Raw genomic sequence first — 71,537 nt, forward strand, 5'->3', positions numbered from 1 at the left:
CACAAACACACTGATGCTTGCATACACTCTTGCACACACACAAATTAAGAAAAAAAAGACATTTTTAAAAGAAATAAGAAAGTAAGAAAAAGAAAATTAAGAAAGAAAGACAGGCTCACCACCACCTCACCTCACGCACAGGAAGACCTTGAAGAAGAGAGCCAAGGTCTAAGTAGAAAACCTAAAGCCAGACAATTTCTAGACATAAAACAAGAGAAAATCTGCCGTGACTTTTGGTCGAGCCAAGAAGTTTTAGACAAGACGCAAAAACTATGAGATAAAAACTTGAAACTGTTGACTTAAAATATAAAGATTTGGAACCTTCCCTGGTGGTTTGGCTTTCAGGAGGTTGGAGGCAGGAGGATTAGGAGTTCAAGGTCATCCTTGGCTATACAGCAACTTCAAGGCCAGCCTGGGAAACAAGACCCTGTGTCAAGCAAACAAATAAACTACCCCCAAGCCAAGACAACAACAAAAATCCCCAGCAACAATAAAATATAAAAGTCCTGTTCTAATGGCATTGACTGTTGAAAACATGAGAAGATAAACCAGAGATTAGAATATGCAGGCGAAACCAGCATCGGTAAAAGGATTGCATTTAGAAGATACCCTTTATCTACCTGTTCATTTATTTGTCTCTATTTCTATACTTGATCTCTGTCTATGTAGAAAAAGAAAGGAGAGAAAGCTTTCACAACTCAGTAAGAAGAAAATAATCCAATAAAAACAGACAAAATATTTTAAAAGATACTATATTTATTATCTTTATTTATTTTTAGTTATACATACATACATGCATACTTACACACACACACTCACATTTCCTGTATGTTGGTGAGCCATGAGCCTGGCTAGTGCCTGTGGAGGCCAGCAAAGGGTGTGCGAATCCCCTGGAACTAGAGTATCACCACGTGGGTGCTAGGAACCGAACCTCATTCTCTGTAAGAGCAGCAAGTGCTCCTAACCACTGAGCCATCCCTCTAGCCCTGAGATACTGTATTCACAGGCATTTTAAATCACTGTGAGGAAACCCCTGAGAACAGGACTTAAGCAAGGCGTCTTTCTATTTGGCTCATGACTCCAGAGGTTTCAGTCCATCCATGGTTGCTCAGCATCGTGTGTCTGGGCAGAACATGCTGGCAGCAGGAGTATGTGTGCGGCATCCTCACTTCAGAGGGGGGAGGGAGAAGAAGGAGGAGAAAAGGGAGGTCTCAAGAACGTGCCCCAGGGACCTTAACTCTTCCAGAAGGACCTCACATCCTAACCTTTGCAGATCTTCCCCGAATAGCGTCATGAGCTGGGGACCACCCCTCTATCACCTCTTATTTAAATCATGCTCCAAGCCCTCAGATTCTCCTCTCCATCTCACAATGTGAAATGCATTTGGTCCACCCGGGAAGTCTTCCCAGCTGCTATGGGCAGCTGTCACACTGTTCAAGTGTCCTGAGTCTCCCCTGAGACTAAAGGCAAATGCCTGTAAAATCAAAAACAAGTCACAAAAGCACGGGATAAGCACCCCCATACCAAACGGGAGGCATTGGGAGAAAACAAGAAAGGAAGGGATCTAAGCAAGATGGGCAGCCCACAGGGAAAATATGAAATCCTGTAGCATCATGTTCCACATCAGGGATGCATGCACACGGGTGGGACGTGAGTTCCAAAGGGCTTGGGCACACCTGCCCTGTGGCCTTGCACATTGCAGCCTACACAGCTTCTATCCCGGGCTGGTACACAACGCTCACCATTTGCTCTGCATACTTCTCACAGTCTTGGCATTTTCAACATCCTGTGGTCTCCATGACAACTTAGGCTTCAGCCTCATGGGTTTATAAGTCATCCCCTCAGGGACCACCAGTAGGGACTCTGACACTGGGCTACCTTGACAATCCTCTGCCAGATATCACATTTAATCACATCTTCCTACAGTCTCAGGATGGGCGGGGGGAAGCAGGGAAATGCTGGCAAGTTCCTTGCCAGAATGTAGCATCAGTGGGTTGTAATTCAATTACCAGCTGAGCCTCTGCTTCCATTCCTATGGGCATTCTGACCTTCAGAGGACCCAGGGAGTCAGTCAGTGAGTTCTACAAAGAGTGTTCTAGACTTTCTCTAACCTGCTTACCTGAAGATTTCCTAATTCCCTCACAAACCAAGTCCAAAGATTTAGAAACCACATGGTCAGACTTAGTCACGTCAAGGACCCTGATAGCAACGTTTGTGCTGGTTCCTTTTCCTGCATCCATGACAAAACGCCTGACAGAATTGTGACAGGTTGTAACAGGCCCAGGCCTTCCCACAGGTGACACCATGTCAGAAGGACCGTGCGGGCCATAAGCTCAGCACACAGACAGCACCACTTGCAAAACTGGAAACAAAGACCTAATGCACCCAAGTCCATAGTTCTGGGAAAGTCTCTAAATGAACTAATCTTGTTTTTCAGTTTCTGTAGTTCTGAGTCTGCCTGACTGTTCTTGTTAACGGAAGTGCATCAACCCAGGATTTGTTTTTTGAGCCTAAAAGCTCACCTGAGAAAGGCTCAGTGCTACATTGAAATCCTAATCCGGTGTAGTTCCTGGCCCCTAATAAGGACTTTCTTTTGGCTCACACCCAAGTCCGAGCAGTCATCTCTGACGCCCACAACAGAAACAGCTGAGGGGAGGAAGCCCACTCTGTTCATGGCTTTGGAGGTTTCGGTGCATTGCAATGGGGAAGCAGAGAAATTCACATCATTGTAACCAGGATGGAAGGAGCAGAGAAGAGCAGGAGGGAGTCGGGGAGGGAAGGAGAGGAAGGGGAGGGGGGAGGGAAGGGAGGGAGAGACAGAGAAAGAGGTGAGAGGGAGAACTCATGAGGAATGGTTACAACTGTGATTTCAAAGAGATGTGTGGCCCGGCAGCGGCTCATTTTACTCTTCTGTAAAAATGGCTCTTCCTGTGTTGGACTGTCTGAGAAGGAGACTGCAAAGCACAGAGGAGGTGCTCAGAGAACCAGTGAGGCTCCACAGTCTCCCTCCCTCTGTCCCTCCTCCCTCCCTCCCTCCCAGTTTCCTTTTCCTTCATGTTCACTGTGATTTATTATTATTATTATTATTATTATTATTATTATTATTATTATTATTAATTTAAAGCTAGCACACAAAGGAAGAGGTTTAAGTCAGGTGTGGTAGCGCACATCTTCAATCCCAGAACTCAGGAGGCAGAGGCAGGTGATCTCTGAGAGTTCCAGGGCATCTTAAGACCAGTTTTTACAATATTTTCTTGACCTGATGTTGGTCAATGGCTTAAATTCAAAAGGCACAAATGTGAAAAGGCAGGGCCCCTTTTTGGCCTCCTTCCAGCTCCATCCTTTGCCCAGCTCCCTAGAGCCATCAGGGCACTGGTTCTAACGTCATCTTTCACACAGGTTTGGTGCACAGTCACTCTGAACACTAGGTGCTTTTCTCTCCTCTCCACAGGTGTCTCTCCCTGTGCTCTAACATGCCTGCTTTTTCCTCTCAGCAGAACATCACTTAGCTGTGTTATCCATCACAACACCATCATGCCATGTGGTGTCCACTGAGAGTGCATCTTACACCACCCTCCTTCAGTTCCGGATATTTCTGGTTTTCTTGTGTGCGCAAACATACAGGGTTAGAGGGAGCAGCTGTGGACCCAGGAACCTTTGAAGTTTCACTTGTGGGGCAGTCTAAATGAAACTGAGGAATGCCAGGGGCCAGAGGGCATGCACATGACCATTTTGATGGACACTGTCAGATGCCTTCTGCACCAGCAGGGCAGAGTCTCATTCCTCTTCGGAAAGAATGGAGACCTGCCTGGTCACCATTCTGACTCTATGAAAATGGTACCTGCGTGATGTGTCATCATGACTTGATTTCCAGGAGCTGTACTGCTCTCCCATGCTACACAAAGCAGGGCTCAGCCTTTAGGAAGCCTACAAGCAGCAGGGAGAGCCATGGGGTATCCCATGAGGTCCTGGGCTGGTCCTGGTTGGTGAATGATGTGGCTGTGGTAGAGGGTTTTATTTTTTAATATTCCAACTCTACTACTTATTTTTTAAGCCTTGGATACCCTGTTTATGAAAAAAAATATTAAAAGATCTCACTAAAGAGAGTTCAGGATAAATTTTGAGTTCCACATTAAATGGCTGCCCTAGCTTCTGGCTCCAACATAGTAAATGTTTGTTGAATCAATGCAGTTCTGAGCAGAGTCGCATTGGCATGTGTGTATCCAAACCCTCTCACATATTACCTTGTTGAAACCTCACATTGACAGCATGGAAATGACTCTTACTCCCTTTCAAAGATGAGGAGACTGAGGGCCAGGAGCGCAGGCTCTTGTCTGTGGCCCATAGCTGGGCAGGGTGGAGATGGCAGCTGTGGCCTTGTCCCATTCTTACATGTTCTGCCCTAGGAAATAGATGTCAAGATCAAGCCACTGCAGCTGTGTAGTCCTGTGAACCAGCTCTTCCTCCACCACAGGAGCAGGAAACATGGCATCTGCATGATGTGCCATGATCTGGATTTTGAGAGGACTTGTTCTACTCTCCTATGCTGCAAACCAAGGCTCGTCCTTTAGGAATGAAACAAGTGTCAGGAAGGGCCATAGATGTCAGTCCAGAGATGCCCGATGAGGTCCTGGGCTTGAGATGGTCCTGGCCACTGTATGATGTGGCTGTGGTATGTAGGGGGAGGGGCTGATAGTAATGTCTGTTTCCCTAATTGGTTCTTGATTTGGTCAGTAAAGGAGGCCAAGCGTCAACTGTTGGACAGAAGGGACAGGTGGCACTTCCGGGTCCCAGGAGGAAAAGGAGACTCGGGAAAAGAGAAGGGGCTTTTTTGGCTAGCTTTTGGGAGGAGAAACATAAAACGACCATGTAAGATCTCAGGGAAGCTGGAACCAGCAGCCTCCGCCAACAGCGGACAGTCAAGGAGGTCAGTGGAGACTAGCTAATAAATTTAGGGCAGGAGGTTTTGTGTTCAGCAATTGTGTTAGCCAACGAGTTTTAAAGCAATAAAACTAAATACATGTTTTTTATCTGTGCATTTAAAGGTCTTGGTGGTGATAGCAATGCAAACCCTCCATAGTAGAGTTGGGTGGTTTGTCGTTGTTGTTGTTCTTCTAATGTTCCAACTCTACCACTTTCTGAGCCCTGGATTTCCTATTTGTCATGCTCATTTTATTCATGTTGAATTACAATGCTCATGGGTTCTGAGGGTCAGAAGCCCGGGCAGGGCAGGAGGGCAGCCTTCACTGGAAGACTCCAAGGTTGGGGCTGGAGAAACCGCTGCCCAACTGGATTTTCCCACTGCAGGTCAGGGTATGTGTGTTCCACATCAATGAGGAAGACAGGTGGAAATGCTGGGTGGTGGGGTGGGCTGAGTGATGGAGACCCAGGACAGGAGTGGCACCCTCAGCATTGAGCCTGTGGTACAAGATCTGGCAGTTTCCGAGACTGCAAGTTGGGCTGGGAACTGATCCCTAGGCTCTTTGTATAAACAGTGGCTCCACACAAGGGGAAACCCTTGTGCCTTCTGCTCTTGGCTGGCTCTCGGGGCCTGAAGAGCTCTCTGACAGTCTATGGACAGATGTTTTGACCTTCCTCCCAGAATGTCTGTCTCCTTTGTAAAAGGCCTTCTACCATTGGTATTGACTGAACACACAAGAGGAAAGGGTCTGGGTCCTTATAACCAGTATTCTTCAGTATGAGGAACATAGTAGGCATCTTATGCATTTTTTTTCTGAGTGGATGAGGCAGATGGATCTAGATGAGTTTGTTTCTTCTATAAGGTGGCTGACGGGGTGTGTGAATATGCAGAATATGTGAATAAACTTAGGTATGTAACAGGGGGTCAGGGAAATGTGACTTATTACAGTCTCTACTGAAGGGATGGATTAGAAACTGAAACACAGCTGTAAGGCTCTTAACACCTCTACCATACGCTGGGTGCTAAGCTAGTATGTTTCACCATCTCCACCATCACTATCATTTTTATTGTTAGAATGTACATTTCCAAGTCAGAAGGATCCCACAGGATGAATGAAATTGTCTTACAACTAGCTGGGGTGTTCACTGTCACATGGGGCTGGTGGCTGCAGGTCATTCATGGCTCTCCTGGAATGTTGGACAGGTCTTCTGAATCAGGTTTCTGTTCTGGGCTTGGAATGGCTTGGGACCTGGGTCTGGAACATTGTGTGCTGCAGTGAAGGCCATTCCACTGACGTCACTGTTCAGTTGAGTGGGAGGCAGCCTCTCACTACCTCCCAGGACAGCAATATGCCCCCAAGTTCAAGAGAGTGGGCAACGACCAGGCTGGCAGTTCGTGATTGAGTGACTCCCTCTAGTGGCTGTATATGGGAACATCAGGCTGCACACGGTGAAGGATTGGGTAGAGATGGGAGGGGTGAATCAGAAGACCTGGTACAACCAGGCAGGAATGGAATGGGAGGGGCAAAGCATCACTGTCTGTCACTAGAACATTACCGAGGGGCCAATCTCTCTGGCCTTCTCCACTAGTCCAACCAGCTGTAGAACATTTCAGAATGATCTTAGCATTGCCTGGTGAAGCACCTGAGAGCATGGTGCATCATTACCAGGAAGGCGGGAGAGATGTACATGAAGGCATACCTTGAAGCCCTAGGTTACGGTGGGGGCTCTGGGAGAAATTTTTAAACTTTAAAACATTCAAAAATTATTGTAAAAATATCCAGAGCCCTCAGTTAGGAACAGCGTGACAGGTATCCGGTCCCCCACCTCATAAGGGCATGGCTAGATAATTGCAGGCCCAAGACCTTCCACTCTTGTCCTGGAATTTAGAGCCTCCAGTGTCCTAGAGTTCAAATCTTAGCAGGAAACTCCAGGCAGGACATATCTGTATTTCCCCTAACTATCCAGACTCAGATCTTTGAGCTGTGTGGTCAGACCTGGGGCTGTGGCTCTCAATCCAGATCCTGGAACCCCAGGTGCCCTTCCCCCAACTTATCCTAGAATAAGTTCTTCTATCTTATTCATCTCTCAGCTTGTTCATAATGTACAGGCCTGGGGGGAACCCTGGAATCTGAAGCTGGGAAAACTCCCTTAGAGCACAGCACGGGACAGAACCTTCCAGATGCAGGCAACGGAGCCAGACCAGCCTTGTCTCTTCTTCATCCATCACAAGGAGTAACGGAAGTCCAGAACTGATATAGGGCTTGGCCCAGACTCCCAGCTAACTGCTCGCAGGCTTATACCAGGTCACTAGCAGCCCAGGTCATTCCCATGAGTCAGTGAGACTGTGCTTTCTGGAGGTTCCTGGCTTCCAAAAAGCCATGTAGATCACAAGTTGGGGCTTGGGCTGTATCTAGTTCAGGAGTCTGAGGGTTACTGGTTTTTGCATCTGGCTGAAGCTCAAGCAAATCCTCTCTCTCTCTCTCTCTCTCTCTCTCTCTCTCTCTCTCTCTCTCTCTCTCTCCTTCCTCTGTATATGTGTGTGCACATACATGCATGTGTATGTGCCTGTTGTGTACAAGTGTGAAGAGGCCAGAGGATAACCTCATGTTGCCCAGCACTGGCCAACCTTTTTTGAAACAAGGCTCTTTACTGGCCTGGCTCTTACCTCTTGGGACAGGCTGACTGGCCAACAAGGCCCAGGCATCTGTGTGTCTCTGCTTCCACAGTGCCGTGACACAAGGTTGTGCCTCTATGTCTGGCTTTTTCATGTGGGTGCTGAGAGTTAAACTCAGGTCCTATACTTGCAAAGCAAGCACTTTAATGATGGAGTCCCTGAAAGCCTCCTTCTTAGGAGGAACTGGCCAGCACTCCAGCAGGAACCCTGTCTGTCCCCAGTCAGTCCCCATGAACCTTGGCCCCTCTGAGCTAGAGCACTCTGGTGGAAGCTGCCCCAGGAAATTTAGAGCCCACTACTGCCACCCTCTGGACATGGTGGTCTCTAACACTATCTGATGGCCAAGAAGTCCTCAAAGTTTCTTTTTATCTTTCTTTGAAAAGTAGCTGGGAGTCTTGAAATAAGAAAGCATTTCAGAGGTGTGAACTTCTGCAGAGAAGCTGGGCCCCTGGCCTGGCAAGCAGGAGTTCCAGCTGTTCTCAGTGGGGCATCATGGAGGAACACAGCTACAGGGTCAGGAGTGGTGCTGGGGACCCCCATCTGTCAACCGTAGGGTGACTGTGAAAGTCCCTGTCTGAGTGACATTACTTCACATGGCGTTTCTCTCCTGCCTATACCACATCCTTTCCCAGCTATCTTTGGGCCCTAATGCCCTGACTTGGAGCTCCCAGAAACAATGGCTGCTCCTAGGCCAAATGGCAAAGGTTAAGACAGACTTGCCATTCAGTTTGTTTTACCTGAAGGCTCCACCCAATATCCCTCCCACCTGCAGCTGGGGGTATCACAGTGAAAGAAAACACTCAGGGTATCCATGTGAGAGGCCACCCCAACTGCTAACCTGGCAATTTTCTATACTTCTCTAAACACACTGGAGCTTCTTCATAGATGTGATGTGCGGTCCAAAGACAGAGTAGAGTGCCCATCGCTTCCTTAGACATCAGTCTCTATGGGTACGATGGGCCGCAGGTAGCAGAGCGGTGAATGGAGCAGGTGGGACCATGTCTAAGCTCCATTTAGCTTCAGTAGCCTTTGGGATTATTTCATAAGAGGGATCGCAGCCCCACCTGATCCTGTGCATGGGTCTCCAAAGGCCTTGGGAGGGTGGTCAGCTGGGGAAGGGTCATGGGCACTATGAAAGAGAGACCAGAGAGGGGTGGGGATAGGGGTGGGGTAGGAGGTGAGGGTAGAGAGGTGGGAGGATGACCAGAGGATGTGTTACAGGCACTTCCAAGGGGATGTGCTCATGGGCCTGGACCACTGTCTAGCTAAAGGGCCCCTAGTGGCTCCTATACCACCATCCTGGATAAGGGGTTCAGGCTGGGCCTTCGGAGGTCCCAGAGTTCGTCCCTGGTGGCCTCATCGCAGAGGCAATGGCTGAGTGCTGTAGAATCGGCCTTGAGGGACTGGCCAGGTGAATGGTTCATATAACTCTGGCTGCAGGGTCTCTCTAGCTAGAAGCAGAGCTCTCAGGACTTGTCAAGTTGCACCCAAACCTATTCCTATTAAATTGTAACTTTGCAAAGATGGCGTCAGGATAGAGTCATAGAAAGATCTAGAAAAAAAATGTTTGCTTTGGGGTGCAGAGAGCCACATGGAGGATGCAAGCTTAGTCTCTCTCTGATGTCTGTCTCCGTGTGGGGGGGGGTGGACAGTGAAGATCAGAAAGGAAAACAGAAGGGAACGAAGAGAAGGGTACACGGGGAGAAGGAAAGTTTCAAAGAAGGACAGGAAGAAGGAGGTGAGGGCAAGAGGAGAAGGGAGACGGATAAAATCTAAAGGAAAGAACAGACAGACGGGAAAGGTAGAAAGAGTAAAGAATGTGGAGAAAGAGCCGGGCAGGGGAGAAGCAAGGAGCCCACTGTGGAAGTGTGGCGAGCGGAAGGCAGAGGCCAGAGCTGGAGATGGTCACTGTGAGCCACGCTGGTGTGGCCTACGCTCCAGCTTCCTGTCCTTACGCTGGCGCCGATCCTTCCTGTTCTTCTGCCTGGGATTTCTTTCTGCAAGAGAACACATCTCCAGTTCAGGGAGGTCCTGAGAGATGAGGAAACCCCAAGTAGTCCCAGCAGGCTCCAGAGCTGCAGTACTGGGCTCAGAGACACCATTTTAAATTTGAGCCTGTAGGTGACATTGTTCCAGAAGACTCCCTCCTTGGTGATTCCCAGGGAGGTGGGAGGACGCCTGCCTGAGGGAGCACCTGAGGTTGAATGGAGTTGGGAAACTGCCTGCAAGGACTGAGGGACCACTTGGGTAAGCACCCCTGGGGACTTAGGATGGCCTTATGGGGGTCTGTATGCCCGTCCGCACACCGATGTGCTCCCTCACTGTTAATAAGGCTTCCTGCTAGAGATTTTCCTCTGTTCAACTCCCTGTCCCAGTCCCCAGCCCCATAGGCAGAGACCCTGAGGTTTAGCTGCTGCTTGGTGTACGCAGGATGTCCCAGAGAGTAAATCCATGCAGTGGGGACAAAAGCTACAATTTGTATCCCATCTGATAGGCGAGGAAAGAGGCTGGCCACAACTGGAGTCGGGACATAGTGCAAAGGGGCTGTCTGCAAGTCCCAGACCCTGGTCTCATCTAGACCCCAGTGTGTCCCACAAGCCCTGGAGGAGTCCCATGGAAACACCTGATTAGTCTCTTTTCTCAGAGAAGGCTGGCCAGATGATTAGCTTGCTCAGGAGGCTGGAGCTCCTGGCTGGGTGACCAGTGGTCGGATGGCAGAGTGTGTGGACAGAATCCCAGCATGCTGTACTTAGGAGAGCTGAATGTTCCCTGGCAGGGTCCTCTGCTGGCCTCCCTTGGCAGCTCTCCTTTGCTCGTGGTCACTAGCCCAGCTGTGCTTCCCTACAGTGATCCACACTGCTTGCAAGCCTCTGCCAGGATCTACCTGTTCCCTGGAGCACTCCTCTTCCCAGCTGCTAGCTGCTGTTACTGACTGACAGGAGGAAAGACAGGTGCATCTTGGAGCCACCACAACCCTAAACTTCTAGTTTATAAGGTGTCTCCTCACCCAAGCCATTTTCACATGCTCTTTGTCTCGAGGAAGTCTCCTGGGGAGCTGTGTGTCCTTGGAATGGATAGCACCACTTAGGGTGCTGCCTTCCCAGGACCTCCTCAGACAGGGCACACTATCTCTCTAGGGGTGACGGCTTTTGCAAGGAGCCAAGGTCTAAGCACCTCCCTTTGCTGGGCAGACTCAGTGGTACCCCACAGACTAGGCTGCACACTTTTGGGGCTCCCCACCAAGTCTAAATCTTTGGAGGCATCGCGCAGCCACAGGTGAGGCCTGGATCTGGGGACATCTGAGAGCAATGCCTGAGGGGTCCTTGTCAGCTGTGAGGGCTGGAATTGAGAGAGATGAAGGTTTGTGTCTTCAACCTTCTCCTACGCAGTTTGCTAGCTGCCTGTGCACACCTCTGTTCACACCACCTCACTCTCACCCACCTAGGCATCCTCCCACCTACCCAGGCAATCTCCCACCTACCTATATACCCTCCCACTCATCTAGCCATGAACTCCCAAAACCAACCACCTTTCCATCAGCCTACCCACTCACCCCTGCACCCTCCAACCATGCATCTACCCACTCACCTAATTCTCAACGTACTCACCCACTCAGCCTCTCACCTCCCACCTACATGCCCACCCACTCATACGACGACCTACCTGGCCACTTGCACCCCCCCCATCCACCTATCTTCCCTCTACCCAGGCATCTACCCATCCCCCAAAGTTAACATCTGGGTCCCGATCCAGCACCAGAGACAGCCTTGCTCTCCTCGGAAACCACAGACTCGCCACACACATCTGCAGAAGGAGCAGGGCTTATTCCTAGAGGTGTCAATGTTATGACATGATGTGACAGGAGCTGGCTCTGAGAGGGGGAGCTCAGGAAAGCTCCAGGTGGACAGGGTGCCCGGGCTGAGGCATACACATGAGGAGGTTTCGCAAGCTTGTGGGAACTCATACTAAGCACACGCCACCCCCAGCAGTCACCTCAGAGTCTGCAGCCACAGCTCCTGGTATCATCATTTGAGAACGCGCGTTCCTTGAGTTCCGGATGTCTAGTCTCATCTAGGCCCCACTCTCTCTCTCCCAACTGCTCATTGTGTATGTGTGGATAGTGTCAATGGTGGGAGAGTCCCCGGGTTCAAGTTCTGCCTCCACCATGTCACAGCTGTGTGTCCCACATGCCCTGGTTCTGGGTCTTTCTCTATTGACCACAACTTACATTCTCCTTTGCCTTCTGAGTAACACTCGGCTTCTAGGCTCCCCCTGTCCTGGCTGTGTGACCCTGGGGCATGGACCTCAAGCCCTTTGGGCTTCCATCTCCTGAAACAGGCTAATAACCACACCGACATCATAGTCACTGGGCAGGTCCAAGGAACCAGTGACTGTAGAAAACTTAGCACACCACGCTCACGTGGCTAACACTGCTTTTCTGTGCTGACGCCAACTCCCTCACACTTCATGGCCCACACAGTTGGCCTCTCTTTTGTGGTTTTTAGCGGTCTCTATTGGAAATCTGTGGTCCTCCTCAGTGAAGACGTCCTTGCGGCATTTAGTGGGTGGTATAGCCATAGGCCCCTGTTCTCCTGTTGCAGGGTTGACAGCATTGACTCCTCAGCTGAGATCACTTTGCACATGCGTGCCTACGGTTTTAGAGTGTTTTGCTCAGATCTCTATGGCAACCTTGGCGTTCTGCATCCTGGGGTCTGTCTTAACCGACCGCTGTATGTTGGGCCAAGGATGCCTTTCTTGACATCTCTTCCCTTTTGTATTCCAGTAGATGCTGCATTGTATGGCAGCCACAGCCCCATCCCCAGGTTTTCCTTGGGACTCAACTAGAAACAGCAGACTATCCTTACAGTATAGAGGTCTGGGCAATGCACACCAGTCTTCCTACCATGTCTGGGACACTTCTCTGGCCTTTCAAATGGTCTTGCAGATATTTGTGTGTGTGTATGTGTGTGTGTGTGTGTGTGTGTGTGTGTTGGGGGTCTCTCTTCCTGGACCCAGTTACCTCCGGTTCTTTCCCTGTGGAACTCTACAGGCTTGGTGCTCACCTCCTGGGCAGAGCCTCTTTATAGGACACTTCCTGGACTCAGATAACACTCGGCAACTCGCCGTCTCTTCCTGCTTGGCCGGGCCAGCCTCCCGGACCCGGGTTTCTAGGCCCCAGCCTGAGCCACAGGTCTTCCCATTGTGTATGCAGGGACTCCAACTGCCCCAAGGGCTCGGCTCACACTCTTCTGTGGGTGAAGGAAGAGACAGACAGGTGAGTCAGTCGGCAGTGTATCCCTCTTGGATTCAGTGACCAGGGGTCTGAGGATACCATCTCTGCATGCAATGAACTTAGTCTGTTGCTGGTAGCAGGGAACTGCTTTTGCAGGAGCCTGTGGAGAACTCAATGAAGGCTGTGTTAAAACCAGAGCTGGCCCCTGCCTGTGAAGCAGAAGGCTTCATGGAGGAGATAAGAGCCAAGTTAAACCTCCCTGGCCAGCAGGATTTGAGAAGAAAGGTGCAGGAATTGGGGACAGACCAGTAGCTGGCCGCTAAAAGGTCCCCACAAGTAGGGTTCTAGCTTTGAACTTGACCACATGCCTTTGATCGACTGCAGAAGGCCAGAGCTGCCTGAGTGGCATCGTGAGGGGGAAAACACGCTCACGGACAGAACATTCTCAGAAGAAGGAACTACAGATACGTTCCACTGATTGCTGAGTGGCAGGTAACACCCAGCCCAGGGGATAGTAATGTCCCATCTCGCAGTCCTAAGTGCCGAGACCTGGAGCAGGAACAGGGCTGGGAACAGGTCTCCAGACCACAGGTAGCTATGCTGTCAGCAACCAATGGTTTCACCTGACCAGTGGACAGAGTTTCAGCCACCTCCAGGGATCCACCTGTCTCTCACACTGTGGGAGTCGCACAGGGTACCCACTGTGCCTGGCTTTTACATGGGCGCTGGCAATCTGAACCTGCACTGCAAGCCCTTTCCTCCCAGAACCACTCTGCTGGCCCCATGCAGTTACTTTTAAAGAAACTTCAGATGAAGTGACTTTCTTGAGGTGTCTATGGATAACTCTGTTCCTTGGTGCCTTGTTGGTGAGGACACCCTTGGTGACAAAAGCACTGTCAGAGTTGGTGGCACGAGATCCGCCATCCTGATGGTTATAATGGCACCCAGAGTCCTGAAGATTCTCTGAGTTCCAACGCGTTGCTGGGCTGCCCCCACCCCCCGCCCCACAACATTCCACTGCTTGTTTTCAGGTCTCCTGCTCTTCCCCCAACGCTAGGACAGGTGGCCAGGGCCTCACTCACCCTGGCACTCCCGGGTACTCTGGTGGGTCAAGGTGCCCGGTGGACAGGTGGGCAGGCACTTCCCTTTGTATAGGTGGAACCGCCTTTTGCAGCGGATACAGAAGTCCTGGCTGAAACAGCTCTCGCATGTGGCCCCACATTCTGTAACAGAGCCAGGGACAACATAAGTGAGCTGCCTGGGATGGGGCCCCATAGCTCTGCCTGAGGTGGGACGGTCTCTGTGCAGCCCCAAGCCCTGGGACACTGGGGTCAGGATACTTGCCAGCAGCCCAGACTTTGCCGTTCTTGAGCTGGGCTACATATGAAGATGCTTTCCTTTCTCGTCTCGGCTGAGGCTGAGCATGGGATGTGATACACTGAGCATCACATAGCAAATCTGGGCTGGGAGTGGGGCTCCCTCACCCTTTACTCACAAGACTCAGATCAATTTGCCCTAGGCCACAGTGAAAATGGAGGAAAGGTTAGGGCTGCTTTTCTCTACTTGAGCTAGACCCAGAGGAGGCGAGGAACCTGCTAGAGGCCATACCAGAACCCAGGTCGAAGTAAAGGTTCCCTGCTCCGTTTGTGCTGAGACCTGGTGGTATCCTCTTAGAGCTGATGGAATCAGAGAGGAGCCTACCTGGCCAAGGGCTGCAGGGATATCTAGAACGAGCAAGCTTGGGGTTGGGCATGGATCTGCTTCCTCCAGGGTATGCTCAGGGAGAGGGTGGGATACGGGACTGCTCTATCCAAGCCTGGCTACGACACTGGAGGAGTTACGTACTCTTGCACCTGTTGGCCTCCTGGCCACGGATTCCGAAGAAGCCGAGAGGACAGTCGTGCACACACTTGCCATACTGACGGATGCCTTCACGGCGGATGAAGAGGAAGAGCCTCTGCTGGCAGGTGGAACAGCCATTCTCCTCTGAGCATATGACGCAGCCTGTGCAGTTGCCCCCCAGACTAGTGCCTGCTGCAGCCAGACCAGGAGAGGGGAGAGGGGGAGAGGGAAGAGAGGGGGAGACAGAGGGGGAGACAGAGGGGGAGAAGGGGAGGGGAGGGGGAGAGAGGGAGAGGGGGAGAGGGGGAGAGGGGGAGAGGGGAGAGGGAGGGAGAGAGGGAGGAGAGGGGGAGGGAGAGGGAGGGAGAGGGAAATGGAGAGGGAGAGGGAGAGAGGAAGAGGGAGGGAGAGGGAGAGAGGAAGAGGGAGAGAGGGAAAAAGAGAGATGGAGAGGGAGAGAGGGAGAGGGAAATGGAGAGGGAGAGAGGGAGAGGGGGAGAGGGAGGAGAGGGAGGAGAGGGAGAGTGGGAGAGGGAGAGGGAGGAGAGGGAGAGGGAGAGTGGGAGAGGGAGGAGAGGGAGAGAGGGAGAGGGAGGGGGAGAGGGAGAGGGGGAGGGAGAGGGGGAGGGAGAGGGAGGAGAGGGAGAGGGAGGGAGAGGGAAAGGGAGAGGGGGAGAGGGAAAGGGGGAGAGGGAGAGGAAGAGGGGGAGAGGGGGAGAGGGAGAGAGGGAGGGGGAGAGGGAGAGAGGGAGAGGAGAGAGAGGGAGAGGGAGAGGGAGGAGAGGGATGGAGGAAGAGGGAGAGGGAGGGGGGGGGAGAGAGAGAGAGTCAAATCACACATGTGAGCTACTTAGATGGACTCCTCATTGGTTTATTAGCTGGATACAACAGAAGACTACATTTCCAAGCATCCCTGGCTACTAGATATCACTTGATCAAAATCTGGCCAGTGGGACCTAAAAGTAGGCATGTATAGACCACTGATATGAGAGAAACCAATGTGTTCTTTGCTCATCCACCATTACCTGGACTTTTCTGTTATAAGCACATTTCCTCTTCACTAAAGCCATAGAATGGTGTGTGTGTGTGTGTGTGTGTGTGTGTGTGTGTGTGTGTTGTGCATAGGGATGGGTAGGACCACCACCTTCTTTCTCAGTTTCTGAACAATACTCAAGTCCCCACTGTTACCATCAGCCTCAGGAAGTCAAGGGGAGGCAGGAGGCAGGAGGCAGGAGGCAGGAGGCAGGAGGCAGGAGGCAGGAGGCAGGAGGCAGGAGGCAGGAGGCAGGAGGGAGGCAGGAGGCAGGAGGCAGGAGGCAGGAGGCAGGAGGCAGGAGGCAGGAGGCTGCAAAGCTGGGGAGAAGGCGAGCCATGCTCAGTCGTGAGGCTAGACGCTCCGTGCCAAGGCTCTCACGGAGATCTTTGCCAAATCATGAAGAGTAGGGCACTACTCTTCATGCCCCAGCTCTGCTGCCAGCCTCTTCTTGTGCCTCTCTGAGCAGAAAAGGGCCCTGAAGAGTGGGGCCTGAGAGCGGCAGCAGGAGCCCACCAGATTCCATGGCAAGCATGAGGAGCTTACAGCCAGGGAACCCATCCAGGTCACAGGGAATGGGTATGTCTGTGGGAGGCATGTGCCCAGAAGACAGGCAACACTGGAGACCACAGGGGTCAGGATGCAGGAGGGGTTGGAATCACTAAGCAGGATTCACTCTTGCAGGAGCTGCTAAGATAAGACAACGGAGGTTGCTCAGAATTGTTCTGTTTACATCTCATCAAGCTGGGATACTGAACGAGCTGGTTGCCCACCCTGGCTCACCTGAGCCCATGGTTCCCCACAGGAGGACACTCTTGGATCTCCAGCTCCTCAGCTTTCCTGTTCCTGTTTCCTGTGTGTATTTTCCCCACTGAGGTGCCTCTGGTAAGTTAGGTACAAGGACTTCCTTAGAGTAGAAACCAGGGGCCACCCTTCCTCCTGCCAGCAGAGGGCAGTCCTCTCAAGGCCTGGATGATATCAGACAACCACTACACAGTGAGGGACACATGGGACTACTGTCTGTGGTCTCTACTTAGACTTGGCTGGTTTCGGTCCCTTTCTCCTATCTCCCAACTTAGAAACCCGAGAGCCTTCCACCTCGTCGCCTGTTTCTGTTGCTTGCACCCAAGGGAGCCGACTGACGTGGGTGGCCCTCACAGGGTCACACTGTAGTACACGCACACCCTGTGACACACCCTGGGTACCAGGCAAGGATGCCAGCGCCTTCGATGCTCTTCTTCCAGGAAAATGATAGGCAGTGGGACAGAAGAGAAAAAACTTGGCGCCTTCAAAAGTGTGAAGCCATGAGAGCAGCCCCCCGACTACAGAGAGCGAGCCACATTACCACAGCCAGACAGAGCCCCGTCCTCCCACTCACCCAGCAAAACCTGCTCCGTTCAGATAACACCAAGGACAGACGGGAATGAGAGAAATGCCTTCCTTCTGCTAGGTGTGTAAGCCCTGGAGAAAAACCTCACAGCATCCAGCCAATTTGAAGGCATGCCTTCTCACGCCCAGTAGTTCAGCATCTGAGCCTCACTACAGAACGGCTGTGTGGTTGGTTAGTTCCATGTTGATTTGAAGCAGGAGAGAAAAAAATATGGGAACACGAGAAGGGGAAGACACCTCTCTGCTGGGGTCTAGCTGAAGACTCGCCGGCTGAGAGGCATTAATCACAGGGTAGTCAATAATGTCGGCCTTCCCTCCTCCCTGGCATTTTCTAGAACCTCCATGTGCAGCCCCAGTGGCTTGTGGTTTTACTTTATCAGATTATAACTCCACCCGGAGAGACACCCAGAATCTCAATAATAAAAAAAAGGACTAGACATATGGGAGAGTCGGGTACCTTCTTAGCCCATTCAGCAGAGACTAGGGAGATGGTTTAATGGACAAGAGGAACTGCTGTGAAAGCCCGAGAACCTGATTCACATCTGCGGCACCCACAGAAAAAGCTATGACTGGCCAGGTAACTTCAGCATTGAGGGGCAGAGACAGGCACATCCCAGGCCCTTGATGGCCGGCTGGCAGAGCCAATGGTGAGCTCCAGGTTCCATGAGAGACCCTGTCTTGAAAGGACAAAATGGAAGGTAATAGGAGAAGATATTCGATCTCCTCTTCTGCCCTCTGAATGGATGTGCATCAGACGGACACACACAGACACACACACACAGACACATACACAGACACACACAGACACACACAGACACACCCAGATGCTCCCAAAGTCCTTTATATCATCAGCAGTCTGACACTTCAGTGTGACTCTCCTTTGAGAAGTTTCCCTCCCCCAATTCTCTTGGGAGTCATACTCTTTCCCTGAGTGCCTTTCTATTTTTTTTTTTAAATAAACTGCAGCTCCACTTCATACTACATTGTCCTGAAATGCTTTTCTGTGTTGAAGCCAAGGGTCTGGTTTTATCTAAATTGAGATTAAGGGAACTTCTTAGATGCCAACGGTGATTGTGGGGGGTTGTTCCTCTATTCCACAATAGCTGACAACTCTACAGGAGGTGAGGTTTACCTCAACCCAAAGTTTCAAACCAGTTCCGTCCATGATGGCGGAGAACCTACGATGGAGCAGAGCATTCGTGTCTGTGACAGCATCACACTGGGCCAGGAAGCACAGAGGGAGACAGCAAGTTGGACTAAGGAAAATCTTCAAAGGCCACTTTTAGTGACAGACGTCTACCAGGCTGGCCCCATGTCCTAACAGTCCGACAGCCTCTATCGTTTCTCTAGCTATGAGATAGCTTTCAAAACAGCGAGCTGTGAGAGGCACTTCAGATTCCAGTTGTCATAGGAGGTCCAGGATGAAGTCTGAGCATCTGCTTTTCTGTCAGGTGATCTGCCACCACTTGTCAGCAGACCTCACTTGGGAAGCCACAGGGCCAAGAAACTCTTGCCTATCCATGCCAAGACCCTGACAGAGATGTTTACTGCAGGGTGGCTTAATAGCACAGAGTCACAAAAGAGAACCCGCTGTGGGAAGAACTGATAAACACGCGGGGAGGTAGTCATATCCCACAGCCGTACACCACACACATAGCACGGCCCGTGATAAATGGCTGAGGCAGAGTTAGTTATCATTGTGGACGCAGCTCAAAGCCAGCACGGAGGAAAAAGAGCAAGCTGAGTGGTGAGTCATGTAGAAGACACCATCTGTATCAAGTTCAACAGCAGAATCATGATTTGTAGCACTGGCTACACATGAGGCATTCGAGGAATGAGACATATAAGGGGTGCATGCACGCCTAATTTGGGATGGGGGCACCTCTGGGGCAGAGGTGAGGAGGAGCTGGGAAAGAAGTGAGACGTCACTCGTATTTATCATATTTGATTTGAAGCAATCGTGGACATGGAGAGATGGGGACAAAATAGATGATGAGGGTGGTGGGTGGGAAGATGGCTCAGTCAGTGAAGAGCCTGCCACGAAGGCAGGAGCCACCAAGTTCTGATTTTCAGCAGCCATACAAAAGGCCAGCAGTGTATGGTGTGGTTGTCATTCCAACGCCAGGGAAGCAGAGACACGGACTTGCCAGCCAGGCAGTCTAGCCAAATTAGAGAGCTCTGGAATCACCAAGAGACTCTGAAAACAAACAAAGCAGAGAGTGACTGAGGAAGACACTCAGTGTTGACCTCTGGCTCCCACACGCTCATACGCACAGGTGCACAGAACACAAGAATACATATATACACCTGAATGTTTATTATATTCATTTTTAATTTTTATTATAGACTTGAAACAGTTTGGGACAAAATGCATTTAAAGAAAAAAAAAAAGAATTTAACTTCTCTGGTGCACCGCCGGAGTAGGGGAGTACTACAGTTTTTAAAAGATCATTGTTTTGTGTGTATGACTGTTTTGCCTGTATGTACGTTCCTGCACCATGTCTAGTGTTCACTGAGGTCAGGAGAGGGAACTGAGTCCCCTGGGACTACAGTCAACAGATATTTGTGAGCCTGCCACGTGGGTGCTGGGTACTGAACGAGAGTCCCCTAAAGCAGTGGCCAATGATCTTCACCACTGAGCCATCTCTCTAGTTCCCCATCTCCTCCAGACCCCCTCTCCAGCCCCTCAACTTTAGGCAATAGGCAGGGAAGGAAACGTATTCAGGAGGAGGGGTTGGGATCAGTGGAGAGCCAGCCTCGGGCCCTGGGCCAGTTGTTCCCCTTGTTCTCAGGAAGGGACTGCCGAGTTTTAACAGGTTTGTCTAGGAAAGGTCATTCCTTAGGTCCCCTTGCACTGTTAAGTGGTCACGTGTCTAACCCTGGTCAGTGAGATGGGCATGCATGTCATGGGCCAAGAAGGGCCCACACTACTCTTCTCTCCTCTGTTAGAGTTGCAGTTTCAATGGCAGGAGCCTTGGCAGATCCCTGTGGCAGATCCCTGTGGCAGAGGGATCTTGAGAAAGACACAAGTACACCCATCACATGAACCCAGGGCTTTAACCGGAGGAGGAGAAAATCTCACACACCTTACCAAGGTCATTGGCCTTGCCAAACAGCAAGACTTATGACGCTGGGCAGGTCAGCAAAGCAGTGTTGTTGGCAATGAGGGTGCTCGCTCTGTGCCATGTACCAGGGAAGCCTGTGGAACTGAGCTGAGACCCCAGTGATGAAAGGCAAGGGGCCCTCCACTGACACAAAAGTGTTGCCATGGAAACTTAGACAAACTGCAATTACATCCTGTCACCGGAGTGAGTGCAAAGCTGGTTTTCCTTGCAGACAGAATTTGTGGGCTGAGATACCTTGCTATGGGGGTGTTGCCATTTTCCAGCTGAGGAAACCCAGGGATGGCTCAGGATAATACAAAGTCAGGAGGCAGAGACCTCCCACTATTGTCCCCTCCTCACCCCTAACCCAGAGTGCCAGTGCAGGGCTTGTCTATGACCAGCAGCAGGAGATGAAGCCATGGCCTGGCTTCCATGGGATTCAACATAGCAGGAGTGGCAGGCACCACAAAAATAAAGTCTGAGAACACAAAAGTACCAGGAGGCCTGTGAGAAGCAAAACTGTTCCCAATGCCAGAAGAGCTTACAGATCTCTCAGCCTGACACACCTGCAGTTTCCCTGGAGACCCTGAGACTACAAGGGGCGTGTGTGTGTGTGTGTGTGTGTGTGTGTGTGTGTGTGTGTGTGTGTGTGAGAGAGAGAGAGAGAGAGAGCCTACTGCATCCTTGACCCAGCAATCTGCTAGAGTGCCCTCTAGTGTCTCTAGGCTGTTATGGCATCTTTTGAATTTTCATAATTAGACTTTAATCACATCTTTATCATTAGACAGAACGATGGTGTCCCCTCAAGGTCATAGGTGTAGGAACACCAGTGCTCACCTGATGAAGGAAAAGTCAAGACTCCTGGAGTTTGGACAGTGCTGCTCCAGAAAGATCCAAGCACAATGGTTCTTAAACTTGACTGTATCAAAGTTAAGTGGGTGGTTTGGGTCCAAGTCTGAAGTGAGCACACTGGGCATTTCCCATTTCACAGTGTCTTCCTTGCTACAGTTTCCTTTCCCTGAGCAAAGGAGCTGCCCACCAGGCACATGCTGTCTGGTCCTGGCTTGGCCCTGGTTCAGCCGGGCCAGTTAAGACAAACCTTTGGATGAGTGCTGGTGTTTGGGACTGTGCTTGGTAGCTAAGGACAGTGGCAGGTTGGGTGGTGCAGGGGTCTTCCCCAAGGGAAAGTGGCCACTGGTGGGACCTGGCATCTTTTCTAGCAAAGGCTAGCCCTCAACTCACCTGACTTTGGGGGCACACACGGAGCCTTCTACACTCTGGCTTGAGCAGATAGATCCACCATATGCCCTTGATCTTAGTGTCCAGATCAAGGCCTGTGCCCCAACAGAAACCATCTTGGAGTTTTCCTTTTCCTTAACTCAATAGGGGTGTGTGTTGTTTGTTTGTCTGTGTGTGTGTGTTGTATTTTGTATATTGTATATTGTGTGTGAGTGTATGTCTTGTTTGTGTGGTGTGGTATATGGTATGTGTGTGTGTGGTGTAGTGTATGTGATATTTCATGCATGTTTTCTTTTCTGCTCTTTGGACCTATGCAGCTGTGGATGATGGAGGCTGGCGAGTGCTGCACAAACCAAGAACCTTCTGAGAGTGAAGGGCACACAGTGGCAGAGCCAGGGGCTACATCTGAGTTCAAAAGCGAGCCTCCATCCCACCTGGCCTGCCCCACCACAAAGGCCCTGTGCACTCTCCTCATTTCTCAAGGCATTTTGAGTTAGCTTTTCTGTCACTTGCAACCAAATGATTTCTGACTAATACAGAAGCAGAGGGAGAAAGAGAAATAAACAAATGAGACTCAGAGAGAGAGGAGCATCAGCCAGGAATCTCACGAGCTCCAAAAGGCAGCAAGACTTCTAAGGGCTGTCCAGGCCCTCCCGGGGCTTGGCTTCCTTATGGCTCTGAAGAAAAGCACTTTTCCACTCGCGCTAATGCTTCTCGGTCAGCCTGTAATCAGAAAAGACCTAGCTAGATAGACAGGAAAAAGACCCTGGTGGGTAACTCTGCTTCTGCAAGACAGAGGGGCCTGCAGTACCACCTGCTCCACTGCCCTCCATGGCACTCTGGGAAAACCCTGGGTCCTTCTTCATGTCAGGTGAAACTTGGCCTGAACCCCTACCCTATCCTGGATCAGACACAAGCTTATAAATACGCACATTTGGGCTCTAATTGCAACCTCATGAGCTTTTTTGGAGCATCAGAGTCAACCCCATGTGATCCCCCTGAACAACCGTCTCTCACAATCGAGACTGGGTTTTCCCAGTGGAAATGCCAGTTGACCCCACAGGTATGGCTCCACCTCATGCCAGCGGCTGAAGAGGGCTGAATGACACCCGAGTCACCTGATTTCCTCCTAGTACTTGGGAAACAAAGCATGTTACCCACTTTAGGCTTGACAGTTTCCAAGGTAACTCTGGCTTATAACTCCGAATGCACTAAGAATCCCAGTGCAGAGCCATTCAGACAACTCACTCAACGGACAGTTGCTGAACCCTTTGAGACACTTTTTTGGTGGGGGACTGCTAAGGAGTTAATGGGTACATGCTTTGGGGTGGCACAGTGTGCACCTGGGCAACATCTGTTACCACCCTGAGCCCCACCTTTTCTAGGTCGAAAATGGCCTGATGGCACTTATCTTGCAGGGCTGCCAAGATGGAGGGAGACAATGTGTGCTGTGAGCTCAGAGCCCAGCACACAGCCAGCCTCTGAGAAACTGCAGCCATGGTTATCAGGTTGAAGAGGATGGTGTCATTTCTGTCTACAAAAAAAAAAAAAAATCGAAGCTATTTACAGATGTGTGCAGGTAACCAGGTGGACATCCTGGTTCCTCTGCTCTGTGAATGACCTTAGACACGTCCCTTCTCACTGATGGCTTGCTTTCCCTACTTGAAGATTTGAAGTAGCAACACCCAGCATCCAAACCTTAAAGGCGCATATCAGCAAACCAGCAGACCGTTCCACACATAGCTCATTCACACACGGAAGTGCGTATCCTGTCTCCACGCTGTCACAACCCACAGTGGAACTGTGAACTACCGTGTAGCCCCTTGTCTCATGTAGGGCAGACATGTGAGAAAGACTAGAAGGTAGAGATCAAGGACTGGGGACATGGCTTTCTGTCACCACTAGTCTTATCAGGTGGCTTTGGTCTTGGATGAAGGGCAGGTTTGTCCTTTTCTCTGGGGACAAGGAATGACAAAGATCCCAGGGTCAGAGTCATCTATGTCCTGAGATTGGGCCCTAATACCTCATCTAACAGGAGCCAATGCCCCGGGTAGATTTGGTCATTTGGAAACTGAGTGGATTTAAGGGCCCCTCCATATCAACACAGACTACACTCATCCTTTCCCCTGGGCTCACGTGGACACCTGGGACTCCGACAATGACAGGCTGGCCCAGACAGGTTCATCTCGGCAGCCCACAGTGTGTCTGACATTAAATGCCCTTGGTACCCAAACCAAGCCTACAGCCTTACACTTTTTAAAGAGTAACTGGAACAGATGGGTCAGATTTATAAAATCAAGAAATTTCACATACAAATCTGGAATCTGGACTTCTGGGAAACTCCAGGGCATGTGCCACAGTTCATGTCGCGTACTCAGGGTGGCCGTGACTGAGGCCGCCCACAGTGATGCTCTCACATGCCATTTGCAGACCCTCCAATTCCTATACCCATCCTGACGCCAAGCAAAAGGGGAGCTCTGGGTCTCCCTGTGACTGGGGGTCAGTCACACCCACTGCTGCCTCAGTGGCAGTGGGAAGCAGAGGGTCTTCCCTTAGTTTTGATTTAAGAAGGGAAGTTTTTGCTGTGCTGCTCAGGTTGACCCTGAATTCTTGGGAACCCTCCTTCAGTCTTCCAAATATGTGGAGCAACATGTGTGGGCCACCACACTGGGTCAAGTAGGAGCCACTCCCTTTGGGCAAACAGAGTCTCCTGAAGGTTGGTGGATGGCCTCCAGCTGGGGCCTCCATTGACTTTATACTTGTAGAGGGTGGGGCTGTCAGGACCTGGAACACACATAGCTTATGGATCTTTCCTTGTAGTCTTGAAGCTACACTTTTAAATCTACCAGTGGAGAGCAGGTGGACAGCCCAAGACTGGACTGGACATTGTAGGTTCAAATCATTGTAGGTTCTGACCCTTCCCTCTTATCTGAGTTACCATGAGCTAGCATTCTAACCTCCCGGTGCACTGGCTTCCCATTTGTAAAGCAGGAATCCTGTGAGTTCAGCTCACAGATATGCATGCAGTTGCTGGTCAGGACTGACATAAGAGGGTCTCAGTGACATCGCTGTTTACCTGTGACCTTTACCACCTGCCCTGACTCTCTGCCAATCCGTGGCTGTATTTCTGACAATCAGCGTAGAGCTGTTTATTTCAATGCCAACATTTTTGGGGGCAGAGTTTCTTCATAATTGGGGTGTGCCCAGGGAAGTATGCCTTGCATGAGAACATGGTTTGTCATGGTGGACTAAAGATTTAATACAGCCGTCCTCCGGACTCCCAGGGCGAGAAGGTGGGGGAGGAGGGCAGGCAGAGAAAGATCATGGTCCTTGCACCAAGCTAAGTCTAAGGAGGACCAGGGCAGGACCTGGTCCCTTGCTCTGCCCTTGGGAAGGATCCAGAACCCCAAAAGAGGAGCTGAAAAGAGAGGGCTAGTCAACACATCTCAGATATCCTTCTGGCAATGAGGGATGCATGTCACTGATGACCAAGGAAATGAACAACATCTGGGCTCCCGCCTGCCCACTCTGACTGCCACATATGGGAGGCAGTTGCCACTGCTGGAGGCTGGCTCCAAGGGCCAGCACATTCCTGCCTGGGGGGCAGATTGCACCATCCAGACTCTGGAGATAGCTCCCGGCTTGGAGGCTCCCAAAGAGTGCAGGCTTAGAGGATCTAGACCACCAGTCCCTTCTCAGCACCAGGATGGGACATCTAGAGGTTACGCACCCAACAGAATCCAAGGGCTTAACCTTGGTGTCACGCTATAACCTGCCCCTTCAAGCCAACCCTTCATGAGAGCAACAGACCCCTCACCAAGGTCTTGAGGAGCCTTCCTAGTGGCATGATAAGGCTACTGTCTTCTCCAGTTCACCCGACCTTAACGGAGGTAGAAAACCTGCCAAACGAGGGCAGGGACAGTGCTGGCTACCTCGGGCCTGATCTAGCCTCTGCCTTTCTACTCTCTGTCTCTCCCAGGAACCATGGAATAGGTCAGTAGGGGCTTCTGAAATGAGGGGACAGTGGCTTGGGATCACTTTATCTACAGGAGGGACTTGTGGACAGTCCCTCCCATGTCTCATGTGACAGGAAAGATAAGGGTTGGCTGGGTCCCTGCATGCCCCTAGTTGGTGTATACTGATATCTGTGACCACCTTTTACAGACCCTGGATTCAGCATGGGGAAGCCTTTGGCCTTTGCTCAATGGTGCTCCTGTCTGGCCTGCTGGTGCGATGCAGGATATAGTTTAGAACAGGCTGCTTGTACCCAACAGCAAATCCAATTTCTCCTCCCATCTCTGCAGACCCCACCCTGGACCATCAGGTGCATTCTGCCCTGTTAGCTACTCAATAGAAGAAGTTACATTGGTGTCTCTGGAGGGAAGGGTGGGAAGCCCACAGTACAGAGCCCAGTCATCTTCAGAACCAGTAAGGTAGAGACAGGATCCCTCTTCTTGGGGCTTTGCTGGTGTGAACATGTTGAGATAGGAAGCAGGATAATACAGGAGCCACCCGCTGGTTTCTCCCAGATTGTCTCCCCGCAGCTCAGTCTTCTGATAGCTGCTGGTGCAGAATCATCACAGAGCTACCTGAGAATCAACCAGCCTGCCCTATGTGCCAAATGTATAAAACTGTGTAAGAAGAAACTGAAAAAAAAGGGGGGGGGCATGGAGACAGCTTGGCCAGTAAAGTGCCTGTGGCACAAGCATGGAGACACAGGCCAATCCTGGAACCCACATAAAAAGTGGAACATGGTGCAAGCTTGTAATGTTGTCAAGTGTTGACAGGTGGAGGCAGGGGGATCCCTGGAGCGTGCTGGTCAACCAGCCTAGTCTAACTGGAGAAATTCAGGTTCCATGAGAGACCCTGTCTCCAAAGAACCAAGACGGATGACTTTTGAGGAATGATATGAGGTTGACCTATGCCCTCCACATACACAGGCCCACATGTGCACCTGCACACCCACTCAGGAGCCCTAGTTCACCTCAGACTGCAGCAACTTGTGTGTGGAGCTCAGCAATGCAGGAGCCAGCGCCCTCCAGCTGCCCACTCTGGGGGGTTGACTCCATTGGCCTTTCACAGCTGTGAAATGCAGAGGGAAGGATGAGGGAAGCTCATGCCAAGCCCTCTGTCTATCTCTAGAGCAGTCCAGAGGTTAGGCTGAAATCCAGCCAAGCTGATGGCAGGAGCAGAGGAGGGCCGTGCTTAGGGGTAGCCAGGAGTCTAGAATGCAGAGACAGATGGCTGAGTTCTAACCCAGGTGAGTCTCCCTAAGCCTCGGTTTCCCTTCCTGTAAAAGAGGGATCACTGTCCCCAGATGTAAGGTCCAGTGTGATGGTCTATGCGGTACGCTCAGAACATCTGGCAGGTGGCTGGCAATGGGAGCCGTGAACTTCTAACCCTCGGGCGTGGGTTTTATAAACTCCCAGGCAAGGAGGCTAAGACGCAGTGGAGAGTAAGTTACCTGGGGCTACACAGACTCTGAGGGAGTGTAGAGCCAGGCAGCCTTAGAAACTGGAGCTCACAAGTATTTAAGTGCTGAGAATGCAGACCTCCTCATAGCTTCCACCTGGACACCCGCCCCTTAGGAAGTAGAAGACAGCTTTGGAGCATCTGCTTCCACTGTTGAGGGGACCTGGCCCCACTGCCGATGAGTGGCAGGGAGAGAGTCATGGTCAGGCCCAGGCTGATCCAAGGGTGGACCCTGTCCATAAGGACTGAGGAGATTGCAAAGGATGGCAGAGCTGTGACTCACATTAGGCTCCACTACACCCACTCCAGGGAGCATATTTAGGATCTGATTTTTACCTGACCTTTCCCTATGGGCTCCCCTCTTCTCTTAAATCCTAGAATTAGACAAAACCCTGATGTGACTTCTTTCCCTGCCTGATGGTTAAACTATGCTTCTAAGGTTCATCCATCCATCCATCCATCCATCCATCCATCCATCCATCCATCCATCCATCCACCCATCCATCCATCCATCCACCCATCTACACACCCTTCTAACCATCCATCCACTCACGCATGCATCCACCCATTTGCCCATCCAGTATTTCTTGAATACCTACTTCATGTCAGGCTCTTTCTAGGCTATAGGAATCTGGGGGCGGGGGGTGAAAACAAGAAACAAGGCCCTCCCTCGTTTATACTGGGTTTATTTTAAATAGAGACAAAACAGATTTTCATCTGTACAGGCTTTTGAGAAAGTTACATGAAATAGCACTAGACTAGAAATGTAAGCTTCTGCCAGAATCCACGTTGTTTACCAGTGGCCCTCACCACTGCCACCCTGCCCCCACTGTGCCGGCTGCGTGTGCATGCTCTGCAGGTGTTCCTCCGAATAACCTCCCTCTAAAAAGCAAAGACAAACTTCCTGTGCTCCCCCTTAGTCTAGAATTGGGGTCCACCCCCTCCTGGGCTTTCTGGGAGGGGACCAGCTCTCCTTGGCACTTTTCATCCCTTCCCATGTGTCTCTCTAGCCTGGGAACTGTTCACCGAGCACTGAGGGATGGCTGACTAGACAGCAGGCATGGCCCCTGCTCCCACATACAGGTGGACTTCTGGTTTGGAGTGGCCTGAAGGATGGGGAGTCTGGAACAACACACCCCAACTATGCTCACATCTGTTGTCTAACTTGATCCATTGGGGATGAGCAAACTAGAGAGAGAGATGAAGGGGATGGGGCAGGTGGAACAGCCATATTGTCATCATTTGGCTAATTTATCATACCAGCATAGGGATGCCAGTGGAGGTGACTGATTGATTTAAGCTGCAGATTTACCTTGGAGGGGTTCGAGGCTTGGGGTCGCACAGTGGGACGCCTGCCATCCACACAGCACAGGTGCCCCTGATACAGTTCTTCCTCTTCACTCACTGGGACAGGCCCTGAGTTTTCAAGCCCTGGGAATTTTGAGGTGACAGCTGTAGCTAATTTGGTCCCCACTATTTCTGCTCACAACACACAGGCAATAACACAGTCGGGACATTATCTCCAAAAACCTGTATGTGAAAGACCTGGTCCCCTAATGAGATGTGGGGGAGCCTTTTGGAAGCAAGACCTAGGATATTGGGGCACATGCTTGGCCTCTTCATCTTTCTCTTCAGCTTCTCTCTTGTGAGGGGAACAATTTCTCTACCTCTCCACCATACCTGTCACATATCCCACCAGGAGCCTAGAGTAACGGAGCTGCCCAGAGGGGACTGGAACCCACGGAACTGTGACCTAAACAAAACTTTTCAGTTGTGAGTTGATTTTCTCAGGTTATAGGAAAACCCAGGTGGAATGGCAAAGCCTGACACAGCTCTGTCCCCTGCCTGTGACAAGGGGCACCGGCATGTGGGGAGGAGTCCTGGAGGTTGGCATCTGGCCTCCTGCACAGGACAGAAATCTGGATCAGACCCATGTTTTAAAATCTCAGCACGGGTCTGGGTTTTGGTTTGGTTTGTTTGTTTTTGTTAACCTTAAACTTACCAGAACGTTTTGAGAACTGCTCAGTTACCAAAGACTGGGTTTTAGAGTTAAATTGAATTAGAGAGAAAAAGAAGAGTAAATTTCATATTGCATGCTCAGCCTGGTCATGAAGCCAGCTTCAGAGCAGGCCATAGATAACCACCTGTAATACGCAAGTAACTTTAAAAATTAGTTTTACAAAGACAGGGTTACTCTGCATAGCCCTGGCTGTCATGGAACTTGCTCTGAAGACCAGGCTGCCCTTGAACTCAGAGATCTGCCTGCCTCTGCCTCCCAAGTGTTGGACTTAAAGGCGTGTGCCACCACCATCTGGCTACAAACAGCTTTTATAAATAGGAAAATACAACCCAATGGGAGGCAAAGAGATTCCGAGCAACTCAAAGAAAAACGACAAACAGGTCAGTTCCTACATGCTAAGTGGCTCTTTATCCCTGACAGTTTTCATGAACATTAGAGCCAGGATAGAGGCTGGGAAGATGGCTCAGCTGGCGAAGCGCCTACCTCACAGACATCAGAGCCTGCATCAGATCCCCAGAATCTACGTTTTCAATGGTCACATATGAAGACATGAGCTTTTATTCCAAGTGCTGCAGAGGCACAGACAAGAGGCTTCCTGGGGTTCACTCTCCTGCTTGGTGAGTCCCAGGTCTGTGAGGAGCCCGGTCTCAGAGAACAAGGTGGGTGAGCATGTGAAGAAGAATATGGAGGTGTGTGTGTGTGTGTGTGAAAGACTCCGTCTCCTCATGAGAGGTCGGGGAGCCATTTGGGGGCAGGGTCTAATGCAAGGTCCTCAGGTTACTGGGGCTTATCTTTGGCCTCTCCATCTTTCTCTTCAGCTTCTCCTGTGATCAGCTTCCCCTACCATGGGCTTCTCCACTATTGCTGCTCTGTACCCCACTAGGGGCCTCCACAGACCCATGCACATGCACGTAAAAAAATCAAAACATACAAAATATTACTATGACCTATTGTATAGGCAAACTGAAAATGGCCAGCAACGCCTACCACTCTATGCAAGCAGCATGGCGGAAAACAGCTTTTTACTGAGCGTGCCCCTTTGGGAAAGGGGCCTCCGTGAAATCAGAGGCATACAGCGAGTCCTGGGAGTCCAGGGTTGAGGCCCTTGGATCTGAATTCATGCTTCTGGCTCCTCATCGCTCCAGCTACCGTTTCCTCTCCATCTGGACACAGGCACACACCCCCTGACTCAGAGGCCAGCTCTACCACACCCATTGCCACAGCCTGTTGGAGCTGACAAAGATGGGGCTTTGCCACTTCAGCCTGACCTCAGTGTGGACATGCAGAACAGGTCTACAGGGGACCTACTGCACTTGACTTGTCCAGGTTCTGCATTAAAAATACTAAGAAGAAAAAAAAACCCACCCATGCACAGAGCACACTGGGACTTTTTCTTGCTAGTCCATAAACAATACAATGGAATTATTTACAAACAGTTACCCTGTCTGTGGTCTTGTCTGTGACCTCAAGCTTATATAGTGTCTTAGTTACTTTTTAATTGCTGTGACAAAACACAGTGCCCAAAGCAACTTAAAAAACAAAGCATCTAATGTGTGGCCCATGGTTGGAGAGTGTTGAGACCATGGCCATCATGGCAGGGAGCACAGCAGCCGGCAGGAAGGCTTGGCACAGGAGCGGTAGCTGAGAACTTACTTAACATCTTGATTCATAAGCATGAGGCAGAGAACTGGTGTGGGCTTGGTGTGGAAATGGTGTGGGCTTTTGGAAACCTCCAAGCCTGCCTCCATGACACAATTCCTCCAACAAGGCCACACCTCCTAATCCTTTCCAAACAGTTCCACCAACTAGGGATCAAGCATTCAAATGTATGAACCTATGAGGGCTGTTCTCAATTTAAACCACCATATATGTCTATATGCTGTGTTATACAAGAGGCTTAACACCTGAGGATTTGGGGTCTCAAGGTGATGGAATATCACAGAATGATTGTTCTGTGTCAAATACTGTTCAAGGCACAGGGAGACAGACCTTAGTGAGCAAGACAGCCAATCCACAGTGAAGTTTTACATCCAGAAGGTAGTGGGATTCTAAAGCGTCTGTGAAATATACATTCTTGGGAGAGGGAACAGAAAGCATAAAGGTCCTCAGGCTGGAGGGATCTGGGAGCAGTGATCAGGTGAGGAGGAATGGATGCTGAGGTCAGAGGGCAAAGGGCAGAGGGCAGAGGCCCAGACCATTGGAGTGGGCTTAGTGTAATTGACTTGTCTAGGTTTTGCATTTAAAACATGAGGAAAAAAAATACCTATTGACAAAACAGGCAGGGACTTTGTGATATTCCTTAGACAACACAACAGAACTAGTTACAAAAAGTTACACTGTATGTGGCCTTGAATATGACCTCAAGGTTATAAGCCAGGATCCTTTTAATTGATCATTCCTGAGCTGGGAAGTCACTGAACAGGCATGCTCAAACCAGTGTGTTATCCCAAGCACACACCCCATCCCCATCCCCAGGCATTGAGGAGAAGGGACAGGAGAGGCAGGGTGGGGAGGGAGGAGGTTGGAGGAGGGAGGCTGAGAGTCCTGGCAGAGACATGGCAGTCATCCATGTAGCTGGGAGGAATAGCAGACTCAGCAAAGAGGGACCATCAAGTTTGTCTGTGTGTCAAAAGAATTAAAGAGTAAATAGCTCTGCCCACCGTGTCATGCCAGGCAGATGACAGGTCCTTTATCTCTTGTCCTCAGCTTCAAAGGGACTTTGTCATAGAAATTCTTGTGCTAGCTAGTTTTACGTTAACTTGACACAAGCTAAAGGCACCTGAGAGGAAGGAGCCTCAATTGAGAAAATGCCCCCATTAGAGGCTGTAGGGCAAGCCTGCAGGGCATTTTCTTAATTGGTGATCAATGGGGCAGCCCATTGTGGGTGGTGCCATCCCTGGGCTGGTGGTCAGGGGTTCTATAAGGAAGCAGGCTGAGCAAGCCACGAAGAGCAAGCCAGTAAGCAGCACCCCTCCATGGCTTCTGTATCAGCTCCTGCCTTTAGGTTCCTGCCCTGTTGAGTTCCTTCCCTGCTTACTTCAATGATGGACTGATATAGAACTGTATGCTCTTTGGTCATGGTGTTTCATCACAGCAATAGGAACCCTAACTACGACACTCATGGCCATCTGTCTCGAAACCACCATGCCCCAGCCACTCTCACTCCTCCCAGTCAGGGGTGCTTTTAGTAGCAGTTCTCAGCTTTTAGGGGACCACCAGACAGAAATGGGCAGGGAGAGGCTGGAGTTTCTACTCCAATCTGCATCCCACCTGGCTGTTTGATGTAGATGCCCATTACCACTCTGAGCCCCTCTCATCTGCGCAAATGAGGTATGCAGTTCACACCTTGTAGGTCTGGGATGAGCCCTGCACCTAGTATACATCACTAAAGTCACTATCACCCTCCAGATCACTACACAGCATGCGATGCTCAGGGTGGCTTATGAGGCCACAATCTTATCTTCAGAACTTGGGTTCCTCAAAGTTACCCAGTTTTAAGCATTCCACACACTAGAGAAACCAGCCTCCTGGGTACACTGCTGTCATCAACACTAGCTGAATTCTTTGTGTCTAGATGGGCCACAGGCAGTGACACTCAGGACACGTTCAGGTTCTATCATTGGCCCTGTTATCCTGACAGACAGCAGGGACATTCAGGAGCGAAGTATCTGCACCCAAGCATGGCTGCAGCAGAGCTGGGGTGTGAGCCCTGGCCTGTCTCAGCCCTAGTCACAGGTCCTTGCCTGGGTCTGACACTGGCCATTCTGTTGAACACCCGTCTGTGCTAGTGTGCTATCCTCATTTCAAGACTGCTTTGTGAATCAGCCCACAAAGGCACAGAACGAGCCATGACCTGGGCAGGGCATCAAGAGTAGCAGCGCCCACGTCCCCCTTGCCATTGGCCCTAGAGCTCGCCTGAACTCATTAGACAGCTGCACCACTCATCAATGCCAGACCCTTTCCAACGTGTCTCTCTGTTCCTGCCATCAGCTCTAGGGAATGTGGAGGCTCAGGAGACAGGGTGATTCCCCATGTCCTCTGGGGTCCCAGACTTAGCTTCGCTCTCTCTTGCATTGCCGGGGTACAGCCCCTTCTGAAACAGGCATCAAAGCCTTCCCATGAGTCATGGAGTGGAGTCTGGGCCGTAGAAGGAATCATTGAAGGGCATGGAGGTGGTCCACCCTGGGCAGCAGCACCTAAGGGAGCAGGTCTCCCCAGCAGAGGCCAGACATGCACCAAGGGATCTGAGGCAGGGCATGCGACTCAGACCCTCAGAGATTGCCTGGGGGATATCCCATCTCTCCCCATCTGTGTGGGGCCTTGGCTACCTGATGCCTGGCCCCTGCTCCGCAAGCAAAGGGGTCTGCAGGACCAAGTCATCACGTAAGCCATATTGTGGACAGGCCAGGAGAGGACTGGTAGGCTGGCACTGGACCTGAGCTCAGCGATCAATCATCTGGATTTAAGTCCTGGTTTGGCAAATCTTACTTTGTTAAGCTATTGTTTTGGAACATGAAGGTGCTGATTTTTGGATGTTTTCAACCTACAAAAATGGCAACTGCCTAAGCTGCAACTAGTGCTTCTGCTCTAATTCTGTTTGCTGCGTTGTGGGACATGGGTAACTCAATCTCTGTGAGTGGTGGTTGTGAGGTTGCTGTGCTCAGTGGTCAGAGCTTAGGTGCCAGGGCCACAAAGGAGCTGAACCTTAGCTGTGTGACCTTGGATAAGTTACTTAACCTCTCTGGGTCACATATTTTCTCATTTCTATAATGATGCCCAAGTCACGGGCTTATTAATCCTGTGAGCACCCTGGTGTCAAGGTCCCTCAGCAGCTGCCTGGTCCTCTCAACATAGGTCAGTGAACCTCCTCCCAGCCTTGCTGAGTCCTTGTAGAGGCCTAGAGGAAGAATTACTCTTAGCCCATTTGCAGAGGCAGAAGGCAGTGGAGAGGATCTTTAGTGGAAGGATTAGAAATGGCCATTCCTGTAGGTAAAAAAAAAAAACCCAGCAGTCCCCCAAGGAGACCAAGGGACACATGATTTGGCAGTGAGCAGATTGTGCGGAGAGAGCTGGGCAAGGTGTGTGTTCTAGGACTTACCACGCCAGACCGCTTCACATCTCGACAGCTTCCACAGGCATGACTCTGGATGAATGACTACTGCTGGAATTCTGTCAGCTTTAACACAGACCCTAACCAAGTCCCCAGCCCCTGCGTGGTAGCTGCACAACCCCAGGCTACTGGAGAACCCTGTGAAGGCATCTGACCCTGGTTATTGGCTGCCTCCCTCCATCTATGGAAGGTCTCCCGATGCCTTCTGACACGGATGCCGCTGGGGAAGGGCAAAGCAGACCAGCCGCCCTCAGGTACACAGTGGCAACAGAGGCTATAAGGAGTCATCTTAGACTCCCCAGGCTCTGGAGCAGGTTGTCTATGGTGTGCTTGACCACTTGTCCTCCTGCATCTCCATGGCCACTGATAGCTGAGGACCTGAAGCTGGACTTTCTCTGCTGCCACCTCCATATTCACAGGTGTTGATCTCAGGTTCCTCCAAAATTCTACAATCACACTCAGGATCTCCAGAGAGAAAGCAAGCATGGACTGCTCTGCCAACTGTAAAGTTCTGTGCAAGAGGCTGGTTAATGACAGCGCTTGGCACTCCACAGTAAGCAGGATCTGCTCCTGTGAGTTTGGGAAGGAGAAAGATGCAGGTCTCACGCACACACACACATTTGCTATGTGACTCAATTCCCTCTGAACTAGTTTTCTCCCTTTGTACAGTGGGAAGGAGGAACCGTATCCACCAGACAGGGCTGGGCTGAAGGCCAGTGTGAAGAGAACATGATGGTGTCTGTCAACAGTCATCGCTCTGGGGTATCTAATGCAGAAAGACCCCCAGGGCCCAGACAGATGACTCCAACCTTCCAGGGGCTACCACCCAAATATGCTGGGAAGGGTACAGCACCAGGCTCAGGGTGACTAGAAGCTCTCAGGAGCTGTGTGTGTGTGTGTGTGTGTGTGTGTGTGTGTGTGTGTGTGTGTGTGTGTGTGTGTGTTTCCTGGAGGGAGTGGAGCTGTAACTCAGACTTCATGGGCTTACTGACCAGCTCCTGGATAGCGACATGTGGCCCACTGGGCCTTTATCTCCTCTTGGGAAAATCGAGACCTGCTACCTTCATAAGGTCCTGTATCAGACATCTGTCCTGTATTAGGCCAGCTCACTGAGTGTTTCAGACAGGCATAGCTGGGAGAATGGCATCCATGTTCCAATAACAGGAAGAACACATGCACAGAGGCGAGTAAGACAAATGAAGCAGTTGGTGTGCACGTCTAGTGACCTGGGGTCAGATCTCTAGAACCCATTGAAAGCCCAGGCAGACCACACAGGCATGTATACCACACACACACACACACACACACACACACACACACACACACACACACACACGAAATATATTTTGTTAGCACATACACTGTACACACACCCAAACTCAGAAGCACACACACCACATACACTCACACGCATGTGCCATTACACATACTTGCATTCATGCTCACATACCTGTGCATACAGCCCTACACACAGGCAAGCAGTAGTATACTTAATACTTAAAAAGCACTCTGTTATTTTCTGCAGGGCATGGTATGCCACGGCCTCTGGCATGACCCTGTGTGGTCCACAAAACTAGAGTATTTACTCTGGGCCTTTACAGAAACACCCGAAACTCCACTCTTCTTCCATCTGTTCTGCTCCACCTCATTTCATTAAAAACTCTGACTGTAACTTCCTCAGTTGACTGCTGACTGCCAAGAGCTTCAGATCTCAGGATGAATTCCCTCATAGGGAACAGCAAACCCCTTATATGTGACACCCCAGCTCAGCAACGTTCTTTCCATGGAGTCCTCAGATGAGATTGGAATAACATTCAGCCTGCCTATCAAAGGCTAGGCTGAAGAGCACTGTGTCCTGTTGTGGAATTCTCCCCGATGGACTTCAGGGACATGCTGGGTATTGTGACATCAGTGACATTCAGTCCTCGGGACCCATCAGAGCTTGGCCAGGGGAATTCAGCAAATGTGGTATCCAAAACTCTTCCATGACCAACACTGGCTCTGTCCACAGTGCAATTTCCATCTTCTCCCTGTCATGTAGCTGGGAGTAGCTGGGCTCCCCTTTCTCCTGCCACACTAATGCCCTGCTTAATGACCTGAAGAGGCTCCACCTGGACATGACAGTCAGTCCCAACAGAGTCCCTTGCTAGCTGTAGGCACAGGCCAGGGAGTCTCCAAAGCTATGTATCTGTGCCCCAATTCAGCTGCTGGGAGTTCTCCACAGGTCACTGGCCCTCAACTTCCTTGCCTGAGAAATGGGAATTCCACAAGGCGCAGCAGAAGATGTCCATCCCCTCTGCAGTGCTCTGGTATATGGCCAACCCTCTCTCTGTGGTCTCTGCATCCCTGGGATTGGGAAGAGTGGTTAGATGGCTTCCCAGTGCCATGGCAGGGTAAGTGGAAAACACCTCTCTTTGTACCCAGGCTGGTTTTACAGTGGCTGAGAAGGGACAGGCCGGGTGCAGAGCTGAGAATCAGCTGCCTGTCTGCCTTCTGTGTTGGCTTCTGCTTTCTAGATTGAACCGGCTGCTGTTTTACCAAGAGACCCAGGACTCAGGGCAGGACTCCGCCAACCATTCCCCAGCACCTATTAAGGGACCACCCTGCTCTGCCTCAAGGGAACTGGCTTCCCCTTTAGAGTCATCCCAATGTCCAGCTGAGCCTGGCTCCATCTGCATACCAGCTATCAGGGGGGTGGGGGGGACACACCTTTGCTCTGCACCCAGCCACTGTTCCAACCTGCAGACAGGAAGCGCAGATAGCCTGTTCGAATCCCTTGTCTGTCCAAGTGCAGGCCTCTCCTTTGGATCTGCATGCAGGGCCAGAGCTGCCATTCACACTTTGCATAGGGTATTCCTTGCGCCCACCTGACAGGCACCTGGAGTGGATGGCACCCCCTGTCATTTCATGGCAATCAAATGGGCTCAGGGGAACAAGCAAAAGTTCTCAAGGAAACCAATGTTCAGGAGGTATCCTGTATTGAACTGGTGGTACATTTCTCCTGCTGCCCAAGGAGGCAGGTTCCATGGTTCCCACTTCACAGACGAGGGAATCACATATCAGGGAACTCGTGTGTCCTGGCCAAGGTCTCATGCCCAGGGAAGGGAAGGACAGAGGCTTCGGACCTCAGCCTCGCCTTCAGGAAGCTCCAGATCTGTGAACTGGGGACACAGCTTAGAGTCCCCTCATTTTGCTCCACTGCCCCACTGCCAGGTCCACTAGCTCATTTCAAGACTCATGTCCCCATCTGGTTCTCATTCATTTATACTTAATTCATCAAAGTGTTTTGTAAGAGACCCTTGAGGTCCAAGAACCCCTTTCAAGCCCTTCCCTTTCATTCTATTTTGTAGAAACAGAAAAATTAGGTTTCATCAGAAACCAGCAATGACGCTGGAGCCAGAGGAGACCAGGTCCACGAGAAGCAGACCCCAAGGGAGGCAGTGCAGACCAGGCATGTCTGGGGCAGGCGGGAAATTGGGCCAAAGGCTAAGGTGATGGGCAGGGTGTGGAGGAGGAAGCTCAGGAAGGCAGGGAAAGGTGAGCCTCCTTGCTGGCTTGGATGTCTCAGCTTAGCATCCCTCAGGCTTCCACACAACCTGGCAGGGAAGGAGGCTGCCCTGTGACACTACATAAATAGATGAACAAATGAGTGAGCCAGTAAGCAAGTGGGCAAGCGAATGAGCCAGCGAATAAGGCCCTGCTGGTATACACGATCTAGCCAGAGTCAGATCAGAAGACCCTGGGGACCACATGCATAGCTTTCCAGTTCATGTCTGACACACAGTACTCATGTGTATGTCTGGGTTTGAGAAATGTCAGCCTCTCCTCACTGCTTCTTCCTTGGCCCTTGATAAGCCAAGAACTCAGCTAAGCCAAACCCTGCCTGAAATTACTTGCCCATGAGAGCTCTGACTGCCTTGCAGGACAGGCTCTAGGAAGGTGTAGCCTCCACATCAGAGCCAATGGGGAAACTGAGGCTGTGGGCAGAAGCAGAGGAGAAACCCTTTTGTCCAAGGTCACACGTCATGAATGGTTCAGGAGAGGGACTGAAGTCCAAGGCCGTCTCCTTTGTATCACATGAACAGTCACAACCTCGCTGAAGACGCTGGGCAGGTGTGCATACCCGAGGCTCAAAAGCAGCCTCTCTATCTAACTGGACCAATGCAAGGAGCAAGGCTCTGCTCCCACATTCCTTAGGAGGTGCTGGCGAGCTGGGCTAAGGGGAAGGACCAATGGTTTTCATGTCCCCTCCCCCTTGTCCTCTCCCTTCATCAGTGAGAAGCATATTAGAAATCTATCTCTGCTCCCCTCCAGGTAGGTAGACTGAGGTTCCAAGAAAAGAAGCCTAACTCAGCTCATAGGATCTCACAATATTTATCACACAGATCTCAGTCCGCTGTATTGTTTGTCTGCTGTGCAGCCTTAGACAACTGCCCTCTCTGAACGTGTTTCCTCTCTAAAATGTAAGCACCTCTCTTTGCACTCACTGGCCTTTTCTAAGTAGTGAACGACATAACAGCCAAGAAACTGGGATGGTTAATAGTGTCAGGCCTCACGGAGCACTCGCAGAGGCAGCTAATGCTCTACATCTTAACTATGGTTTCCCTGATGAGTGGGAGACTGAAGTTTATTGCTTCCATCCTAAAGACAAGTTGGTGAAAAGAAAAAATTTAAAACATCCTTTCAGAGTGGAGAATCTGGAGGACTAATGGAAAGGGTCTCATACAGGTAAAACTGAAGTCTGAGGGCCTTCCCTGAGGTCACTCAGATGAAACCTTCAAGGAGCGCCACGGATCCAGCTAGGCTGGCTCCAGTGCCTGGGCTCAGGACAGCGGGGTGAAAGCCATTCACAAGCTTCCACCTTCAGGACCCCCAAGTCCCTGCAGCTTACCCAAGGTCCACCTACACCTCTATCTTCTTTGCTCTTTGTCCAACTCCCTTAACAGTTTCCCTAGGCCATGGCCTGCTATTCCACCCCATACCTGTGTATTCCACCCCATACCTGTGTATTCCCCACCGCCCCTGTGTTCCCTGCTTCCTTATAGGAGCTGCAACATCTGTGAAAGGCTTTCCATGCAGATGGACTAGAAGTCCCTATGGGTAAGGCCACTCTCACACACCTTACCATTCAGTATTCCCAGACTCAGGCTCTCAGTCAGAGACCAAATCAGAGCTCCCACCTGCCCGTTGACTGCTCAACAAAGCAACCTGCATGAATGTCTGGTTCCTGCTCTATAGATTGAGATAGCCACTGTCATTAGGGCATCATAGGGGTCCGAGGAAACAGTGTGCGTCACACTCTTGGCATGGCAGCCAGCCTTTGGTAGTTGATGCACAGACAGGCATCCAGAGTCCTGCGGCCTGCCCTGTTCAGACACAGGGCTTGCTGGTCCTCTTGCCCTCCCAACACCAGCTCAGGTTCTGTCAACTCCAGCTCTGCAGTCTCACCTCACCTCCAAAATACATCTGACTGTGGCACTGAGGAACTGTGGCACAGACCCCACTGTTCACAGGGCCCAGGCACAATTAGAGTCTCAGGTTCAAGTTTCCTTAGTGGCTCCAGGAGGTCCCAAAGGAAAAAATCCTAAGATTCTGAGAGGACAAACTTCTTCCAGGTCATCCCCAGAAGACTTCAACTTGAACACAGGTCTCAGTCATGCTGATACCACTAGAGAGGCTTACCCAGATTAGTTCTGGGAGTGTGGGGGTTGTGACATCAGGGGTCAGGAGCAGTGATAGAGCCCCACATGAGCCCTGGAGTCACTGATCTTCATCCTGGCCCAGCGTGGATGCCTGGGCTGGCTTCTAAGTCACTAGCCCTGTCTTCTAGTTCATTGTTTCCAAGGGTGGTTCCTTGGGTTTTTGGTGTCTGTGGAGTTACCCTTGGGACACTGCTGGGAGGCTGGGGCCAGTGAGCCCGACCTCTAGTTCCCTCCCAATAGTGCTTCCTAGGTCCAGGTTGTCGACAGCTCCCCGTTCTGACCCTGAGTCAACAGTCCAGGCATCAGGCACCAGACAAATGCTCATATCCACTGGGTTACCACGAGTCCGCCTTGTAGTGCCTACCCCACCACCAGCCCGGCCACATCTGTACCTTGCTTCTTCCTTCGGTACAGGGCGAGCATGTCCACTGCGTGGGCGAGGAGCAGCAGCAGGCAGAGTGGAGCCCGCATCTGGGCAGCCTGGTGCTCCTGGCTCCCCGACGGCCCGGCAGCCTCTGTGCGGGGGACAGCCTGTGGCGCGCGTTGAGCATCCGCGGGTCGCTGGTCGCTAAGGCCACCAGGGACCCGCCGGTGCGCCCAGGGCGCGGTGGGTCGAGTGAGGGCGTCAGCGCGGCCGCGCGGCCGGGGCGGGGAGGAGTCGGCGGCTGGGCGGCGCTTAACCCTCGGGGGGGCCCGTGGGGGTGCTAGTAGTCCTGCCCGCCCCACGCAGCCCCACGCCCCTCGCATGTGCACAGGCCGGCTCTAGGTATACAAGCGCACACGCAGCACTGCACACTCACCCGGACAGACCCTCCCTCTACCACTCTGGTCTTCCTCTTCCTCCTGTCCCCAGGACCCTCCTGGCTTGTTTTTCTGTTTATTCCCTGACTGCCTCACCTCCAACACTGGACTCTTGCCAAGCGCTTGGTCTCTCTGGCTCACTGTTCTGACCTGGCTAGCTTGGGTTCTGTGGTGTCTGGCCCTTTCCATCTCTCCTCTGAGGGGGCGGGAGTAGGGGGAGTCGGGGGAGGGGGAGTGTGAGCAGGCTGCTGCTCCACTCTGTTGGTTTTTCTTTCTAGGTATCCCAAACACTTTCTGGTTGCAGCCTCTGAGCCTTTCCTGCCTTGGGGAGCCCCTACTCTTTTTTTGTTTGTTTGTTTGTTTTGTTTGTTTTTTTGGTTTTTCGAGACAGGGTTTTTCTGTATAGCCCTGGCTGTCCTGGAACTCACTCTGTAGACCAGGCTGGCCTCGAACTCAGAAATCTGCCTGCCCTCTGCCTCCTGAGTGCTGGGATTAAAGGCGTGCGCCACCACGCCCGGCTTTTAGCCCCTACTCTTTGACCCAGTGTCCAACACTGCATACATTTTCTTACCTGGGACCCAGGGTGTATTTCTTCCAGCCTTATCTCCAGGATTGGGTTATTTTTAACCTTTTCAGTGCCAAATTGCCCTTCCAATAAAACAGTATTCTCCTACCTCCTGTTACCCTGTGAACCAAGCCCATTTGCAGTGAAGCTGCCACAGAAAATGTTTGAGAGCCACGAACTTGACCTTCTGCTAAATACTTCACATGCGTAAAAGCTTTAGAATAACTAACTTTCTCTTTTGACTAATTGTTCATTCGAAGGGGGAAGGGATACGCAGAGAGACCAAGTAGTTTGCCCAAAACTGCACGGCAGCTCTATAGCCTTTCAGACGCTTCTCAGCTCGGCACAGTCTCATCATCAAAGGGTGGAAGAGAGCCTTGGAGACCCAAAGGACCGTCTCACTTCCTGTTTGCTACAAGTGTGACTTGTAGATAGAGAAAGGTCCTGAAGATGCGGTCCTGCCCACTTATTCCTACACCACCAGCCCACTGGCACACGCCTACCTCTGGCCAGCCAGGATCCGATGTCCTTGGTGTCTGTCTTCTCCCTTTCAGCCCAAGTCTCCAGCTTCTCACAGTAGTTTGCAAGCTTTTCAAGCCTCTTATATGTGGTGTTTGGTTGTTTGGTTTTGTGAGACAGTGTTCTTGTGTATCCCAGGAACTCGTTATGTAGATAAGGATGACTTTGAACTCCTGATCGTCTTCCCTCAATCTCCCAAGTGCTACTGAACAGGTATGTAAGACCACTTCTAGCTCCCTCTTACATCCTGAGCATCTTTTGTCCTGGCCTCTCCATGGATTGGTGGCCTAATTCCATTCCTCCACTGACTCTTTCAGAACCCAGTCATAATCTGACCCTCTTCCAGGGGGTTCTCCCTTTTTCTCAGTCCATACCTCTTCTGGGTATCCATATTTCCTCTTAACACATTGGTAAACATAGATATTTCTGTCTCTCCCTTTGCCCTAGTTATCCATGCCTCCCCTTGGTTCCCATTCTACAGGTACAGGTCCTTTACATGGCTTTTGCTATGACTCTGTCTAGAAAATTCTTCCATTTGTCCCCCTAGAACTTGGCTACAGCATGGCCTCCCTCCAGACCTTCTCCCATCACTGCAGAAGTACTGGACACTCATTCTGCTTGCCACCTCACTCTCCTCTTCTCTTTACAGAGCAGCCATGCACCACTGGCCTGGTTTTGGCTACAGCTTGCTTGCTTGTGAGTTATATGGGGGTAGCAACCATCTGTGTATTCTTCATGTGCCCAGCGCGTAAATTGATCACTTGATATTTTTGAAATGAGTAAATGTATGAATGAGTGAGGTGAATGAGCGAATGGTCAAGCATTCACTAATCCCCAGATTTATTGTGGGGCCTGTGGTGGCCTCCATGGGCTTGGATGTTTCAGTACTTGGTCCCCAGCTGGTGGTGCTGCTGGAGTAGGTTTAGGAGGTGTGGCCTTGTTGAGGGTTACGTCACTGGGGGCTGGCCTTGTTGTGGGGGCGGACCTTGGGCTTTAAAAGCAGTGCACCATTCCCGACTCTTGTTCTTGCTCTTGCTCTCTCTCTGCCTCTGTTTTCCCCTTGTGGTGTGAGCCCTCAGTGCTCAGCTTCCAGCTCCGGCCACCCTTTCTTCCATCTTGTTTCCACTGTTATGGACCCTAAATTCTAGAACCCTCAGACCAAAAAACCTTTCCTTCTGTAAGTTGTCTCCGCCATGGTGTTTGATCACAGCTGTAGAAAAGTAAAACCTCAAGAATTTCCTAATCTTATGAGCTCAATGGACTTTCTGGGCCCTTCAGAATCTGATTTTGAGGATTTAAGCTCCCAAACTCAGGATCTTTTCCCTCCCTTAGATGCTCAGAGGGGCTGCTGTTTCTCTCTGGGTTGTCTGGATAGTTTAGCCTGCCGCTTGGACCCATTGCCCCAGCACAACTACCCAGGGAAGACATTGAGGCTGGGGATGCTAATGGTCGGTCTAGGAACTGTGGGCTCAAGGATATTAGTTAGGGGATGCTGGTCACCGTAAGAATAGTGACTTACAACACATGGTCCCAGACTAAATCCTCACTGACCCATAGGCTCAGGCTTCCCCTCTCTTCCACACAGTAGTCCCCTTTCAAGCATGGTTTTCTTTTCCCTAGTTTCAGGTTATGTCAGTTGATAAAGCCTGCAGATATGAAATGGAAAATTAGAGAAATATTTATGAGTTTTAAGTTGTAGCCTGTTCTAAGTAATGCACATCTCCAGCTTAATCTGGTCCTGGATTTGAATAATACCACTTTCTAGTATATCCATTCAGTGTGCATCATCTTCCTGGTAACTGTTCAGGTGACTCGGCAGTGCTTGTGTTCACGTCAGCCTTATGTCATTTATTAATGGTCCCAAGTAATGACAACAGTGAGTCACATATGCCAGAGAGAAGCCAGGAAGCGCTTCCTTTTAACTACAAAGGTAAATGCCATATAGGATATCTTGAGATAGGGCATATTACATTCATGTGATTTTTATTATTTTTTTACATTTTTTGTCTTTTTATTAGCTGGTATTATTAATTTTGTACTGTGCCTATCCTAAACATGTAACTTTATCTTATGTTGGGTGTATAGAAAATCCAGTATATACAGGTGTAGTATAGCTTGTTTCAGATGTGCACCAGGCATTTTAGGGATACGCATCATGGGAAAGCGGGGACCACACTACATGGTTTCAGGTTTTCGGAGACGGGCAAGGGGTTATGGAGAGGGCAGAACTGTGCATTTATGTTCTGTTGACCGGAACTCTGCTTCTGTGCAGGGGTGGCTGGGAAATGTAGTCTAGTCCAGTATCTGGAGTCCACATAGTAGGAACAGGAAGAGTGGGAGGACATCTGCAGCCAGAACACCTGGGTTTTCCATCAGACCAAGTCCAGGCTCTCCAGAGCTCCGATGGCCACCAGCCCAGGTTTGCCAGTGACTATTGTTTCCAGAATGCTGTGTTATCTCACTGCACGGAGCTTGGTTTCCGCACCACCACAATCAAGATTCTTAACAGAGCCCCCCACCACAGGACTCCCACATGGTATCCTGAAGGCTCTGCCCTTCCTCTCCCTCCTCAGCACTAATCCCTAGCAACCACCCATCTGTTCTCCATCTCTTCAATTATGCTGTTACACAAATATTATGTAATGGGATTGTGAAGTGTGTACAGTTTTAGAGATGCTTTCCGCACTCAGCATAATTTCCTTGAGAGTCACCCCATTTTTGCTCATGCACTCCAATCAGCTGCTCTTTACTGCTGAGTGGTCTTCCACAGTGATGGACACTGGGTGTAGCCATCTAGTCTTTCACTCTGTTGGAAATATTTGTGTCATTTTTTCAAAACTTGCTTATTTAGAATAAAGCCACTGTCTTTTTTTTTTTTTAAAGTGTACCAGATTTTTTAAAAATGCTGCGTTGGATATTGTGATTTTCAAATGTTTTCTCCTGCTCTGTGATTTGTCTTTTCATTTCCTTACCAGACCCTCTCACAGAGCAAAGGTTTTTAACTTCAATGGTCTACTCGATCAACTTTTAACCACCACCCCCCACGCCGCCATAAATTATGCTTTGTGTTCTAGTTTGCTTTCCCGTTGCTGTGACAAACCCCATGACCTTTCAAAAGCAACCCGGGGAAGAAAGGGTTTATTTACTTCAGCTTACAGGTTACAATCCATCGCTGAGGAGAGTCAGGGCAGGAGCTCAAAGTGGGAGCTTGAAGAGAAATCATGGAGGAACCACTTCTTGCAGTTAGAGCTTTTGTTTTTTTTTTTTATATATATATACAATGTAGGGATGGTATTGCTCATAGCAGGTTAAGCCCTCTTACATCAATCAATGATAAGGAAAATGTCCCAGAGACGTGTCAGCAGGCCAGTCTCATGGAGGCAATTCCTTCATTGAATTTTTCTCTTCCTAGGTGTGTGAAGATTAGCTATCATATTTTAACGCACAAGTCTAAGAACATTCTGAGACCAAGTATCAAGGGCTCTCTCCTATGTTTTCCTCGAAATAATATGACACCTGGTGGTGGTGTGTGCCTTTAATCCCAGCATGCAGTAGGCCGAGGCAGGAGAATCTTTCTGACTTCAGGCCAGCCTGATCTACAGAGCTAGCACCAGGTAAAGAGTCAAGCCTACACAAAGAAACTCTGCCTGGAAAAACAAAAATAAAAACGAAAACAATATGTCTATGTTTAAGTTCATGATTCATTTTGAATCATTCCTGTGAAAAGTGTGGGGTTTAGGTCAAGGTTAATCTTCGGTTTGGGAATATCCAGCTGCTCCCATATGGCATTTATTGCCTCCATTGAACTGCTTTAAGTCTTTTATCAGAAATAAATTGGACATTTATATGGGCCTATTGTGGGATTTTCTATTCTGCAGACAGGATATCGTTTTGCCCATCAATGCTGCCTTGTTGGGGCTTGGGAGGGGGCTAAGTTAGTTTGTGTTTGCCATGTGAGCACGTGGATCTGAGTTCAGACTCTCAGCATCCACACAGAAAGCTGAACTCAGCACACCTTTAACAACTGGAGAGGCGGCGTCAGGCAGGTCCCTGGGGATCTGTCCCAATCAGTAGGCTTGAGGTTTAAGGTCGAAAGAAACAAAAGGCCCCAAACCATTCACTCCTGGCCTCTGCATGCAAAGCATAGACACACCAGTACTACTGCTACTACTACTACTATTACATTGTCTTGGTAACTGTGGCTATATATAAAAGTCTTGAATTTAGTTAGGTCCACTTCTCTTCATTCTTTTTCAAAATTATTTTAGCTATTCTATTTCTTTTGTCTTCCTGTACGCATGGAAACAAACTCTTGGAATGAGTTTACTTGTATCCATAGGAAGTCTTACTGAGAATCGTATTACTTTTGCCTAATAATTTGGGAGAAATATCTTCCGTCTACTGAGTTGTCTCATCCACAGACATCACATGTGTCTCTGTCTACATTGCATCCTTTGGTTTCTTTCTTTTTTCTTTTCTTTTCTTTTTTTTCTTTCTTTTTGTTTTGTTTTGTTTTGTTTTGTTTTGTTTTTCGAGATAAGGTTTCTTTGTGTAACAGACTCATGGCTTCTGGACTCACTTTGTAGACCAGGCTGGCCTTGAACTCACAGAGATCTATTTGCCTCTGCTTCCTGAGTTCTGGGATTGAAAGCTTGTGCCACCATTCTTGGTCCATCCTTTGGTTTCTTAAGTCAGAGTTCCATTATTTTAGCATAGTGTTCACATCCATGTTTGGTCAGGTTCAAATCTATTTCATGGCTTTGTTCTACTGACAAATTTAAATGCTGTTGGATTTTTTTAAAAAAAGATTTATCTATTTATTTTGTGTATGCAAATACACCTTCATTCTTTTCAGAGACACCAGAAGAGGGCATCAGATCCCATTACGGATGGTCATGAGCCACCATATGGTTGCTGGGAATTGAACTGGGGACCTCTGGAGGAGTAGTTGGTGCTCTTAACTGCTGAGCCATCATTCCAGCCCCGCCTGTTGGATTTTTATTTTACTGTCTCCATCTTCATTACTAAGTATAGAAATACAGAAAATTGTGTGTATTTGTCTTATATCTTGTCACTTGTTAAACTTGCTTATCAGATCTGTGAATGTGCATATACTCACAGAGTTAACATATACACACTTAGGTAAGTATTCTGTATATATATATTTTTTTTCACAGACAGTTGTATTGCCTCCAAATAGGGAGCATTTCCCTTTCTTTCTGAACTCAGTGCTTTCTATTTCTTTGTTTCTGCCTTAGTGAACTGGTGAGAACGTCCAGCACTATGCTGAAGAGGACAGATGAGAACAGACATCCCTGTCTTGTTCCCAGTCTGAGTGGGAAGGCACCCAGTCCTCACCAGTGAGTATGATATTACCAGTCAGGCTTTTGTGGATGTTTTTCATCAAGTTGTGGAAATTCTTCTGGTTGCTGTTTTCTGGTTGTTAAAATTATAAATGGGCTTTGAATTTGTTATTTTTTATGTACACTGATAGAATCATTCAAGTTTGTTTGTTTGTCTTTAATACTTGTGGATATCATACATTACCATCTATAGTGGCACAAGCCCTACTCGAGCATGGTTTTCTTAGCTCTTTTTCTGAATGGTTTTCAGAATTGCTGTGAGTTTCTTTATGAAGGCTAATGCCTGTGGCTTTCCTTTGTGTTCTCTCTTGATCTGATTCATTGCTTAACACAATCTTGGAAACCCCAGGAGAGCAAAGCAGACAGAATGGAATTGCATCGGCTCTGGTGATTACCCTGACACTGTGATTTAATTGATTTATTGATTAATTAATTAAGTTATTAAAAACTGAGTCTCTCCATGTAGCCCCACGTATCCTGGAACTCACTATGTAGACCAGGCTGTCTTTGAACTCACAGAGAGTCACCTGCCTCTGCTCCCCAATTGCTGGGATTGAAGGTGTGTACAACCACTCTGGCTTTCCTCTGTTATTGTACCTCAGTACTTGAAGGTGGACAGGAACCCTGTGCTCCACCCCAGCAGTGAAGACTGTTAAGTCAATAGGTATAAAGGCTGAAGTTGTGACTTGGTAATGGAGCACTTACCCAGTGTGTCCTAACGTCCTGGGTTTTGATCCCCAGCACACAAGAGCAAACAAACAAATACATGAATACATAAAAAGAAAAGATGTAATAAGACTTGAAGCTTCCTGACATGAAAGCCCAAATATCTAGGATATAATAGAGAATTATTTGTCATAACGAGAATCAGAATAACCACAATTTTAACGAGAAAGTACACTCAACTGATGCTACTATCAGGATAATTAAGATGTTGAAATCGTCTGACGAGGATTTTCAAGCAGCCATCATAACAATGTTCTTGTAGGAAATTACAAATTCTCTTGAAACAAATAAAAGCATAGAAAACCATGTCAAAGAAAAAAAAGGAACCAAATAGAAATTACAAAGCTGGAAAAATAATAATTGGAAAAAACAACTTGCTAATAGACCCAGTAATAGAGCAGAAATGAGCAGTGATGGACAAACCCCAGATCCCTCCCCCACGGGACAGGGAGGCTCAAGGCATTGCGCAGGCACTGTCTCCCCCTTCCCCAAAGCCAGCAGGAACCAAGACTTGCAAGCTAGGCTGCAGGTGGTCCTGACTGAGCAGTTGACCTTCCAAGGCCAACTTCCTTTCTGTTTCAGGTCCACTTCCTATCCTACACCATGTTTTAGGGGATTGGTTTCCCATGAACTTGACCCCAACTCTTGAAGTCAGGATCTTCTGAGACAATTCTAGATTTAGACCCAGGCATAATGAGAATAGCTCTCAGGATAAGTGATAGGTAGTGCAGGGGAGCTGGGAATAACTCCCCATCCAGGGAAGGACCTCATTGCATAAGGTGCTGTCTGTACCTGTTGAAAAATCTGTAAACAGAGACATTGAACCTCCCACTTCCTCCTCAGGACTTCATGTCAGTCCCTATTCAACCAACACTCTCAACCTCCATTGTCATTCCCTGTGTGCCTAGCTTTTCAGGAGGGGAGAAATAGCCCAGGCCTTCCTTATGGGGTGTTCACCACACAGCTTCAAGCCACCTTGCCCCTCCTTTGTTAACCTCTAAGGAAGCCCAGCCTCTACCCACCAAGAATTTGCTTGTTGTTATTTTAATACCAGTGTGAAATAAATTGAAAAATTACCCACAAAATACAGGTTTTGAGCATCTTACTTGAAATTTCTTTCCATAAACAAACAAGTTTGATGAGATGCCTCAGTACCACCCCAGACTCACTTAACTTTTAGTGTTCTATGGGGTTGTGGAGTCTGCTGAGGCATGGCCTCTTGGACAGAGACAGACTGCTGGGAGCCATGGTCACCTCTGAGGCATGGCCTCTTGGACAGAGACAGACTGCTGGGAGCCATGGTCACCTCTAGGACTCCTGCTGACATATGTCTACCCTCTATTTTATGAAGAATCTCCTAGACACCCTTCCCACCTCCTTTCTCAGTTCCCACAATCAGCATAGACTCGGAAGCCACGCTCCCTGACTGAAGCAGAGAGTCCCCAATTGAAGTGTGTCTTCAAACAAGTGACTTAATTGATCTCTGCCTCAGTTTCTCCACAGAAAACAGGGATAGAATTGGCCAATAAGATTTCAATAGCGGGTAGATAAATGGCTCAGCGGGCAAAGCCTTTGCTGTTGGAGCCTGATGGCCTGACTTAGAGCTCCATGAATCTTCCAAAAGATGGAAGGAGAAGATCACATTGGCTAAATAGACATGCAGTTCATAGAGGGCAGCACAAGGCCATGCTGTAGCACTTTAGCTGTTAGTTTAACTTTAGTTGTTAGTTTCATAGGCAGAAGCTTCAGGGAACTAGGTAAACCTAAGCAACATGCCAACTCGTCTCCAGGGTTACAATAAACTAGCATCTGGCAGGCACAGTGGCTCATGGTCTCAGAAGGGCAAGACTCAGGCTCCATTTTTGTTGGGGACCCAGGATGGATCCTGATCCTTGTCACAAACTGAAGCTTGAACCTGATCCTAGAGAGAATGTTCCAGTTTGCTTTCTGTTGCTGTGATAAACATTATGTCCAAAGCAACTTGGCAGAGGAAATGGTTTATTTAATCTCACAGATTATAACCAATCATTTAGGGAAGCCAAGGCAAGAACTCAAGGCAGGAGCTTCCAGTAGACACCAAGAAGGAACAGTGATTCCTGGTTTTGCTCTGTGTTCACCTTCAACTGTGTTTCTTATACAGCCCAAGCTGCCTGGCCTGGGATGGTATCACCAGACCATGGTGAGCTGGGTCCTCTTACATCACTTAGCTGTCAAGAAGGAGAAACACAGACATGCCTACATACACAATTTCATGGAAGCAATTCCCCAACTGAGGGTCTGTCTTTTCAGGTATGTCAAGCTGACAAGCAAAATTAGCCATCACACTGGTTCAGTTAACATGCTCTAAGCGGATTTCTGAGTTCGAGGCCAGCCTGGTCTACAAAGTGAGTTCCAGGACAGCCAAGGCTATACAGAGAAACCCTGTCTCGAAAAACCAAAAAAAAAAAAAAAAAAAAACATGCTCTAAGGAAGAGTTCTGGACACATTTATTAATTATAGGCTGAAGCCATGGTAAAAATCTTAATCTTAGGTAGAACTCAGAACCTCAGAATATTGTTATTTTTTTTATACCAACCCTTGACTCCAATCCCAGATTGGGCTTTAATATTTATGTACACTGATACCTAATCCTTGAGACAGATTGAATCTAATATTGACCCTAGGTTGATTCAGGATTGTGGCTCCATGCTGAGTGCTAGCTCTGACCACTGTCTAACCACACTGGGGAGCTGACTTAGATGTCCATCTCTCCTGCCACCCATCTTCCCCCAGGATTAGCTCATCTGTCCAGGAAACAGTGAACCAGAAGAATGGGCATTCCTTGGAAAAGGTCCAAGTGTCAGGGAAAGTCGCAGCAGCCATCACATGAATAAAACCCTGTTTCACCTCTTGGGCTTGCACCTCCCAGGCGGACCCCAAGGAGAAGAACCTCCAAAGATCCAAGTCTTCTGATGCCAGCGTGATGACGCGAGCTATTGTCTGGGCGGTTTTCAGTTTTGATTATTAAATAAGTCATTTCTGGTTTTGTGTCCAGCCTTGGTCAGCCTGGGGTAGCATTTTTCTTTTCTCTGCTGTTAGAAGTTGTGACATTCTTTCAAACAAAGGGCGAAATGGAAAAAACAACAGTGAAAATATTTCCAAAATATGTTCACAGTCAAGTTGATCCCTTGGTAATTGACTGAAGAGAGAAGAGAAGGATTGAGAAGTTTTCCATCAGGAGGGGACAGTAGGTCTGTGGTGGGTGGGGGACAGGAATGTGGAGCCTGAGTGTGGCTGCCAGTCTTTGTACTGAAGAGTGAGGATGGAAGAAGTCAGGGTTAAAGAGTTGAGCCCAGGGAGATGAGGAGAAAAACCTGTGTCCTGACTCTAGAAGGAGCTGCTGAGAGCAAGCCCATGAGCTACTGTATATCTGGCAATCCAGAGTCACCAATACCTACCTGCCCGACGACAAGGCGGTTGTGAGATGCTGAGCAGATGCAAGAAAGAACGACTTCTTCCTTTGTCATTTGCCGTTATTTATGACCACTGTCGGTGAAGTGACAGGACACTTTGATGAACCACAAAAGCCAGAGTCAAGCCGGGGGCTGGGCCCTTCACTTACGTGACTTTAGGCAAATTGCAGAGCCACTTAGAACTTCAGTTTCCTCGTCTTTAAAAATGGAGGTGGAAATTGGGTTGTGAAGATTGAATTTGCTAATACGCGTGGTTCCTAGGGAGTGACAGGTGTGTTGGTCGTTTTCCCTGTTGTTGTCAATAATGCCTGGCAAAAGCAACTCACAGTTTGAAGGTACAGACAGTCCTCGATAGAGAAGCCAGGGAGCTTGAGGCAGCCGGTCACATGTCATCGGCAGTTAGGACAGTGCACCATGGTATTCAGTTTGCTTTCTTCTTTTTATTCAGTGAAGAACCCAACCCACGGAATTATGCCATTCATGTTTAGGGTAGGCCCCCCACCCCCGATTCACCTAGGAATTCTTTCACAGATATGCCCAAGGGTTGTTCCCATGATGATCCTAAGTCCAGCAAGTTGACAGTCAAGGTTAATGATCACAGCAGGTATACAAGGGGTTAGCTTGTTAAGAGTAAACAAGCTACTTCATGTGTACATGCAATGTTCAGGCTGCAATCACAAAACAGGTAGGTCTTGTGAATTGTAGCATGGACATTGGGTCCAAGGTCTCGTGTCCCACGTTCACTGGTGTGAGCGGTTGGTTGATGAGCTCATTCGCTCACTACCCAGCACTCACTGTCGCAGAGACTGGCTGAGGTCGAGGATGGTGTGCAGGAACTTCTAGGCTGGTGGATGGGTAGACAAGAAAAGAAGGGAGTTTTGTAAAGTCACTTGAGTTTTGGAATCCAGGGCTGTAGGAGGGTCACGGGCATCCAAGGGAGGTACCAGGAGAAGCCTGTAGATGTAGTGCCTGGAGTGAGTTGGCCAGGGCTTATAGTATTTCATTCATTCATTCATCCATCCATCCATCCATCCATCCATCCATCCATCCATCCATCCATCCATCCATTCATTCATTGAATAATACTTGCTGAGTACTGGTCCACCTAGAGTTGAGAATTCAGTGACACCTCTGCAGACATGTCTCTACAGTTCATGCACTTAGCTGGACAGCTCCAGAGGTCCTAGGATGTCTTGGTCCAGGATGTCTGAAATGGGACTTGGTTACCCCCTGGCTTTGATTCTCAGAGCATCCTGTCTACTTATTTGTTCACTAGGAGTGTGGGCCAGGGCTTTTGCCTTCTCCCATGCCCCTGGCTCTAGTCTGTCTCCTATGTTACACACTGTAACTGTCACATCTTGATCTCCTTGATACTTCCCTTCCCATGTCTAAGAGGTCTTCCTTAAACACCCATGACTCTTCTGAAAGCTTCCAGTGCTTTAGCCTTAGACTGAGGAATTAGAGTACAAGAAGCCCTCAGCTAGTGAGGTACAGGGTGGTGGATGGATGGTAACCCCAGTCCCCTGCCTGGGCTAAACTTCCTCAGGAGTATGTCCTTTGTTGCACCCTTTGGGGCTGGGCTCTGTCACCCACTTCAAATTTGCTTGATTCTGTGTTGGAAGAGCTCTTTGTGTCTGTTTGTTATCTCTGAGCCATGGGATTTTATAAAAGCCACAGCCTGTATCCCTAACACCCATCCACGAGGTTGTTTTAAGTCAGCCTGAGAAGCCTTGGTCACCAGGATGATGTCCAAGCTTCTTGCCATGTACCCAAAGACCCTGTACTGGGTCTACCCTCTGTGTTTGGTCCATGTTGTTGTCTCTGGCCTAAAGAAAACTTTCTTTTCATTATTGCTTGTCTGAGTTGCACCTATTCTTCCAGACTTAGGTCAAGTACATCTCCAGAAAATTCTCCAGACTACGTTCATTCACGAAGTGTCCCTAGGGCCTGAGCCTGCGCCTGGCTTGTGGCACAAATAACATTGGGTTTTCCTTACCGTTTCCTCTAGTAGTTGGCTAGGTTAGCACTCCTTCTGGGCATGGCCTTGAGAACTGGGAACACTGTGTGGTGGACCTCGGGTGGCTCTCTACACAGGCCTCTTTCTGTGGTCATTTGCATAGCATCTGATGTTCCAGGATAGGTATGCATGCTAAGCACTTCAAATAGGGGCAGTTTACTTGTTACAACATTCTTAAGTGACATATACATTATTACTTGTGTGTGTGTGTTTTTTTTTTCAGCAGAAAAAGCCACTTATCTATGTCAGGAACAGAGTTAGAACAACACCTCAGGCCCTCCTATTCCTGAAGCCCTGCTCTCTGCTCGGTTATGCAGGACTGGGCTCATCGGGGTCCTTCTCTGGCTGGAAAGTTGTCCCTTTCTCTACTCATCTGCTCCTCCTGTGGCTTCCATTTTTCTACAGACCATTGTTATATGAATCATAGGACTACCAACCTCCTTCCCTCCAACCATGTAATCTCTCCAGACTCTTCCAGTCCCTCTACCCCAGTCTCTCTCCAGCTATCTGGTTCCCTTTGTAGGTAGAGTCTGATGTATGCTTTTTGTGATGTTCCTTGGTTGCATGCCCCATATTCTCTGGCTTTCCTTTGCCCTTATGAGATTGATGGAAATATAAAACCTGACTCTGGAGGACTGAGCAGCCACTGGAAGGATTTTAAGTACACTTCCTGGGAAAGACACACTGCTGCCGCCCCGGTAGCATCAACAATAGTGATAGACTCTATTGGTCCCCAGTGTCCACAGAGGCCACCACTTTGAGATACTACTCAAGCTGCTGACTTGTCGACAGCTGGGTTGCAGCCTCTCCTTTGGCCTCAGCTTCCTCATCTCAAGAAATCTGGAGGAGGCTCAAGAACATCGCATCATCAACTTCTTGATGCTACAGTTGTTCCAAACAAGTTGTTAGATCACGATACCTGCTCTAATGGGAACAAAGACGGTAAGAATGACAGAATTCTGGAACCAGCATGAGGAAAGCTCTTCTAATGACCCAGGGAACAACAAATAAGCAAGCAAAAGAAAGACCCATGCTATCTCTTGTGTGCCGGAGAAACCCTGTGAGGTGGAATTTGTTGTGTGTTAAGCAGATGTGCTGAGAGTGAGTCAGAGAAGAGGAGCAGCCCAGCCAAGGTCATGAGTGGGAAGACTGGAACAAAAGCCAGGGGACCATGGGACTTCAAACCCAGTGCTTTCCCTTCTGCTCAATCATTTGTCCCCTACCTGTGATCGACTACCCTTAGCCCCGATCACCCACACCCAACCGCAATCACTCACCAGCTGGTCTATGGACACTATTATAGAGCCTGTTCCTCCAAGCAAAACAGCCACCATCTTCATGTGATCAGCAGTGCCTGACTCAAGGGACCATCAGGATTGGGTTTGTTGACTATTGATGTGCCCACAGAGAAGGAGAGACTGGGTGGGGACCATCACCAGAGAGTCTAGCCACTCCTGCTAGTCATTTATATGCCATTCTGCCCTACTTTCACATGGCCATGTGGGAGGTTCTAGAGTATATAGGGGCTGAGGAAAGTTCATTAAAGGGAGCGTTGTCTGTGTGCCTGTTGGAAGCCATCATTCATGTAGGTTGAAGACTTTGCAGTTGAGCTGTTTTGGAGTCACCTTTGCTCCAGTAGCTAACCCCTTATCCATGTTCTGTAAGCCCAATAAACTTATCAGCTCTCCAATACAAACTCTGGAGGAATCATATTTTGACTCGTCACTGGGACCTTATAGGAGGTGCTGGGCATTTTTATGTCTCCTCAGGGAAGGGGTTCTTGAAACGGGCACTATTCCCACCCTGTCTACAGACACCCATCTGATTTGGGATCACCCACCTTCCTGACTATTAAACAACTGCTCGAGGCTGAAAGTCCACCAGTTGCTATTGCAGGTACTCAGGTCTGACTTTAGAGAGACAAAGCGCTGTCCCACAGGGCTCACACTCTGGTTGTAGGCGACAGACAACTGTCAAATTGCTACACACAGTGCTGAAGGTAATAGACTACAGCAAAGAGAAATGAATCTGGAGAGTGGAGTCAAGAGTAATTGAGACAAGTTGGTGACTTAGGGAGCCCTTTCTGAAGGTGACTTTTGAGCAAATGTCTAAGGAGGTAGGGAGGGAGTCCCATGATAACTTGGGAGAAAGGCAGAGGGAATGGCTGTGCAAAGACCCCGAGGTGGGAGTGAGCTAGAGAGACTGATATGGACAGAACAGTGTGAAGAAAGAGAGAAGAGATGGAGGGGGGAGTAAGAGCTGATAAGCACTGGATTCAGTCCACAGGGCCCACAGGGTCTTCACAGTGCTGGAGTGAGTTCTCATCTGCCAGAAAAAGGGCCATAGCCATCCTGACATGGCTGCTTCCCAGATCTCCTTCCTCAGTGACACCTGGGATGGAGGCCTCAAGGTAGAAGTCTGTGAATCAGCCTCTGCAGGAGCTGTCTTACCACACGGGAGGATCACAGCCTCTGGCTTTGCCACCCCTTCTCCATCAGCTCCATTTATGGAAGACTAAGCTGAGCTGCAGGGAGGTTGTGCAGGCCCTGCCAAACTCACCTGTGCTTACATACTTGCTCAAGTTTAGATATTTGAATATGCCCCAGATGCCTTTGTGTGAAAAGCCAGGTCATAGAAGTGGCACTATTGGCAGACGAGGGGACCTTCATGGCAGGCCCTTAGATCTTTGGAGTTGTTTTTTTGGGTTGTGAGACTCCAGTCTCTTCCTTTTCTCAAGACCAGATGAGCAGTTTTCTGTGCCTTGTGCTCCTGGCTATTACCATTGTGTGCCCTTCTGCAGGCCCAAAGGAAGTGGGCCAGCCAGTAATGGAGTAGAAACAGAAAAGCCAGAAGCACAGCCAACCTTCTTTCTCTCTAAGTTGATTACTCTAGGTGTATTGTTACAGTGATGGAAAGCTAACACAGTGCCCTATCTGGTCTTTCCTTATTTTCCAGAGTGCCTATGAGCCGGCAAACCATGGAGGAGAGGCCCTGGGACTCTGTGATTCCTTCACAGATTGCTTGGGAGGAGATGCCAACCATCCATCCCAGCCACCACCCCGTGGCTGATCAGCAGCTGTGGCCTCCAGACCACAGTTAGAGAATATAAAGCTGGGTTTCTCAACTGACTTCCTTCAGACCAGCTCTTCTTGGAAGGAGAGGGAAACCGGCTAGGGTTACTTCTGCTTGATGGTTTAACCTGAAGCTTGGGAACAGATGTGTTCTCCGACCCTTGACTGAAAAACTAAGCACTTTTCTTGGAGTTGTCATTGTGTTTGGAGCCTGGAGCCTAAGGCTTCCGTGTGTCCACTATGGGTGAGTAACTGCCCCCACTAGTCATGGCTTGGGGAAGCAGGGATTGATTTAACTGATGGAGTTCTCAGTTGACAGCTCTAGTGGTTTCTCTGCCCCCATTGTACAGAGGCTCGGAGGCAGTCTGGGGAGGAAAGGAAGGCGGAAGCTGCTCATCTGCTCATTGGGAACAGCAAGGAATGCAAAAGAGAGAAACCCAGCCGCTCCCTGGCTGGGGAAGAAAGCTTGGTATGGAAGTAATTCTGCCACGCCGGCCTCCTCCGAGCACTGCCCAAATGCTTTTCCGATTTCCAAACTTAATTAGGAGCCATTGCTGCAGTGTGAGTCAGCACTTAATGATGAGGGTGTTTATTAAGAAATGGGTGGAAAGATCACAAGACAGTCGGACAATTCAAATCCTAGCTGTTTGAGTTTCTGGCTGTGTGGTCCTGGGTGAGCTGCTTGCCCTCTCTGAACCATTTTCTTGTCTGTAAGTTAGAATTTACTTGGTAAAATCCAGGGAACTGCTAATGGATCGAGGATAGAAAGTCTACAGCTGGGGCTGGGAAGATGTCTCAGTTAGGACAGTGCTTACTGTGCAAACTTGAGGACCCAAGCTTGGTTTCCTAGCACCCACATCAAAATCCAGCTCTGCAGCACACATCTGCAAACCTAATTTAGGAAAGGCAAGATCCCTAGAGCATGCTGACCAGCCAGGCCAGCCAAATCTGTAAGCTCTAGCTGCTGTGAGAGATCCTGCCTCAAAAACTAATATAGAGAGCAAGTGAGGAAGACAGCTAGGGTCAAGCTGGCCTCTGCAGCAGGTGTTTAATTAATAGTACCTTTCCCCCTCAACTGGTCTCTTTGGGAATGAGCAGGAGTGTTTCCACTTTTTCTGTCATGAGTGCTCGTCTCTCAGAAGGTCCCAGCCTTGCCAGCAGTGCCCATTCAGGTCTAACTCAATGTACCGCCTGCCCTTGCAGAGAGGGTCCTGACTCTTCCAGTAGAGCCAAGCACTTCAGTAAAGCATCTTTGGATGAAGTGGGGGAGTCCAGAAGAGTGGGGCATCCTGGGTTGGGGTCTCAGAGGAAGGACCCCAAGGGAGAAATGCTAGCTAGCATCTGGTGAGGTGAGGGCTGGGAAAGAGCTAGAAAAAGCAGAACACCTGAACCACTGAGCAGTGAGCAGGGGAAGAGGGGCATTTCTATTACAGGAGGGTCAAAGCCACCATGCTGAGCTGCATCTGGGACAAGCACAGCTTCCCAGTCCTCCTGAGAGTTCTCTGCTTCCTGGGACAACAAACCTGTCACTCAGCACGTTTGCTCATCACCCTGGCCCCTTTCTTGTTTCTAAGGAGCCCTGCCCTGATTCCCATTACTCTTCACTACAAGGGGAGGGGGCTTCCCATGTGGGGCCGTTGAGGAAAGTCTCCCTCTTCAAACTGTCAGGAGGTGGCTGCCGGTGCCTATTTATGCCTCATTTGAATGAAACTGCTGAAGCAGGAGAGAAAGACACCAAGGTCAACCTCTGGTATACACACTCACACACGAACACACACACACGAACACACACACACACACACACACACTCACACATGAATACACACAAACATGTACAAATTTGATTTAAGACTATGTGTTTAAAATAAGCACAGATGAGCGAGCAAATTGAAAAGCCTTCCGGACTGTCAACATTCCATACAGAGCACTTAGATGAAGAAAAATAAGTATTGGTCATATCTCGGTCCCCAGATCCCCATCCCACCTGCACCATCTATGGCAGCAGTTCTCAACCTGTAGCTTGTAATCCTCTTGGGAGTTAAATGACCTTTTCATGGGCATTCCATATCATATATCATACATATCAGCTATTACCTTATAATTCATAATAGTGGTAAAATTACAGTTATGGAGACAAAATTATGATTGGAGGGTCGCCACAACATGAGGAACTGCATTAAAGGGGCCCAGCATTTGGGAAAGTTGAGAATTACTGCTCTAGGTCGTCTCTATCCTCTTATGCTCACTGGCATCTTAGACTAATTTCCCCAGTCTTTAAACTTGAGGTGCAGGCAGAGCAGCGATCAGTGTGTATCTTCCTTCTTTTGCACCCCATTTTGCCATGGCTTCTACAAAGGTGTGGGCAACTTTGTGTTAATAATTTTATACAGAAATATATTTCTGTGTATTTAAAAATATTCAAATGGAATTTATCACTTATATTTCATGTATGGATAATTATAATTTATTCTATAAAATTAGCCAATACCGGCTCTGTGTGACACTGGGTGGGGTCACAACTCTTGGTCTTCCTGAGGTGTTGCTGCTCAGATCTAAGGCTGCTCTTTCCTGAGCCCCAGAGTGGGTGCTGTTTCATGACGGTTCTTTGGTCTGTGGCTTATTAGCTCATATTTCATGCTAACAATAGCTTCTAGGGTCTGTCCTGGTGCAGGGAACAAGTTTTCTTGATTCACATTAAAAGAAAGTTTCTTATTTATTTATTTATTTGTGTTAATTTATTTATTAATGTGAGCAGTGCCCATTCCACTGGCATGTGTGGAGGTCAAAGGACACTCCTCAGGGGTAAGTTCTCTCCCGGAACCATGTGGATCCTGGGGACTAAACTCAGCCCTCAGGCTTGGCAGCAGTGGCTTTTGCCTGCTGATCCATCTCTCCAGCCCCACTTGCTTCAGCTACAGGCATCATCAGTTTGTCCTACGCTGTGAGCTGCCTGGAGACCACAGGCTTTAAGTTCAGTTTATCCTTAGATCCTGAACCCTTAACCTGTGCTTTAGAGTTCCATGGGAAATGCACAATGCGCTGTCAAGACAAAGATGAACATACCAAAGTCATGACTCTTGAGGCTGCAGAAAGCTACCCCTAGGAGGTGTGGCTGACATGGTATGGGAGAGCATAGCTAGATGAGAACTCTAGGCGCCATGGGACACTTTTTAAAGTTCAAAAACAAAGAAGCTAGGTGTAGTATCAGGTGTAGAATTATAGTGCATACCTGTAATTTTAGCCCTGAGGCAGGAGGATTACCAGGAGTTCAAGTCCAGCATGGGTTCCAAACCATTGTGGTCTACAGAATGAGACCCCATCCGATAAAAACAAACAAGATACCAACAAAGTACGGCTCACTTCAGGGGGAGGAGCAGCTCTCATTCATCTACCATTGTCTCCTTCTCTCCAGCCTTTTCCCTTTTCTTCAAACAGGTAGCGTGTACATCTTGTACAAGAGTGGACTTGTAAGAAGCACACACACACACACACACACACACACACACACACACACACCAGCCATCAGCAGCAGTGACTGCCATCAGCTCCTTTCCTCTCTGCAGTGGCTTAGCCACCTGTGAAGGCAGGAGCATGTGGTCTACTCCGACTTTCTTCATTACCAGATGGCAACACCAAGTGCGTGTGCTGGACTGTATTTGGGGGACAGATCTCGGACACCATTCTCCCGACATTTAGAGATTTACACTTTGTTTCCCACAGCTCCATGAATTCCACAGCTCAGATGCTCCACCCCTGGGTCAATTGGATTAATGGGTCCTCCTTTGATGGGCAGTTAGGTTGCTTCCTGCCTTGACCTCTCATCAAGCAGAAGCCATTTTCATAGATACTGTGAGAGTGTGCGGAACTGACTTTTGAGATCTGGAATCATGGGGTAGAGGGGACATCTGTTGTGCTCTCACCAGGCAGATATGTCCAAGTGGCCTCATCCTCCACCTGTGGGACAGAGGGTTGCCCTACACCTGGATTCTCAGTGCTCTGTTCTCATCTGCACTTGCATCCCCATGCACTTGTATCCTAGTGCACCTGCATCCTGGTGTACCTACATTCTAGTGCACCCGCATCCCCGTGCACCTGCATCCTGGTGCATCCATATTCTGGTGTACCCGCATCCCTGTGCTGTTCATTTCCCTAGTCGTGTCCTTCGGGGGATTTCTTTTTCTTTTGCAGAGTGCCACCCAGGACCACATATCACTTTCAGTTGCTGCGCTTCTTTGGTCTCCTCTCATCTAGAAAAGTTCATGGTCTTATGGCACTGACAGTTCTTGGGAAAATGTAGGAAACTCTGTTCTTGGGTTCATTGAGTGTGTGTGTGTCCCTCAATTTGGAGTTTGTGTGATATTACCTCAAGTTTAGATTTAAGGGCTAGTGAGATGGCTCAGTGTGCAAGAACACCTGCTGCACAAGCATGGAGATCCTCAGGAAAGACTTGGTATGTTACACACAAAGCTGTAAACCCAGTGCGAGGAGTGGGCAAAGATGGAAGGTTGGTTGGAGCTTGCCAGCCTAGCTCTAGATTCAGTGAGAGAGCATCTCAAAGGAATCAGAGAGTGATGGAGCAGGACACTTGATGTCTTCCTGTGGTACCTGGGCATTGCATGGCGTGCGCACACACACACACACACACACACACACACACACGTATAACCACTACATACACATGTATACAAAGAGAAAGAAGATTATACTCAAGATATACATACGGGACTGGAGTAGCTTAGAGAGGAGGCCTGGTCACACTAGGAGCTGTGAGGTCCCATTGTCCATCCTTGAGATATCTTTGAAGACTTGGCTGAATAGTGTTCACTTTCTTCTCTGACACATTGCTTCTTTCCCCTTTGCAATTAGTTAGTGACTTTCAAGGAAATACCTTCAATTATTTATCTATTCCTTGTCAACACCTTAGCCACCTGGCTACAGTCTCATGCTATAACTGGAAGGTGCTGGGAATTGTTAGAAAGGTCACTTGTCATGAGCCCTCTCATAAGCTGCTCCAACACAGGCCAAGGCCATGGGCTAACTGACCACTGACTGGAACTGTCCATATCTGGGGGCCAGAGCAAGCCCTTTATCTTTGTAAGATGATTGGTTTTCTTGACTACTTAGTTGGTGCCATCTGGCAAAGCTACAGGTCACTCCAGTAACCTCAGGAGACCCTGGGCATCCTCTCCTGGACCCTAAGGCAGCATGAGAAAAGGAGATGACCTTAGGGAAACTTGGTAGCCCAGTGACCTTGGCCGCTGGTACCTTCTCTCTGGACCCAGTTCTTTCTACATGAGCTTGATAATCATGCTATCATGTGAGCACCCATCAGAAGGCATGAGGAGTGTGTTCCAGGGAGTTCTGTATGGGGGTAGAGGCCAGTCTCATGAATGGAAACGGGAACCCCACTAAGAGAAGAATAAAATTCTCATGAACATGTATAGTAGTGTGAAAAGATTAAGGGCACAGTGTGCACAACTGGCATGTTTTCTCTGATCTCTCTGCAGCCCCCTCCTGCCCTAGGGCTCCAGGCCTCCCTCAGGTACCCTGACAAATCACGTTTTGTCTAGAATGGGGCTTCTTCCATCAGTAAGCTCCATCATGCTCCCAGTGTCTTTGCAGACAGGCATTGTGTCTGCTCCTCTCAGAATCTTCAGCACTTTTCACAGAGCCTGGTGCATGGGAGGCTCTAAGACATCTTGGACTGGCTGGTTGGAGCAGAGCTATAGCCACAGCAGCAGGGTGTGTATCAGCCTGGGGAAGGAGGAAGCAGGCAGGCTCCCCTCTTACCTGGGCCTTTTTCAGAATGCTCTCCATCTAGGCAGATGATAGGATCTGGCCTACCCTTGACTTCAAGCTGGGAGAAAGCTGCTCCAAGCAGATACTAGCTACCTTGGCCTACCTGAAAATGGATCACTTTCAGATAAACAGAGACAACATCAATGCTACCACAGACAGCCATTTTAATTGCTTACCTATCAGACAACACCCAAGATATAATGATCAGATTGGAGTAATTAGCCTTTCTACTTGCTTAAACTCATAACAATACTGTTAATACAGAACAATTGTACTTGGTAATGAGCTATGGAATGCTATTTCTAGTCACATACACAGTGTGAATAAACCAAACCAGGGTAATTAGCATTTCCATCTTATTCCCCCAAACTTCATGAAGGCCACAGTGGGCTTTTTGTGGAAACCACACCGTGAGTGGGGTTCTACAATCAAATTCTACAACATCTACTCAGCTTTCCCCATGAAAAAAGTATTTGAACCTCCTTGGTTATCATGAGATACCTGACACAAAAGACAGGGTTTCTCTGTGTAGCCTGGCTGTCCTGGAACTCACTCTAGAGACCAGGCTGGCCTTGAACTCAGAAATCCACCTGCCTCTGCCTCCCAAGTGCTGGGATTAAAGGCGTGTGCCACCACTGCCTGGCTCCTTTATTTAGTTTTTTACCTTAAATTTATTTTATTTATTAGGTATGTGTGTGTGTGTGTGTGTGTGTGTGTGTGTGTGTGTGTGTGTGTGATGACCAGAGGGAGGTGTGCATGCCCCTGTATGGGTCATGCATGTAGAGGTTAGTGGACAGCTTTGTGGAGTTGGTTTTCTCCTCTAACTTTGTGTGGGCTCCAAATATTGACCTCAGGTTGTTAGTTGTGCATCATTAAGTGGTGAGTGCCTGTACCCACGTAGCCACCTCAACAACCCCTCTACTTAGTTTTACTAGCTACTAGTCACAAGTTTTCTGAAGTGATCCCACGTACTTATATCCTCTATGACAACATATAAAGTTAGCAATAATAGTAACCTCCTCACCAGGTACTCCTTCCTGCAGCCAAGAAGAGTCTAGTGAAACATTGCTTAGTTCACCTTGGAGGCATGGCAGGCTAACCGATTCAAACCTGATGGGGAAGTGACAGCAATGGCCAAACCGTAGCATAGTCATCGGAACAGAGCACTTTCTACAGTAAGCAGAGCATGGTCATCCTGTCCCCTCATCTCAGCTCTCCCAGGAAAGGGTTTGTTAGTTTCATAAAACAGGTAAAGAAACAGGGACTTGAGTGCTGCACTGAGCTGCCCTGAGTCTTGCAGGGAAAGAAATAAGAAAATGATCTGCATAGTTGATTTAATCTCATTAAAATTTCCATTTGGGGTATGATGAAAACTTGTAAATGTTTTTACTTTGTAAATCCATAAATAAACGCACACTAAAAGACATATTTACTGACAGGGAAACCGGAGACTGAGCAGTCTGACTTCATGATCCCAGCATGCCTGTCCCATGTCACAGATGAGGAAGTCGGGTCTCTGGCATTTTGGGGACTTGTAGTCACTGCAATCAAGTGGGCTGTTGAGGCACTGCCTCCACCCCATTGGCCTGTGAGCGAGCAAGCAGTTAGAACATTTTCTTGACTAATGATTGATGTGGGAGGGTTCAGCTTACTGTGCATGGTGATAGCCCTGGGCAGTTCGTCTTGGGATGTATAAGAAAGCAAACTGGGCAACTCATGGAGAGCAAGGCAGTAATCAGTTTCCCTCTCTGGTTCCTACTCTGCTCCTGCTTGGGTCCCTGCTTTGGTTCTCCTCAGTGATGGACGGTGACTGGACTGAGTGAGCCAAATAGCCTTTTCTTCTCCAAGTCCTCTAGGTTCCTGTGTTTATCACAGAAACAGAAAAGGAAATGCAATGGGCACCTAGGCTGGTTTTTAACTTGGCTGTAGTGAATAGTGCCACAGTGAACACAGAGTACAGGTTCCTCTGTAGTACACTTGAGCTTCTTCAGTTATGTACATGGGAGTGGGGTAGCTGGGTCACGCAGTGCCTTTAGTTTAGGTTTTGAGGAACCACCATATTAATTTTCATTAGTGGCTGTATCGGCTTACCATCTTATCGTCAAAGAATAAGGGGTCCACCTGACACTCTCACTAGATTTTGTTATTATTTGTCTTTTTTCATAAACAGTATATATGTGTGTACATATGAGGGTATGTATGTATGTAAGTGTTGAGTGTATGCATTGATTGTGTGTACATGTCTGTGCACATCCCACAGCACACATGTGGAGGTCAGAGGGCAACCAGTGGAGTCTGTTCTCTCCCTCCATTATACAGGTTCTGGGGATTGAATTCAGATCACCAGGCTTGGAGCAAGAGCCTTTGCCCACAGAAACATCCCACTGGCTTTTATTTGTTTTCTTAATGACAGACACCTGACTGAGGTGACATGGATTCTCAATGTAGTTTTAGTTTTCATCTCCCTAATGGCTAAGGATGTTGGACTTCTTCCATCTTCCTGATGGCTAAGGATATTGGACATATACATCTATTGGCCATTTGTACTTCTTCCTTTGAGAACCTTCCATTTGATTAACTGCCCATGTATGGATTTGATGATTTCGTTTTCTGACTTTTAGATTTTTGAGTTCTTTATGTGTTCTGAATATATATGTATTATGTAATATTATATAATACACACACACACACACACACATATATATATATATATATATATATATCATCCTCCCATCCCCCATAGATGCATAGCTTCACTGTGCTGTTTCCTTTGCTGTATGGAAGCTTTTTAATTTCAAGAAAATCCCAATCAATTCTTGCTGTTGTTTCCTGGGTTCTTTTCTAAAAGTCCTCACCCAAGCCATACTCTTAAGGAGATTCCTAGAAACTCCAGAGACTTGGGACTTGCACTGAGTCACTTGACACAGTTTGAATGGATTTTTTTTTAACAGAGTGAGACATATGGATCTAGTCTCATCCTTCTACATGTGAGAAATTCTGCACGGCCTTTGTTCAGGGGGTGGTGTCCTCTGTTGAAACGCAGGCGTTGAAGCTGTGTGGGTTTCCATGCCAGTCCATGGGTCTGATGTCTGATCTTTCTCTCTTTGTAGGAGTGTGTTCTTTGGTACCCCGATGCTTCTCCTTTATAAAGTCCTGTAAGGCAGCTCCTGCCCCCTCCCCTCCCTCCAGTGTATGTCTGGAGACATTCTCATGTCAGACGCCATATGCAGGCTTCCTCCTGTAATTAGAATGAAAGTTTAGCTTAGTTAGAGCCCCTTTTCCTCTCTGTTTTTCTCGGGTGATGGACAGAGATCATTTTTCCTGCTGTTGATTTTTGTTAGTTTTGTCTTCAGTGTCTAGTTACTGATTCGTGCTGTATCTGCTTGGCTCCATCCTAGCAATGACTCCTCTTGAATGCTCAACCCTTTTCCCCTCCATTACAGTGGCCATTTAAACATAGCTGCTTTCTTTGAGCACTTGACGTAGTCTCTGTTTACCCTGAAAACAGTCCTATGATATGCTCCCAGTGTGATCTCATCACAGACAAACATGTCTGATGGTTTAATGCAGTTGCTATTTTCCACCCTGAGCTCTGGGCAGAATGTCAGGAAACCCCCGTCTTCTGTTGTGTTACACACACAATTGCCTGCATTTCAGGTTGCCCTAGAAAAGTCACAAAACAAAGATCAGGAGGTTCTTAGCTTCTACTCAAGCCGGTCTTCTCCCCAGTCATATAGAGTCTGACCAATGGGATAGCAGCAAACACATCACAGGGGGAAGCTGGGAAATCACGTCTACCTTTGGGTCTTTGCCTCCTTCAGCTCAGGGAAGCCCAAGGCTGGCAATGAACCCAGGCTGGCTTCCTGGAGGATAATGGATCTGTGATGAGATCATCTCTACTACCTCAGCTGACATCAGCTGAGTGGGCTGTAGAGCACCAGGCATTTGAAGGAGACATTTGAGGAAAGCCAGACAGAGCCACCTGAAGCTAAGCTGTAGTGTGAACCAATTCACGGTGGCTGTTTTGGGTCACTAAAGTTTGAGACAATCCCTCTCCCTAGAAATGCTAAATTCAGTCGCTGTTGTTGGAAGAGACCACCTCCCCTCTTTCCATCTCCAATTCCCTATCCCCTTTATTCTCTTCCTATCCATATTCTAACAGTGTGGCAATTTATAAGCAATCTCACCGTTATTTAGACAACCATATTCATTAGGAAGTGGAGCTCTAACCATGACTAAAATTCACCTTTCCTCCCTTACGTTGAGTCTGGAGGGATTGTGGTCATGGAAACTAGAGACTTGCTTTGGTTCTTAGTGAGTTCTTCACACAGGAGAGGAGAGAGCTCAGAGGTATTCCTAATATTCTAGAGCAAGACAGACAAAGGGGCTGAGGTCCTCCTCTCTCTGGGCCTGGTGTACCTCCCTTGGGAACCTCTTTGGTCCCTCTTTCCAGTGAGCTTCCCTTGCTGGTTGGCTCTGAGTGGAGCCCTGGGTGGGCTGGGCAAGGGCCTGGAAATCTCCGGCTCCCAAGTCCAGCCTTCCTTCACCACAGCCTCACCAACACCTCCTCTGGCATCTGGTACCTCCAGTCCTTGAGCCTTTCAGGGAAGTACTTAGCACCAGAGCATCTGCTAAGTACTTCTTCCTCCAGGCCATTTATGTATCTGATGTAGTTCAGGGCTTCAAACACCTCAGTTCCTGCGTTTGTATTTCTGCTTATTCTTATTTGGGGGAAGTTAAATTTATTTAGCTTTTATTTTGAGGCAGGGTCTCAACTGTGTAGTCCTGACTGTCCTGGAACTCATGGTGTAAACCAGGCTGGCCTTGAACTCACAGAGATCACTTGCCCCTGCCTCCTGAGTGCTGGGATTAAAGTTGTGCATCAGGAGTGGTTATTTTATTTTATTTTATTTTATTTTAACAAGAAGAACAGCAATGTCTTTAGTCGGCTGCTATCCCAGACCCTTCCATCAGAGATCCAAGTGGAAAAATACCCTGGTACTGGGCAGAGCCTCAGCACACCAGTTCATTAGTATTTTAAATGGAAAAACACTGCTTTGAGGGGCAGGAGTGTGCCAATAACATGGGTTCTGAGATCGTCACCGGACAGTCCGTGTCTCCCACTAAAGGGCTTGGCACTCTGGTTTCACAGATGCGCTCTGGCACGATTCAAAAAGCGACAAGTGCTGTGTTGAAGGAAGGACAGATAAGACACTGCAGGCTGGGCAGGCAGCAGGAAGGGGAAGCACAGGACCCTGACCAGGAAACTTAGAAGTAGGAAAGCAAGTGGGGGGGGGGGAGTGGAGCTCAGCCTGCACCTTTTATGATTTTTAAGGTGGAAGTCACACTGCCAAATACTTGCCACCACCCCCACACACCTCTCTCTGTAGGCCTCTGCTCAGAGTCACTTTCTCAAAGGGTCCTCTGCCCTCCTATGACTGATCAGCTATAATCTGCCTTATCTGTGCTTGTCTGTCAGCCTGGCAAGGAATGGCAGACACTCTAGTGACACATCTAGTTGGAGTACCTGCCGACCCAACCCCTGTATCTTATGAGCTCCTATATGGGGTGAGGGTAGCTGTCTTCTCACTCTCTTCCCCAGAATGGTACTCGGCACACAGTGAAAAGTTGTAATGTGAACAAACATGTAAATGGGTGATTGTATGTGTCCACAGTTTTCCATGACAGACCCAGATGGGTGCTGCTGCAGCACTGATGGGGTCTCACTGCCCACAGAGAAAATATTCTGCAGACACCTTCTGTGGTGGCTTTTTCTCTTCAGGAACCATTTCAGCGTCCATAGTAATAACTCCCTCCTGGGAGGTCAGGGGATTGTAGCAATGGGAACGATACAGAGTCCTCTTCAAGGCCACTGGCTGTCTGCCCACCATATCCCTAATGATCTACCTACAGGCCTAGCCTGGACAGAAAGTGCCCTGGAAGCTAAGTCTCCCCTTTAATTAAGAAGGAGCACAAGCAGGCTAGGGAGTGGGGTGGGGACAGGCTCATAAAGTCCCTGAAGGACCTCAGCCTCTTGTTTATTTTCCCCAACAATGTTCCCCTTTCCCTAGAACAGGGTGGGGGCCCAGTCGGCCGCAGGCAGGGAAAAAAGCCTTAATCTCTACTGCCTGCTTCACTCGGGACGTCGCAAATGACTTGCACTTTTCAATAATTACAAACTTAATGAAAAAATAATCTAACCCCCGAATAGGCCAGGGACTCATGGCTGGCCCTGGCGGGAGCCCCAGACAGCTTCTAGGGTGAGATGCAAGGAACGGAGGTGCTCCTGGGAGACGATGGGCAAGTTTTGCCTGGAGACTCCTCCCCAGAACTAGCCTTCACTCCCCACTGCCTTTTGGACTGGGCTCAACTGTCTCAGCCTGTCTCTTAGAACTGATTTTGTCCTGCCCTCCATGAAGTAGCTCTCTCCAATCCCCAACACAAAGGGAAAAGGGAATAGGTCTGGTTGTATGGGGCAGACCTGGGGATGATGGCATGTGTCCTCAGCCGTTTCAGTCTGTCCGAGGCTTCTCAACATACTCTGCAACCCACCCAGGGAAGCAGGCACACATGTATCCATCCTCCTACCAGACCTGGATCCCAGCCCTGCCTGTCTCTTTAATTCTGCACGGAGGGCTCTAAAGCGATCTGGTGAGAGGAAAGATGAGCCCCTACCTCCCTGTCAGAACCGACGTGTACTGCACACCTGCAGCACTGCAGGCTGTGTGAGGTGCTCCTCATTTCCAGGTCTTTGCCTTTCCACCCTAGCCCTGTGTGGTAGGTGGGGCTACTGACCCACTCTGCAAGTGAGATGGAGCCCAATGTTCTGGAGGCTCTAAACTTAAGGCCTAAGACTAAGACTGGCCAGTGAGAGAGGCCTGAAATGAGCTTTGTAAGCACCCAAAGGACCTGGTCTTTCATATTTACTTTCCTGTCCTCAGAGCCCTTGAGAGGAGCTTGACATACAGATGGTTGGTTAATAAAATAGTTCGGGTGTGAGTAAGAATGCACAAAGGTGTGGAGTCCTAGAAGCAGCTCCCTAGGCGTCGTCCTGACTTCCCTTCCCAGTTCATGAGCTCTCAGCGTTAAAGTGGATGAGAGCTAGTGGGGCTTCAGAAACCAGGCTGAGAAGTAGGACTTGTTTGAAAAACAAGTAGGGAACCTCAGCAGGTCCTTGGTAAAAGGGGTTCCGAGCTAGGAGAGGGATGTCCTTCCTTTGTCTTCATGGATTATAAGAGTTAGCGAAGGTCAGTGAACCTTTAGCCAGAAGGTCAAGGCATCTCTAGATTTTTTGTTGTGTTTATTTGGCTGGTGGCTGAGAGTGCTGGGCTCGGGCTAGCCAGAAAGGCTCCCAGCTTGCATGAGGCAAATCCACAAAGTTATGGATCAAGGATCTCAGAACATGGTGTCTCCACTAGAAGCTTACAGAGTTGGAATGTCACAGAATCCTTGAACGATAGATTCTTTGAAACTTGCAGCTCTAGAGCCTTGGAAATACCCATCTTAAAGGGAGAATGTAAGAACATTATCTTAGACTAGAGGTGGGTGTAAAGCATTGATTGAGTTGTTGCTGAGCTCCAGGCACTATATACAAATAACAGCTAATATATTTTCCACCCCACTGGGACACTCTGTGAGTTAGCAGCCACTAGAATCCTCATGGATGGAAAACTGAAGCACCAGAAGGACATGCAACTACCAGGGTCGCCAGCCAATGGGGTAGGGCTCATAGTGGGCAAGGAGTGGTTTTTGTTTACTTTTGTGTCATTATCTTTGAGACAATATCTTATGTAGCCCAAGCAGGCTTCTATCTAGCTACATGTCCAGTGATGACTTTGAACTTCTGATCCGTCTGCCTCTGCCTCCCCACTTCTAGGTAATACCATACAACTTTTTAGGTTGTGTCGTGGATCAAACCCAGGGCCAATGCATAATACTAGGTGCTCCATTTTGCTTCTTGTTGCTATGATAAAACACTGACTGAAGGCAACTTGAAGCGGAAAGGGTTTATATGGCTTATACTTCCATATCACAGTCCATCATTGAGGGAAGGCAAGGCAAGGCAAGAACTCAAGACAGGAAGCTGGAAGGAGGACCCATGGATGATAGCTGCTTACTGGCTTATTCTTTTGGCTTGCTTACTGGCTCAGCTAGCCTTCTTATATATAGCTCAGACCCACCTGCCTAGGGAGGGTGACACCCACCGTGGACTGAGCCCTCCTACATCAATCATTAATCAAGAAAATAAATCGCTCTTAGACATGGCGACTGGCCAATCTTCTCAGCAATACTTCCATCAAAGCTCCCTCCCGCTAGGCAGGCATCGTGCCAACTAAGCTACATCCCCAGCTCACCAGGGACTTTAAGCCTTCGATGTCTAGATCCTTGGACTCATCCCATAGGCAACAGTCTCAAGCCCAATCTTCTACAAGGTGGATATTGGAACTGGGGTCTGTGGAGGTGAAAGGCAGTTTCCCCAAAAGACAGAGTGTCAGTGTTCGGAGAGAGAAATTTGAGTGGACAAAGAAAGATCATGTCAGCAGGGGTCTGCTTGTGATCAGTGGCAGAGAACATGTCCATGGTCACTGGTCCCCACCTCCATCAGCTGTTGTCTCTTCCTTCCCCCTCCTGTACCCTCTTCACAGCCTGTCCTCGACAGGCTGGAGGTCCTGTCTATACTGCCCACAGATTTTTAGACGTTAGCCTCTAAAGCTGGCCTTGTATGAGCAGCCTTTCCTCATAGATGTGCATTTTCTCTGTGGGGTGCATACTCCATGGGGGCTCAGAGTAGCCCCTCTGCTCACCTTAGGCCAAGGAAGATGACGGATTGGAACTGTGGAGTGATATGTTCAGGAGTCACCACCTGGGGATGGGTGACTGATGTGGGATTCTCAGTCCTTTATCTCCACCCATCACATGGCCTGTGCATAATCTCTGCAGTGTGTCTCCTTAATCCCTGAGTCCAGCAGCCAGTGGTAGATGGCGCGCTAAGGGGCTAGCCTCAGACTGAAAGCAGAAGCATGCAGAAAACATACCAATCTGTACAAACTGATGGTTCTCAAAGGAGTCCAGAACTGTGCTTTCTCGACCATTCTAGAGTGTTCACAAAGTCTAAGTCTTACGAATACTTGGTTATCATCTGTCCTGCTCACTCCTGGGGTTTCCACACAGCAGGTGATGCACCATTGCGCTGAGAGGAGTTCAAAATATTAATGGCAGAAATTCACTCACAAATAAAAATACCCAAATTTCAGTTAATTGCATTAGTTCCACCCACATTATGCACTTTCCCTTTTGTCTTGGGTTTCAATGTGGATTAGATTTTAAGTATTGAAATATTTATCTAAATGACTGAAGATGTTTAAAGATTTATTTTTATTTTCAATTGTGTCTCCACCCCTCTTGTGTGTATAACAATGTGTATGAGTATGTACGTGTATCTGTGTATGAGTATGTGCACATGCACACATACACATGTACACA

General features: G+C 49.0%; 1 protein-coding gene across 1 annotated transcript; it reads right to left on the reverse strand.

The window, feature by feature from the left end:
- Nucleotides 1-8,702: 8,702 nt before the first annotated feature.
- On the reverse strand, nt 8,703-40,227 carry Rspo4 (R-spondin 4). Its single transcript, XM_021156228.2, has 5 exons — nt 40,134-40,227; nt 14,676-14,864; nt 13,913-14,053; nt 12,661-12,846; nt 8,703-9,594 (listed from the first exon to the last, which is right to left on the reverse strand). Exons 1-5 carry the CDS (start codon nt 40,210-40,212, stop codon nt 9,503-9,505), a joined length of 687 nt encoding a protein of 228 aa, XP_021011887.1. The 5' UTR covers nt 40,213-40,227; the 3' UTR covers nt 8,703-9,502.
- Nucleotides 40,228-71,537: the final 31,310 nt, after the last annotated feature.

The sequence above is a fragment of the Mus caroli genome, unplaced genomic scaffold (assembly GCF_978045245.1).
Source record: "Mus caroli unplaced genomic scaffold, Mus_caroli_1 scaffold_2, whole genome shotgun sequence".
Lineage (NCBI taxonomy): Eukaryota > Metazoa > Chordata > Mammalia > Rodentia > Muridae > Mus > Mus caroli.

Coding starts and splice junctions, on each gene's coding strand:
- Rspo4 (XM_021156228.2), bottom strand. CDS start 40,212: ATGCGGGCTCCACTCTGCCTGCTGCTGCTCCTCGCCCACGCAGTGGAC. Junction 14,865..40,133: donor GTACCGAAGGAAGAAGCAAG/GTACAGATGTGG, acceptor GTCTGGCTGCAG/CAGGCACTAGTCTGGGGGGC. Junction 9,595..12,660: donor AAAGAGGCTCTGCCCAGGAG/GTGAGCACCAAG, acceptor GTTCTCTTGCAG/AAAGAAATCCCAGGCAGAAG.